The sequence below is a fragment of the Littorina saxatilis genome, linkage group LG2 (genome assembly GCF_037325665.1).
Source record: "Littorina saxatilis isolate snail1 linkage group LG2, US_GU_Lsax_2.0, whole genome shotgun sequence".
Classification (NCBI taxonomy): Eukaryota; Metazoa; Mollusca; class Gastropoda; order Littorinimorpha; family Littorinidae; genus Littorina; species Littorina saxatilis.
This window is the reverse complement of record NC_090246.1, coordinates 82908870-82968869: the sequence shown is the minus strand read 5'-3', so window position 1 is coordinate 82968869 and position 60000 is coordinate 82908870. Positions and strand designations below refer to the sequence as shown.

Below are 60000 nucleotides of genomic sequence, written 5' to 3'. Positions count from 1 at the left end.
CCACTTGGGCACATATCAGTCTAGCTACATGCGTACTGCCTAAAGTGGGATTTTTTTTCTTCCACTAAATTGATTACGTATTTTGACTCTGGCGTCAGTTAAAGGCTGACATTGTCCTATCTAATTACTTCCAGGGCTTTTCCCATCGTTGCGGGGATGTATAAATTAAGCTTCCTGCAAAGTTTTAGCTTTGAAGTCCTTACCAATTACGAGGAATAATTAATTCTTTATTGCTATGTTTAGCAACAGTTCTCCAGGGCTTGGGCTATTTTTAGACCGTCAACACAGACAGTACAGCGTCGCCAATCCCCGCGTGAAGGAAATCGCTCACCGTCCACGTGCAAAACGTAGTGATATTGACACGCCAGATTAGCGCGGTAGCGTATTGTGCTAAGCAGGAAAGCGCGCTTTTCTGTATTCTTGTCAACTTCGCAATTTCCGGGAAACACCCAATTTCACTTTGAGACTGTTTTGTTTACATTCGACACTATCAAAACCACTTTGCAATACTGAAATATTTTTTCTGTGTTCGAAAGCTACAGCTAATCGTTATTATATCCCCTTAGGAACAGTTTTATAACATTATTGGCACATGTAAACAATAGGAATTAATTAATGAACGCTACGAAAAGGGCAGCCTTTAACCAGTAAATGGGTGATTTTTCCACAGTGACGACAACTTTTCGCTTCTTTATACTCAAGCAAGGTGAAAATAGGGGTCCAAGGGACATGGTCGTCTGCTAGACATCATTTGACGCCATTGGTGTTTATGCTCGCGCAGCTGCGAGTGGAACACAACGCCATTTCAGACAGCAGTCCTCCGTGATGGATCTGAATGATTCAGTTGACCCGTTTGCATTGATAGAAAACTGAAAGCGTTTACGATCGCTGACTCCCACGCACACAATAGTTACCAATTCTAGTAGATAATTAAGACTAAATTATCCATTTATGCGTGCCGATAGCTGAAATTGTACGCACTGGCGGTTCTGATTCTGCTGCATCATGTTTTCATAAAAGAAAACTGCAGTACAATGACAATGACAATGACAATTCTTCATTTTTCGAGAGTAACAAGAATATGCATAGATAGGCTGTTTGATATCTGGCCCTCGCCCTAAAGAGGGACTAATCTACTACTACAACGACTACTACAAACTCATTACATGAATACATGTTTATTGAGAGAAAACAAAAACCAAAAAAACAACGTTAGTTTAAGAACATGAATAGCATTATATAGAAACACTGTAATTCAAAATATAATGTTCAAGACCAGGTGCAAAGCAATAAAGAGCAAAATCATAAATGCGAATTCAGCATACTGTACAATACATTAGCTCAGCAAAACCATGGACACATGTATCTCCTGCTTTCATCTTACATAACACTTAGTATTCGCGTAAATTCATTTTGTGTACATAATCCTATGATTTGTCTGTTCTGCTTTTTACATTTAGTCAAGTTTTGACTAAATGTTTTAACGTAGAGGGGAGAATCGAGACGAGGGTTGTGGTGTATGTGTGTGTGTGTGTGCGTGTGTGTGTGTGTCTGTCTGTCTGTCTGTCTGTGTGTGTGTGTAGAGCGATTCAGACCAAACTACTGGACCGATCTTTATGAAATTTGACATGAGAGTTCCTGGGAATGATATCCCCGAATTTTTTTTTTTCGATAAATACTTTTGATGACGTCATATCCGGATTTTTGTAAAAGTTGAGGCGGCACTGTCACACCCTCATTTTTCAATCAAATTGATTGAAATTTTGGCCCAGCAATCTTCGACGAAGGCCGGACTTCGGTATTGCATTTCAGCTTGGTGGCTTAAAAATTAATTTATGACTTTGGTCATTAACAATCTGAAAATTGTAAAACAACAAAACAATTTTTTAAACGATCCAAATTTACATTTATCTTATTCTTCATCATTTTCTGATTCCAAAAACATATTATATTCGTATTAAAAAAAAGCTCTGAAAATTACAAATATAAAAATTATTATTAAAATAAAATTTCCGAAATCGATTTAAAAACAATTTCATCTTATTCCTTGTGGGTTCCTGATTCCAAAAACATATAGATGTGATATGTTTGGATTAAAAACACGCTCAGAAAGTTAAAAAGAATAGAGATAAAGAAAAACGTGCTATCCTTCTCAGCGCAACTACTACCCCGCTCTTCTTGTCAATTTCACTGCCTTTGCATCGAGCGGTGGCCTGACGATGCTACGAGTATACGCTCTTGCTGTAAAAATGCATTCTGTTAGTTCGACAGCTTGACTAAATGTTGTAATTTCGCCTTACGCGACTTGTTTTTTTTCTTGTGTGTGTGTGTGTTTGTTTTTGTTTGGGTTTTTTCTTTGTTTTTCTTGTTAAATGTGAATGTCCGAGTATATTTGTGATTAGAGAAGTCCCTCTCCGGGCGAGGGCTGGTCGAATAAAAGCTCGTTTGTAATGCTTATGCCACAACCCTTGTAAAATAACATTTGATTTGATCGATTTGATTTGATGATAGCATTTCTGACAAGTTGTACTATACTGAGTCAAATAACACTTTGTCTTCCAGTGAGCAGCAGACGACCAAAAATAACAGATCATTTGTGGACCATTTGTTCCCCCTCATTTAGAAAACTCTCTCTCAAGTTATTGAACAACACATGTTCACGCTTTACATAAAGAAGCCAGACGGGTATGTGTCTAAGAAAGTTCTTAATCCAGTCAAAACCATGAATATATCTATGGCGATTAAATAGGTAAAATTCAAGAACAGTGTGCCAAATTAGTTTTTTTAATCAACAGTCCGCCACAACGTTTTATCCACAACGGGTGAATTGCGTTATGGAATGAATTCAAATTAAATTTCAAAATATCACTTTTCATCAAGATTTTGCACCGGTTTTAACATCCTACCATTGCTCTCTACGTCTATAAAGTTTCATATCTTACAACAGCTCTGTTCTTGAATTTTACTAATACTGATCTGTTCGAAAAGAAAGCTACTTTGAAGCTGTAACGATTCTGTAATTACACATTTGTTATTGCTCGGATTTGCAAGCGTAACCGCCAGTTTATGCTGTTATAAGTTAGTTTATGTATGTAAGAAGGTCAGAACTCTTTCAGTTTCTTGAATTACATTTATTCACCAGTATTTATCAATAATAGGCGCATAGTTAGTTTCAGTGTACTTATCAACTGTCCTTTTATCAGAATCTGGGACTGGGTGGCCGAGTGGTAACGCACTTGCGCTCGGAATCGAGAGGTTGCGTGTTCGACCCTGGGTCAGGCCGCTATTTTCTCCCCCCTTTCCTAACCTAGGTGGTGGGTTCAAGTGCTAGTCTTTCGGATGAGACGAAAAACCGAGGTCCCTTCGTGTACACTACATTGGGGTGTGCACGTTAAAGATCCCGCGATTGACAAAAGGGTCTTTCCTGGCAAAATTGTATAGGCGTAGATAAAAATGTCCACCAAAATACCCGTGTGACCTGGAATAATAGGCCGTGAAAGGTGGATGCAGCGCCTAAAGGCAGTCGATCTACTGGCCGATGTGAATGCGTGATATATTGTGTAAAAAATTCCATCTCACACGGCATTAATAGGTAACATGCGCCTTGAGTCGCCTTGTGTGGTGAGATACGTGCGCGATATAAATCCTCGTAAATAAATAAATAAATCTAACAGACCTGTGTCCAAATCCAGGAGGGCTGAATCGGAGAGGGGGGGGGGGTCCTAAGTTGCGACCCCCCCCCCCCCCCTCCCCCATCTTCCGTCTCTACCCGGCGCAAATGTACATTTTCAATTGAGGAGAGACCCCCAAAAACTCAATTGCCCAAAGCATTACAAAAAACAAGACAAAACACACAAAAAAGGGTTGAAGTAGCCTGCATGCAACAGAGGTAAAAAGAAAAAAAAATTAAATTTAAATACAAAAATATCCGAAGTCCCCGTCTGGCCAGCCCCTGTGCCCCTTCCTTCTTCTCGCTCTCATACACTTGATCCAGCCATGCACAAGCCTTCAAACTAAGGGTGCACAATATAGAACCCCATGCCTTACACACACACACACCCACCCCCCTCCTCCTTCCAAACTCCCACCTACCCCCTTTAGGCTCGATTCAATAAAGAACAAAAACATTCATCAGTATGCAAACAATGAAATTGCCAACCTCGCTATTTACACGCGCACTTTTTTCTACCAAATGTGTGGTATAATCGGTTGCCTGTGTGTGTGTGTTGCCTGCGCGTGTGTGTGTGTGTGTGTGTGTGTGTTGCCTGTGTGTGTGTGTGTGTGTGCGCGTGCGTGCGTGCGTGCGTACGTGTGTGTGTGTGTGTGTGTGTGTGTGTTAGTGTGTGAGTGCGTGCGTAATTGCGTAATTGCGTGAATGTGTGCGTTTGGGTTGGTGGGTGTTGTTGCGTGCGTGCGTGCGTACGCGTGCTGCATCAGAATCTGACATACAAGTGTGAAACCACAGGCAAAGAAAACAAGGTGATTAATATTAGGACCCTCTCTTACATAGTCCTCCATTACTCGCTAACCAATTACAAATTAGATGTATCACTTGCAAAACCATGCAAACATAAAATTCGCTGGCCTTCGTTATTTACACAGCCGTTGTTTTGGTTTTCTTCTTTCCAATGTTCGATCGAATCCGCCGAATACAGGACAAGCGTTTATATGAATCAGGGATTGATTGTGCATGGTCGTTTGATTGTTTTTATCTAACCACAAAACGGAACAAAAGTTTTCTCTGGCTTTTTAAAAATTTGTTATCCTGATTGCTTGCGCACAACGATTGAAATGTATGATTGGACCCAAAGAGAAAGTACTTACAAGTATTTACCGTGACAACTTAAAATGATAATTACCCTCTCTCTCTCTCTCTCTCTCTCTCTCTCTCTCTCTCTCTCTCTCTCTCTCTCTCTCTCTCTCTCTCTCTTTTTCTCTCCCTCCCTCTCTCTCATTCTCTCCCTCTCTCCCTCTCATTCTCTCTCTCTCTCTCTCTCTCTCTCTCTCTCTCTCTCTCTCTCTCTCTCTCTCTCTCTCTCTTTTGTTTATTTGTTGTTGGTTTTTTGTGTGTGTGTACCTATTTATTAGTGTATGAATTGATTCATTGACTTCTTTGCATGCAGGCTAACCAGCAGACTGTGGTGTGTGACACGTACGGAGAAGAGCTGGGTGAAGGAGGGGCCTGTGTGTGTGCTGACGGCTTCAGGGGGGATCCTTGTACCCCTTACATCGGAGGTATGCTCTGTCTGTCTCTGTCTCTCTGTCTTTGTCTCTGTCTCTCTCTTTCTCTCTCCCTCCCTCACACACACACACACACACGCTCACGCACACACGCACGCACGCACGCACGCACGCACGCACGCACACACACACACACACACACACGCACGCACGCACGCACACACACACACACACATACACACACACACACACACACACACACACACACACACCACCACCACCACCACTACCCTCGTCTCGATTCCCAGTCTATATGAAAACATTTAGTTTCAATGTGAATAATGTAAAAAGAACAAAGCCGGTAAGTTGATGGACAGTTCAATCATAGACCTAACGAAACACTCACTAGAACTTGGAGGTGGACGAACTAAATACACAACAGGCAAATAATGATGATTATTCAAGTGAAACGAAAAACAAAACAAACAAACAAACAAACAAACAAACAAAACAAAAAATCCCGTCCTCAAACGACAAACTTCGATGAAAGATGTCACAGGAGAAGCTTCCCGCGTAACGATTCGATCTTTCGGAAATATTTCTGAAGTTGACCTGGGACCGGGAGATCGGAAAAATGTCCACCCTTAAGCCACCAGCCGGCCGCGGCCGGGATTTGAATTCACGACCTTCCGATTAGGAGGCCGATGTCTCTCCATTAGGCCATTGCGCCTGTTCTTTGATTCAAAAACCTATATTCTGTTGCATTCTGATTCAGCATATTTTTCCCTTTCAATTAACAGATTGCGAGGAAGGATACCAGAAAGGAAACTTCACAAACAGTGGCACTTCTGGGGCGTTCCTCATCCACCCTCTTCAGGCCCCAACACCATTCTACGTGTTCTGTAAGAAGATGCCTAACAACGTTCGTAACTACATCATGGAGAGAAAACAGTCCACTTTAAGCTTCAACAGAAACTTCGCCGAGTACAAGGCAGGCTTCGGAGCTCTGGATGGCGATCACTGGCTAGGCCTGGAAAAGGTGGGTTTCACAAAAGAGTTGGCATTGTCTGGTTAATTTTCGATCACATAAAAGATATTTTCTCAGAAATAAATTTCAACACAAACTTTGGTGATACCACAGCAGGTGTTGTAGCTCTGCATTGTGATCACTGGCGAGGTCTTGTAAATGTGGGTTTTGCAAATGAGTTCAATAGACGATGTTCGGAAATAACTCTGTCGGGTTTGTTTGGGTCGTGAAAGACTAAATACTTTTTCCCCAAGTCAAACTTTCCCACGTGACATTATAGGCCAGTTACTAGCGAGGAGGGTGTCGAAAACACGTAGGCACGGAGCACATGTTTACCGAGCAACAAAAGAAACGCGAGAGAGAGATGTGAATGCGTGATGTATTGTGTAAAAAAAATTCCATCTCACACGGCCTAAATAAATCCCCGCGCCTTGAATATGTGCGCGATATAAATTGCATAAAAAAATTTTTTTTTTTTAAATCCCTGCGCTTAGAACTGTACCCACGGAATACGCGCGATATAAGCCTCATATTGATTGATTGATTGATTGAATGTTTGATTGACAAAATCTCGAACAATAATAGAGTTAGAATTATCAAACCACAAAAGTTTGATGAAGGCGTGTTTGACCTAACTGTAATGTGATTATTTTGAAGCTGCGACTGTTTCAACACACGGGACAAGCAGGTTTAACGTTAACGAAATTTTGGAGGTCTCGCTCAGTCAGTCTTCATCGCCCTCTCTGGCCACTGATCGGACACTGGTGGCTTCCAATGATGTTCCTGGTAGTGTCAGTGGCTGTATTGAATCCATCTCGAAGACGTTGTGGCAGGAAATTGCGATCTTTTCTTATTGAGGTAATGCAAATAATCCACCGCGTTGCATAACTGCAGTGCTTCTAATGTGAACAGAACATTGCTGAAGGTGATAGACTGTTGACATGTGCACGTCCAGCGCTTCTGGATCATCCCCAGCTTTAAATCGACCTGGCATTTTGGTGGTGTCAATCTTGGCATCCTGGCTGTTTCAAAAGTGAGACTGGCAGCAAGCGTGCCATGGTCTCTTTTGGTTGCTAATGCATTAGTGAACACATCTCACACATCAGATTTCTCCTCAATCAATCAATCAATATGAAGCTTATATAGCGCGTATTCCGTGGGTACAGTTCTAAGCGCTTGTCGAAGAGTTGTCAACACAGGACTAACAAAGAAACTAACATCTTCAGACGGACACGAACCCTATCACACACTAGCAAACCCTGGTAAACAAACAACTGTTTAACAACAATGTACACATCAATAGCTAGGTCAAACAAAATAATATTAAGCACAAAGAAAACACCTCTCACAGAGCACAGCACAAGAATGTCTTTTGGGGCACAGCACATCACGTCGAGCATGAAAGTCGCAGCCAGCTACGGGAAGAACTGAGTCTTCAACCTACTCTTGAACGCGTCAAGAGAGGGGCTCTGGCGAAGCTCAAGCGGCAGGGAGTTCCAGACGGAGGGGCCCGCGGAGGGAAATGCACGCTGACCAGCAGATGCGAGTTTCGAGCGAGGGATGTGGAGGCGGAGTGGGTCGGCAGCAAAACGAAGGGGACGGTCGGAGGGCTGGGTGTACAGGTCCAGGGAGAATTGAAGGTACTCGGGAGCAGAGTTGTTGAAACACTTGTAGACCAGAGTGGACAGTTTGTGGGAGATTCGGGTGTTGACAGGGAGCCAGTGCTAGGAGCGAAGTAGGGGGGTGATGTGGTCTTCCTCAACGTCAGCCTGGCAGCGGCGTTCTGGACTCGTTGTAGGCCATGAATGGATGAGGCGGGGAGGCCAGCCAGAAGGGAGTTGCAGTAGTCCAGACGACTGAAGATGAGGGAGACAACCAGCTTGACACAGGCGTCGTGGGTGAGGTAGCGACGGATGGAGGCGATGCGTCGTAGGTGGAAAAAGCAGGTCTTGATGATGAAGGAGATGTGTGTCTGCATGGAGAGAGTGGAGTCGAGAAAGACGCCAAGGCTCTTGACAGCAGGGGAGAATGGAACAGTCGCGTCATCCAGCTGGAGGTCGGTCACAGTGAGGGAAGCAATCTTCTGTCGTGTTCCAACGAGAAGGGCCTCCGTCTTCTCACTGTTCAGCTTCAGCTTGTTCTCAGTCATCCAGTTCTTGATGTCAGTGAAACAACTGGAGATGGATCCAAGGAGATCGTCAACGTCCTCCGGCTTGGCGCTGTTCTGGAGCTGCGTGTCATCGGCAAAGGAGTTGTAGTTCAGGCCGTGGCGTTCGATGACCAGGGAGAGGGGTTGGGTGTACAGGGTGAAAAGGACAGGGCCGAGGACAGATCCTTGTGGGACGCCGAAGCGGACAGGGACAGGCTGAGAAGAGAACGAATCAGTGGTGACAGTCTGAGAGCGGTTCTGGAGGTAGTTCCTAAACCAAGAGAGGGCGGTGTCGTGAATGCCGAACGTGGAACTGAGGCGATCGACAAGTAGCTGGTGGTCGATCGTGTCGAAGGCCGCGGAAAGGTCCAGCAGCACAAGGGCAGAGACGAGACCGCTATCTGTTGCGTTCAGGAGGTCCGTGGTGATTCGCAGGAGCGCCGTCTCGGTGCTGTGGTGAGGGCGGTACGCTGACTGGTACACTGGCATCAGCGAGTTCCGAGACAGGTGGGCGCTCAACTGCTCCAGGATGATACGCTCCAGAAGCTTGGAGAGGAAGGGCAGGTTGGACACAGGACGGTAGTTCTTCAACTCGTTGACGTCAAGGCCGGGCTTCTTGATGAGTGGGCGGACAACGGCAGACTTGAAGCAGTCGGGAACGACGCCTGTGGCCAGGGATATGTTGATGATATCTGTGATAGACGGCAGGAGCTTGTCCAGACACTTGGTGAAGAGGAAGCCTGGCAGGGGATCTAGCTCGCAGGTCTTGATTGCCGTCTTGGTTATGAGTCGCTTGACGTGGTTTTGAGTGACAGGCTGAAAGCACGTGAGGGGGAGCCGGAGAAGGAAGGGGAGGGTGGGGACGGGACGAAGGGCTGCTGATCGAGTGTTTTCCGAAGCTTGTCAATCTTGTCCTTGAAGAACTCCGAGAATAACTCCGGGATATCCTGTGGTGGGTGAGCAGTGGGTAAGGGGGCAGCGGGGGAGGAGCGCGCATTATGTGTTTAACGTTAAACCTGCTTGTCCCGTGTGTTGAAACAGTCGCAGCATCAAAATAATCACACAAAAGCAAGGCCGTCAAACATGCCTTCATCAAACTTTTGTGGTTTGATAATTCTAACTCTATAATTGCTCGAGATGTTGTCAATCAAACAATGACGATTGTTTTCGCGTTTCTTTTGTTGCTCGGTATAGAAAGCGTGCCTCACTCAAAGCAAGAGTATTTACTCTTTCACAACACACACAAACCCGACAAGAGTTACTTCCGGAATTTGTCTATTTGGCTCCCTCTGGTTAATAATCTATCGTCTATGGTCTATCCTCTGGGGCCTTGGGTTTTGACCACTGGCTTGGACTTTGACAGGTTGTTTGATTTGAGATGGGGGGGGGGGGAGTGTCTGGTTCATAGTAGGTTTTTAACAATGATCTGTTGCTGTCTTTTCTCTATCTCTCTCATTTGTCCACATTATGTTTGGACTTAGTTGTGTCAAACTAGAGACAGAGAAGGGGGAACTGTTTGTTTAGTTTAGAGTTGTTGTGCATTAAATGGGTCATCTTTTAGTAAGAAGCAATAGGGATTAAAACGAAGACAGTATTCGTTGTATAAAAAAAATATTTAAAAAGTCAAATTAGCATCCAACCCCCCCCCCCCCTCTCTCTACCTGTCTGTCTCTGTCTATGTCTCTGTCTCTCTCTCTCTCTCCCTCTCTCTCTCTCTCATGTCACATCCTCCATGCCACCACTCATACCCCCCCCCTCCACTGGTTTCCTCCAAAACAGCTCCACTACCTGACGAACAGCAAAGCCTACGAGCTGCGAGTCAGTGCCAAGCTTGAGAACAGTTCCATCTTCTTCATGCAATACCAGAACTTCAGAATCAGCGACGAGGCCAGCGGCTACCGTATGTACTTCAACCAGACCACCAACGACACCTATCTCCTGGGCGACTGCTTCTCTGCGCTCTACGGAGCCCAATTCAGCGCCTACGACAACGACAACGACGAAGACGGCGGTGTCAACTGCGCCCAGAACCACGAAGGGGGTTGGTGGTTCCGCGGTGGGGCGTGTAGCACGTGCAACCCTACCGGACCGCTGCTGCAGCCTGCTGGAGGACGGAGGACCGGCGTGGATGCTGAGATCTTCTGGACCGAGGATTTGGACGATTTGGTGCCTTTCAAGATGACCATGTTTCTGACATCTCTTTGATAACTTGGTGTGACATCGCCTTAAATGGATTTTTAATTTTTCAATTTTGTGTGTGTTAATTTATTGTAAGTTTTTCTTTTTGTGTGTTTTTTTCGTGGGTTTTTTTTCGTGGTTTTTTCTCGGTTTTTTCGGGGAGGGGGGGGGGGAAGAGGGCTGCAGAAGCCTGCTGTCGATATAAAGGCTGGCATGGATGACGAGATATCGGTACCGAGGATTTGCGCAACACGGCGCCTTTCAAAGTGACCATGTTTCTGGTCTTTCTTTGATTACTTGGTGTGAAATCGCTTTAAGCGGATTTTTTTTTTTTCTTTACTTATTCTTCACTTTTTTTCTTCTTTTTACATTCAGTCAAGTTTTGACTAAATGGTTTAACATAGAGGGGGAATCAAGACGAGGGTCGTGGTGTATGTGTGTGTGTGTGTGTGTATGTGTGTGTGTGTGTGTGTGTGTGCACCGTGGTGTGTGTGTGGTGTGTGTGTGTGTGTGTGAGTGTCTGTATGTGTGTGTGTGTGTGTGTGTGTGTGTGTGTGTGTGTGTGTGTGTGTGTGTGTGTGTGTGTGTGTGTGTGTGTGTGTGTGTGTGTGTGTGTGTAGATCGATTCAGAGTAAACTACATGACCGATCTTTATGAAATTTGACATGAGAGTTTCTGGGAATGATATCCCCAGACGATTTTTTCATTTGTTCGATAAATGTTTTTTATTGGCGTCATATCCGATGCTGGCCGATGTGAATGCGTGATGTATTGTGTAAAAAAAGATTCCATCTCACACGGCATAAATAAATCCCTGCGCCTTGAATATGTGCGCGATATAAATTGCATAAAAAATGTAAAAAAAATTAAAATCCCTGCGCTTAGAACTGTACCCAAGGAATACGCGCGATATAAGCCTCATATTCATTGATTGATTGATATCCGGCTTTTTGTTAAAGTTGAGGCGTCACTATCACACCCTCATTTTTCAATGAAATTGATTGACATTTTGGCCAAGCAATCTTCGACAAAGGCCGGACTTTGGTATTGCATTTCAGCTTGGAGGCTTAAAAATTAATTTAAGACTTTGGTCATTAAAAATCTGAAAGTTGTAATTAAAATCATTTGTTTATGAAACGATCCAAAAATAATTACATCTTATTTGTCGTCATTTTCTGATTCCAAAAACATATATAAATATGTTATATTCAAATTAAAAACAAGCTCTGAAAATTAAAAATATGAAAATTATGATTAAAATTAAATTTCCGAAATCGATTTAAAAACAATTTTATCTGATTCCCTGTCGGTTCCTGATTCCAAAAACATATAGATATGTTATATTTGGATTAAAAACAAGCTCAGAAAGTGAAAACGAATAGAGGTACAGTAAAGCGTGCTATGAAGCACAGCGCAACCGCTACCGCGCTGTACTGGGTTGTAAATTTCACTGCCTTTTCCAGTAGCGGGGTACTGACGATGCTATACGGTAAAAAAAAAATGCAGTGCCTTCAGTTTCATTCTATAAGTTCGACAGCTTGACTCTCTTTCTTTCTTTCTTTCTTTCTTTTTTTGGTGTTTAACGTCGTTTTCAACCATTCAATGTTATATCGCGACGGCACAGCTTGACTAAATGTAGTAATTTCACCTTACGCGACTTGTTTCTTCTTTTTTTCTGCTGAAGCCTGCTGACGATTTGAGAACTGGCGTGGATGGTGAGGTTTGGGTAACACCGTGACTTTCAAGATGACCATGTTTCTGACGTCTATTTGTAATAACTTGGTGTGACATCGCCTTCAGTGGATTATTTTTTAGTTTTTTGTGTATCGTTAGTTGGGTTTTTTGTTTTTGTTTTTTTTTAGTTGTTGTTTTTTTGGCTCCTGAAGCTTGCTGGCGATCTGAGGGCTGGCATGGATGACGAGATCTTTTGGACCGAGGATTTGGGCATCGTGGTGCCTTTCAAGATGACCTTGTTGCTGGTGTCTCTTTGATGGTTTGGTGTGGGTTTTTTTTTGGTTTTTACATTTAGTCAAGTTTTGACTAAATGTTTTAACGTAGAGGGGGTCGTGGTGTATGTGCGTGTGTGTGTGTGTCTGTGTGTGTGTGTGTGTGTGTGTGTGTGTGTGTGTGTCTGTGTGTCTGTGTGTGTGTCTGTGCGTGTGTGTGTGTGTAGAGCGATTCAGACTAAACTACTGGACCGATCTTTATGAAATTTTACATGAGAGTTTCTGGGTATGATATCCCCAGACATTTTTTTTTCTTTTTTTCGATAAATGTCTTTTATGACGTCATATCCGGCTTTTTGTAAAAGTTGAGGCGGCACTGTCACACCTTCATTTTTCAATCAAATTGATTGAAATTTTGGCCAAGCAATCTTCGACAAAGGCCGGACTTCGGTATTGCATTTCAGCATGGAGGCTTAAAAATTAATTAATGACTTTGGTCATTAAAAATCTGAAAATTGTAATTAATTTATTTTTATATAAAACGATCCAAAACTACTTTTATTTTATTTTTCATCATGTTCTGATTCCAAAAACATATAAATATGTTATATTCGGATTAAAAACAAGCTCTGAAAATTAAAAATATAAAAATTATGATTAAAATTAAATTTCCGAAATCGTACTAGGACTTTACCGTACGCTTATTTTGTTGTATTGAAGACAACGGCGTTGATTTGAAAGGCACAGTCCTTCCCGGCCTGGCTTTTACACGGTGTAAAACCACCCTACACTTGGACAGATACAAACCATCAACAGTCTGGTTATTTTCTTTGCAAAGTGGAGTTTATGGGCGAATAAATGTCTTAGGCCAAAAATAAAATAGGTGTGGTTAAGGTAACATAGCCACAAAAAAAAATAGGGTAGGAAGGTAGGCAATCACTTTTTTTTCTAATGTGTCCAAATTAAACCTACTTGACAGGGAAATAAGTGTGCGACTCGAGCGCTGTCGCTTACATTGCGTTTTCTGCACTCGGTTTTTTTCTGGTTTTTTTTTCAAGTTTTACAAATGTAATAAAAAGTTATAGGGTCGGCCCCTAAAAATAGAGTAGGTCGGGTTACCGTAACCACACCTATTTTTTTGTTAGGCCTTAACGGACACCTGTGGCACTCTGTGATAATCTTACTGTGCACAGAGAGTCGGCAATCAGGATGTTAATTGAAGGTACTATGTGTCTAAGTAGAGGTATGTTCATTTTGCATGTAAAAGACTGGCCAGATATGAGATGGTGAGTCGAGCTTTCACAAAAAGGGCTGTGCCTTTAAAGATAACACATTAACTTTCCTGATTGCTGTTTAAAAAACGACGTCATGCTTTAACTTTGGGGTATTTCCGTATGTTGGAAGAAGGACATTGTGACTTTAACCCGTTCGCTGCCTGTATGATGTTAGCTGACGTCCTGGCTAACTTGCTTAAACGGGAAACAAACCGTTCAGTAAATAATAACAGAAGAAGAAGAAAAAACCTATACGCGTGTGGTGTATTCATTTATACATCAAGGACACACAGTAAGTTGTCAAGCCAGGTAAACACAGGTAATTATTTGTATACAAATATTTCCTGGCAGCGAACAGGTTAAAGATTGTTATGTTTCTGAGCCATTAACTTTTTAGAACTGTGTGCCTGGAACCGACTTCCTGTTGTGAAAGCGTGGCAGAAAATCGAGAATCGAAACTCTGAAGAATTGTGTCCGCATACACTGCGAACCACGATGTGACATAAGAGTCTTATCTAAAGTAAATGTGCACACGTCTGCGTCACTGACGTCAACCCGACATTGGGACGTGACCATTTTAACCCTTGAGGCTCTGTGCTACCTTCTCAGTTTGACACCAGTATAAAAACGTTGGCTTACATTTGATGATTTTATCTTTTTAATTGCAAATTCTGGAAACAATAACAGGAGAGCATCCGGTGTTTGTTTTTTCCTCATGGGTCCCTGTAAATGAATAAGCACAATAACGTTGGTTATTTTATGAAAACGTTCCCCGATTACCATAAATGTCCATCAATTGAATTACCCGTATGCTGAGTTTTAAAGGATGAACATGACAGAAAATCGTGCTCCTGAGGTACACACAAACATGGACAGTTTTCAAGCTACAGGCCGTACAGACAAGAAGTAAGTTATCTCAACACTTCACGCACCAGTTGACGGAATCCCGCCTTTTTAGTGACAAGTTACACCTGCGCAGTCGCCACCACACTACATGATGCGATTGGGATTATGAAGAGTAGCGGGCTGGGGGAAAAAAAAGAATTACCTCAAAAATCTGCAGTGCGTCGTCTGTGCCGCTGACTCTGCGCAGGTACAATTTGCCCCTTATATGTCTGCAATCAAATCGGTCCTCGGAAATGCTTTTTCAGGTGTCACATTTCCATGAACTGTTGATCAATAGGCAACTGCTCTTTTATTCTTTGTTCACAAAACATTTTAGAGTGAAGGCACAATATTTTAAAATTTTTGTGACAAGTTTGTTGGCAGTTAAAATAAAACGGCTGAGTTCGTGAATATTGACAAATCTTTGTTTTTCTCGAGTTGCAAAGCATACTAAGCCACTTTCAGATTGCTCGTTGCGTGTTCACTGATTAGCAAGTGCAAAAAACAAAACAAAAACAAAAACGCAAGAATTCACTGAAGATCTCTTCGATATTTGAAGTTGTGGCAGTTTGTGTTTGCTAATGTTGATATTGTTGTCTTTTTACATTTAGTCAAGTTTTGACTAAATGTTTTAACATAGAGGGGGAATCGAGACGAGGGTCGTGGTGTATGTGTGTCTGTGTGTGTGTGTAGAGCGATTCAGAGTAAAATACTGGACCGATCTTTATGAAATTTGACATGAGAGTTCCTGGGTATGATATCCCCGGCCTGTTTTTTCATTTTTTTGATAAATGTCTTTGATGACGTCATATCCGGCTTTTTGTAAAGGTTGAGGCGGCACTGTCACACCCTCATTTTTCAATCAAATTGATTGACATTTTGGCCAAGCAATCTTCGACAAAGGCCGGACTTCTGTATTGCATTTCAGCTTGGTGGCTTAAAAATTAATTAATGACTTTGGTCATTAAACATCAGAAAATTGTATTCTTCATTATTTTCTGATTGCAAAAACATATAAATATGTTATATTCGGATTAAAAACAAGCTCTCAAAATTAAAAATATAAAAATTATGATCAAAATCAAATTTCCGAAATCGATTTAAAAACAATTTCATCTTATTCCTTGTCGGTTCAGGGCGGGGATGTAGCTCAGTCGGTAGCGCGCTGGATTTGTATCCAGTTGGCCGCTGTCAGCGTGAGTTCGTCCCCACGTTCGGCGAGAGATTTATTTCTCAGTCAACTTTGTGTGCAGACTCTCCTCGGTGTCCGAACACCCCCGTGTGTACACGCAAGCACAAGACCAAGTGCGCACGAAAAAGATCCTGTAATCCATGTCAGAGTTCGGTGGGTTATAGAAACACGAAAATACCCAGCATGCTTCCTCCGAAAATGGCGTATGGCTGCCTAAATGGCGGGGTAAAAAACGGTCATACACGTAAAATTCCACTCGTGCAAAAAGCACGAGTGTACGTGGGAGTTTCAGCCCACGAACGCAGAAGAAGAAGAAGAAGAATTCCTTGTCGATTCCAGATTCCAAAAACATATAGATATGATATGTTTGGATTAAAAACACGCTCAGAAAGTTCAAACGAAGAGGTACAGAAAAGCGTGCTATGCAGCACAGCGAAACCACTACCGCGCTGAACAGTCTCGTCAGTTTCACTCCGTTTTGCACAAGCGGCGGACTACGGTCATTGTGAAAAAATGCAGTGCGTTCAGTTTCATTCTGTGAGTTCCACAGCTTGACTAAATGTAGTAATTTCGCCTTACGCGACTTGTTTAATATTTGTTTTAAGCAAGAATCGGTGTCATGAAATCACGGACGTTTATACCAGTTATGATACAGAAGGAAAGAGAGAAAGAAAATGTCTTCTCTTCATTCTCCTCAAAATGGCTCACTCTCCCCTAGATTTTGACTTGAAATTTCGTTAGTGAGAAAGAAGATACGTACAGATATACTATAAGCTTTGCTTGTTGTACTCTATTGTTAAATTGATTGTATTCGGCATTGTAATCTGTAATTTTCTGAATAAATTGTTTATATGTTATATGAAGTCTTATATCGTATCTCCAGACTCGGACTCAAGGCGCAGGGATCTATTTATGCCGTGTGAGATGGAATTTTTTACACAATACATTACGCATTCACATCGACCAGCAGATCGCAGCCATTTCGGCGCATATCCTACTTTTCACGGCCTATTATTCCAAGTCACACGGGTATTTTGGTGGACATTTTTTCTCTATGCCTATACAATTTTGCCAGGAAAGACCCTTTTGTCAATCGTGGGATCTTTAACGTGCACACCCCAATGTAGTGTACACGAAGGGACCTCGGTTTTTCGTCTCATCCGAAAGACTAGCACTTGAACCCACCACCTAGGTTAGGAAAGGGGGGAGAAAATTGCTAACGCCCTGACCCAGGGTCGAACTCGCAACCTCTCGCAAGTGCGTTACCACTCGGCCACCCAAGAAGATGCATAAAAAGAAAGACACGTAAAGCGAAATTACTACATTTAGTCAATCTGTTGAACTCATAGAATGCAATTGAACGCACTGCATTTTTTTCACCAATGCAAAAGACAATATAGCTTTGTCCATTCCCCGCGGCCAGGAAATCGCCGACACTTTCACGTGAAAAACGTACAGAAATTGACAAGCCAGTTTAGCGCAGTAACCGATTGCGCTTCACAGAAAAGCGGGTTTTTGTCTATTCTTTTTAACTTTTTTTTAGCTTGTTTTTAATTTAAACATAACATATCTATTTATTTTTTAAATCAGAAAATGATAAAGAATAAGATTAAATCAGTTTTGGATCGATTACTCAATTTTTGATTTAAATTAGAATTTTCAGGCTTTTATATAAACTCATTGATTAACTTTTAAGCTTCCATTCCAGTACATAAAAAGCAAGGCAGTACAAAAAATAAAGAACAAGACGAAGAATTCGATCGTAAATCAGAATACTGTCCCAAAAGAGGAGGTGCTGCGCGTACCAGACCTGGTTTGTTAGTGCTCTCGTATTGTCATTCGCAAGGAAAGGGTTTTTATAAAGGTAGGAAATACATTGAAAGTAAAAAATAAGAGCTGCGTCGGAATAAAAGAGTACAAATCAAAGGCAGTCATGTAGGTGGGTTTTTTTTATTCAGAAGTGAAGCTGGCTCCTAGCTGGATTTGAACACCGAAGTGTCATACAAATTCAACTGAAGTGCAGCGTGACTGCCTTTGTATCTTGTTTCCTTTCAAATGCAAAAATATGTTTCTTGTTCTTTGCTTTCCGACTTTTTATTTTACGTGTGTGCGTGTGTGTTTGCGTGCGTGTGTGTATCTGTCCGTCCGTGTGTGTGTGTGTGTGTGCATGTATAACTGTGTGTGTGTGCTTTTAAAGTTGTTGGTTGGTTTTTGTTTACAGTTCTAGCTGTACTTTTTACTACGTACATGTATAGCTGCTGCAAACACACACACACACACACACACACACACACACACACACACACACATCATTTCTGAAAACTCACTATGGTTCACCTTTTATTCAGATCACGTTTTCAACAACAACAAAGACTCATAGAAATGCATGAACCAGGATGCAGGAAACACTACATTTCCGCCCGGCAAATAACTTCTACTGATGAATGCACAACTGATTTCCGGTGTCAATGAACCCGTAACAAAAGCACCCAACCGTGGTATTATTCAATCATCTGACTCATTTCAGCACCAGTGTTTGCTATTTACCACAATCAACAAAACCAGGGCATTAAACTTCCGACTATTCTAGTACAAAACCTATTCTCTTCAACTAGCGATCGTGTCAAAATGTTTTCATCTGACTGTTTGTATGACAAAACAAAATCAACGTTTTCTGACCTTGGTCACCATGAAATCTGTTCTACATCAACCAGATATCCTTTCACAGATGTTTGCATTTGACTGTTTGCACGACACTAGATTTTCCGAAATAAGCACTTCATAATAAACACAGCATACCGATATTGCAAGTGCTTTGTATTTGACTTAACCATTCAAACATTACATATAGGTTATATCAAAATGTGTACACAGTTTCAATAAACCTCACATCCTTTCAACCCTAAATCAATACTCGAGGTGATACAAAAACAGGGGTCTTTATGAAAGTGTACTGCAATAATAACTTTCATCTTCAAGGCGTTCAATGATTTTGTAAGTCTTCGAGTACCAACAAAAGAAAAAGATTATAAAAGCATTCACTCTGTATGTTTGGATCACAAAATATGTTTTGGTTTCTTTTTATTGCACAGCTTTAAACAGCTTTCAAGCTTTGAAAATTACAAATACAAAAATGATAGTTTTAAGCCCACACAGTGCACACAAACAGGGCGGGGGGGGGGGGGGGGGGGAGGGTCCACAGTACCTACCCTGTTAAGAAACCTCTTTGATGTCCCTAGGTCTATTACAAAAGTGTCCCAGCTATGAAACTACACCTCTGATACAGTGATAATTTTGGTTGGTCCAAGGCATGTACTCTTGGGTTTTGTTTTTTTAATAAATGCACTGTACCACACATTTCTAAATGCATTTTTTTTTTAATATTCACAATCACTACTTGACTAAGAAACTATTGTCTAATTGTGAAATTCTTTAGCTGTTACATTTACAAAAGAATAGGCATACACTTCAAAAACCTATAGGTTTTGTAAATAATACAGCATTATAACTTGATGCACCGATTTTGTTGGTACTTTCGAAAGTGTAATGCCCACATACAGTGAGATGCCAAAATCTAACTAATGTTCAAGTTTCTCTGAACATGTTTAATGTTAACCGTCTTACCGAGAGAAGAAGAGGAACAGTTATGACAATAATTAATGCAAGACTGCAAAAATTAATACATTTTCAAGCACCATACATATTCACGCATTTTACACAATGCGAAACTTGTGAATGACAATGAATAATGAATAAAACAAATGCATAAAGAAAGAAAGAAAGACAGAAAGAAAGGAAGTAGGACAAAACAAGTAAAATCACTTCTGGGTAAAAATCTTTATGCTGTAAACATCAAAACGAACTAGAAAATAACACTATCTCATCATTTCAAAAACAGTGCAGTAAGTTCGAGTCAATAAGACATCAAAAGTCAAAACAGTGCAGACGGTATTGACTATGTTGTTGACACTCCTGAGAACGTGACAGGCTTTCAAACGAAGACAATGTAAACAATCACACCTTATCTCCTCAGACATGCTAGCATCCCTTCCATACACAATTCTACATGGAATTCGTATGACATGAAAAATCCATCAAACCAGTTTTCTTCTCAGCTGAATAGACGATTGCTAGGATCTTGCTTTGACAAGCGCTTAGAACTGTACCCACGGAATACGCGCTATATAAGCTTCATATTGATTGATTGATTGAATAGACGATTTTGGGAAATAACTCTGTCAGGTTTGAATGGGTTATGGAAGAGCAACCTTTCCTTGCAAAACCTCATACAAACATTGGAGGGGCCAATCACTAGCTAGGGGTGTGTCAGAAACACATGCGTACGAGGTTTCGCAAGCAAAGGTCACTGTCCCACAGCCTATACAAACCCGACAGAGTTATTTTCGCAATTTGTCTATTGCAATACTTGCAATCTTTAGATCTCGCTGTGCATACATAAGCGCACAAGAATAAGGCATTTCTGATTCGTTTCATGGACTCTAAAAATTAAGTCATACATGTACATGTATATTTTTCTGGTGTTGCAATTACGAAAAATGGAAGCCTTCTAATAATCCTGCTGACACAAAAAGGCACACAATTCCTAAAGCATATGCAAACAAACTCAACCCCCCCCCCCTCCCCCACCCACCCACACAAACATGCATTCTCGCACACACACACACACACACACACACAGTCACCCACATGTACAAACACACACACAGGTCAAAACACACACACACACACACACACACAGCACCTCTCTTGTAAACACTCCAACAAAAGCAGAGTAACTGAGAGCGTATACTGATCCCTTTGCAATGCTGCTCACTGTGTGGCCCTTCTCACTAACCAATCATTCCAGTAAATGGCAGTCCTTTACAACTCTGAAACCTAAGCAATACAATCAATAATCAGAGCCCTCTAACGATATGTTCAGTTCCTAATCAATCAGAAACTTGAACAGCGCTTCTTAACAAAACCTCCGGAAACCAATAACCCACAAACCATTAAGCCCAGTTTTAATTTCATTGGATTTCTACGGTTTTTTGCGTTATGTTTTTTTTATTCCCCACAGCCGTTAGTATAGCTAGGATGCAATTTACAGACCTGCCTACCCCCAAAATTACAAGGTGTAATGAGCCAAGCCAAAAAGAGTAATCTGGTGGAAGAAAGTGTAATCAAGATTCCATTCGGCAATCATATCGCACATTGTCACTAAGTCTTCTGCTCGGACAATTTCTCCCTCCAGTTTTGTTACTGTATCACTCAACTTCCTGATAAAGAAACAGGTAATTTGAACGTCTTTTGGTTTCTATGAGCTCTCTTTACTGCATCCTTGTGATAATTTGTCCAGATGTGCTATGCACAGTCATATTTGTGCACACGAAAAGTCACTGTGGCAAAGGGAACACAAGACGTGATTTGGTCCTTTTGATTAAGGTCCTAGGCATGGCCACGGTTTCATTTAGCTGCCTTTGTATTTCTGTTGAATGGCTGTCTTCTTTCTCACAGCAATCCTTTTACCACCACTGTGACCAGCTTCCTCGTCAGACTCGTCTGTCTCATGGGGACTCAGATTTTCCACGCGTCGCTAATTCATTGTAATGCGAACGGCAGCGTCTATCTTGTATGTGGCTGAACAGACCGGAAATTACCGGATATTGCCCAAACGATCTCGCGCAGGCGCAAACGCAAGCTCTGCGAGAGCAACAATACTGATCGGATTTACATCGAGATGAGATGCGAAAAATCGTACTTTTGGATTCTTAAAAATCGTACTTGTGGAAAGCGTGGTGGCGTAGTTTGGGTTAACATTCGTAGTAAATTACCCCCAAATCGTAAGGGTAGGCAGGTCTGAATTTATGTTGAAGAGACGTTGCTAGGATCTTGTTTCAAATGGCCATGAAAGTTTCAGCAATTTTCTAAAGATTAATTCAATTTCATTGTCATCCCCTTTTACCCGCAATAAATTTACTGCTGTGCCCAAACGGGGGCAAAAGCTTCGTTTTTTTCCAAATTAAAGTTTGGGCGTTTTGCTGACAGCAGATGTGAAACGACATCCCTGTGTGACGACCGTAATCAGATCTCTTTACGCTCTCTTATTACAAGCACTTTTGGCTCAGTGGTGCTATGGCTAACAGTGGAATCACTTACAAGAGTTTACATGCAGTCAAATGGAGACTGGGGAGATAAGAGATCAGTGAGGATTCATTTTTTGTACACGCTCAGTCATAGCATTCATAATGAAATGGAGACGGATATGAGTGATCAGTGATCATTCACTACTCCAGTTTTCAGATCTGGGAATAGTTCTTCAAATATCAAATAAAATTAGTTGAACAGTTTGTCCAAAGAACATGGCAAAAATGTTTGCCGTCCTGATTAATTACGAGTCCAGGGTAGAAGGAGTGCTGGTAGTACATGTACATGCACACCTATATATTCACTGTGGAGGTCCTTATGACTTGGAACGTTGAGGTCCCACCAGGTCCATGTCTTTAACTGACCTGGAGAAGCCTAGTTGGAGATACATATGATGCAAGTAAAATGAGTGTATGCAGGAAGAGTGTACCTTAGAAATGATTAAAAAAAAAACAGATGCAAAAGAAAAACCTACAATGATAAAAAAAAAAGTTCACATGTAAGCAACTTTGCTGTAAAGTGGAGATCTGACATAGGTGGGTAAATCATTTGTTCAGATGGACTGGCAAGAGAGCAGCATCCCACGACCTACCCTGTTATTTCCAAACTTTATACTGTAAAATAACTACAACAATGATACAAAACTAGAACGTCATCAGACTAGCAAAAAGCTGGATGCCATGAAAACTTAAACATGTTGGATTTTCTGTTAGAGAACCATACCCAAGACAGATCAATCATACATTAGATGATAACAAACATACTGTACACACAAGAGCTTCGTACGGAAGACAGCCATTTAAACTACATACATGTACTCTCACCCCATCTAACCATTCGCTACAAAGTCATTGTCTGTAGTCTAACAGACATAAAGAGACTTAACAATTGTATCCTTTGTCCCTCAAATTGCAAATTAAAAAATCTTACTCTGTAACAGTCGCCTTAACCACAAATTTCAAAACAGTGCAGGAACAAGATAGAAAACTGCAACACAAGAACCTGGCAACAACTGAACATAGATGGTAAACGGAAAACAAACCTATTGCAATACCCCAATAAACGCTTTCAGAAAAACAAAGGCATAGCCAACTCCAGTGTGTGTGTGTGTTATACAGGCAATTAACTTAAGTGTGTCCATTGCTCCTGTGGCTGTGCGTGGACTGACAAATTACCTTAGTACCCCAAAATATGTTCTATAAAATAACGAGAGAAAAGTGTGCAATTAAAGTGTGGTTTAAGTGCTAGCAACAGCCACAATCCAACTTCTGTTCAAGAGAGACTATTTTGGTTGAAATACAATCACGTTACAACAAAAGAAGTAATCTACAAGAGTATCTGCAGCACAAATCAACAAAAAGTAATCCCAAGACCAGACTTCTGTTTAAACAAAGTAAATCAAAAATATCGTCACTAAAATATTTTATTTTGAAAAAGTGCACACACCATGAGTAAAAACTACGTTTCTAAACTTACTGTTAATTAAAGCTATCCCCACCACCTACATTACATTCACAACTCCATTCCATCACCCCTTCTTCTCTACATAAACATACATACATTACATTCACAACTCCATTCCATCACCCCTTCTTCTCTACATAAACATACATACATTACATTCACAACTCCATTCCATCACCCCTTCTTCTCTACATAAACATACAAACTCTTTTATCCAAAAGCAGATAGACTGCTAACATTCAAAAATTCAGAATCAAAACAAGAATGACAAGTTATTGGAATCTTAAACTAATTTGTTTTGTTATGTCATAAATTAAACGTTCCAATAACTTCCTTTTTTTTTTTTATACAAACTTGAAATGCAAGGTACTTCTTAACCCCTTGTACTAATCCCCCAAATTGTATACTGCAGAGCTATACAAGCAATGTGAGAATCCTCTGATTAGAGGACACCTCCCAAGAAAGGACATCTGTAGTCCTATAGCACTGTCTCAAAACTAATGCGATAGTCGGACAGAGTTGCACCCCTGGAACGGCAGGTAGTTCCGTTTTGCGTTTGCAAAATGGAACCGCATGACAATCCGCCCTTCAACTGCTTTACCCGCGTAGTTTGAACAGCAGACACAGTAACGTTTTCCTCCACCACTAATTTTCTTCTCTCGTTAAGCCATTTTGGACGTAAACCAAACAACCGGAACTACCTGCCAACAGCGCCGCAGGCTATGTCAGGGACGGACAACTCTTATCACTTTCGTTTTGAGAAAATGCTATACCTGAGCTATACCTGTCATGATAATGTCATGACTTTTTCAGCTGGTTCCAATGTGGCAATGATGTCTTTTCATCACAGGTACCACTGACTAAACCCTGTGTTCCTTCCACTGACAGGAACTGATTTAACGCATCCCATAACGCTTTCACATTTTGCATGAACATTGTTCACACAGAGAATACGATGAATGGAACCTGTTGGGTTTACTGGCCTCGAACACAACTCAACAACATTTCCCACCAACCCCTTCCTTTCTCTCCTCACTCCCTCCCTCCCTCCCTAACCTACTTTAAAACTCCTGGATAATTTTCAAAGGCTTCCATGTACAAATAAATAATATTGCAGCTTGGTCCAAAAGGACCTTGCGTTCCTCAGCAGTAAAAGCGCGGAAAAGGTTGGCATCAAAATCACAACTTGCATCTTCTCGCCCTGGCTTGCATCTGGTCACAACTCGTCATGTCTCTGTTGGTGGAACAAAGGAAAAAGAGATCATCTTTGTGTATGAAGAAAACTAATAACCAACCACTGTTCGATAGCGCAAGACCCAATAACAGCTCCAAGCGCTCTACAATTCAAACACACACACACACACAAACACATGCACACACACACACACACGCACAGACACACACAAACAAACACACACACATACACACATATACACACACACGCAAAGTGCAGGCATGGGAATGGCTGAATAAAAAGTCAGCTGAAAACAGGAGAGGGACCCAAAAAGAGGGGGGTCCGGGGTTCCCCCCCGGAAAAAAAATGTTTAAAAATCAAAATCTACCCAATCTGAGAGGTATTTGGGACAAAGTTTAGCATTTAATTTCACATAAATATGCAGGTGTTTTAGCTGCAACTTTAAGTTTTAAAAATTCTGAACAAAGGATTGTGCATACTTTATGACTTTCTTGCAAACATTCACTGACTGCTCTCACTCTCAATCATACTTGTCAAACCCACGAGGAAACATGTGATAGGATCCAGCTCATCTTTAACTTTCTCTTATTCCAGGTATTGAATCAAAGGGAATGAATAATACAATGATAAAAAAAACAAAAAAACACTTTTCGTTAGTAGATGCTCGCTGAGGGCAATGAAACCACGATTGCTGTACACAATTTCTCTGTCAAAAAGGTTGCATCTTGCTTGACTTTTCGTATATGTTCACCGATCCGCTCTTGCTTGTCACCAACTTTAACCTCTTTGGAAACCCAATCCCATTTCCACTGGTTAACCACACCTTTTTCGTCATAATCCTGGCCGCGTCGAACAATATTCGATTCCGAAGACATGAAGTTTTCTTTCAAATCGAACAGAAGAGACGCGTCTTTGTCTCGGACAAGTAAACCACATGCAGCGGATGTTGCGCGAACGTCTGTTTCTTATAATGTGGGACAGCCAAGACTACAAAAGCTGAAGTAACCGTCAGTTCCGGATAGTGGCTTGTGCCATTTGAAGACACCCGACCGTTTGAGAATACAAGAAGGGCAAAGCCCATACGACTCACATGCTTCACACATTTTTCCTACCAAAATACATGTGACCTTGACCCAAGGTCAAGGTCATCCAAGGTCATGCAACACAAAGCTGTTAATTCAAGACATAGGAAGTACAATGGTGCTTATTGGCTCTTTCTACCATGAGATATGGTCACTTTTAGTGGTTCACTACCTTATTTTGGTCACATTTCATAAGGGTCAAAGTGACCTTGACCTTGATCATATGTGACCGAATGTGTCTCATGATGAAAGCATAACATGTGCCCCACATAATTTTTAAGTTTGAAACAGTTATCTTCCATAGTTCAGGGTCAAGGTCACTTCAAAATATGTATACAATCCAACTTTGAAGAGCTCCTGTGACCTTGACCTTGAAGCAAGGTAAACCAAACTGGTATCAAAAGATGGGGCTTCCTTTGCCCTATATATCATATATAGGTGAGGTATTGAATCTCAAAAACTTCAGAGAAAATGTGAAAAATATGAAAAATAGCTGTTTTTTAGGCAACATTTATGGCCCCTGCGACCTTGACCTTGAAGCAAGGTCAAGATGCTATGTATGTTTTTTGGGGCCTTGTCATCATACACCATCTTGCCAAATTTGGTACTGATAGACTGAATAGTGTCCAAGAAATATCCAACGTTAAAGTTTTCCGGACGGACGGACGTCCGGACGGACGGACGGACGGACGGACGGACGGACGGACGGACGGACGGACGGACGGACGGACGACTCGGGTGAGTACATAGACTCACTTTTGCTTCGCATGTGAGTCAAAAAACCTCATTTACGATTTTTGAGGGAATTTTTTTTTCCCGCTGAATTTTTTTTCCCCACGCTGAAACTCCTCACGAAAACCGCTGAAATTAGCGGATCCGCGGACCATTCCCATGCCTGAAAGTGCCTAGACTGCACCATTTTTTTGTCATCTATGTTTCTTCGGTTAGAATCCTGAAGAAATGGTCTTTTATCACTTTTAAGACCAAAACTGCACAAGTCTCATCACAGATCCAAAGTCAAACTTGGTGTTTTATTGCAACACTTGATTGCACAGTCAGTAACTCACCATATTTTTGGCGTGACTCCTGATAAAGGAGAGAATCTCATCTGCATTTTGGCTGTTAATGTCCAAGCCATGTGGGTTCTGAAAACAAAGAAAAACATTAGGTTGTGAACTCTAAGAACTTTGATCATCTTTCTTCATGTTACAGTGGAACTTCTTCTTGAATGACAAACAACACAAGACATTTTTTATTGACCCTGTATTCCAAAGTGACATCTCAGTAGCAGACCTGTTTACCCCTAAAACATTGCATATGTATTTTCTGGGAGCAAAATGAGGCAAATGTGTAGTTTTGTAATTGAATGTGTAGAATTTCTTGTCGACCTATCACAACAACAAGAACAATGATTGCTACTTTTTACCACATGTATTGATTGACTGACGGAAAAATGGGAATTGCAGACAGTGCAATGAGCATGATGTTTTCCTTTCCGCGAAGACAAGGCATGGGTAGTCCTGATGATATTTTGGCAGAAAGACTTGGTTCGGCGCATTGCTCGTCTTTTTCTTTTTGGTCGGTGGCCTTTCGGAGTCATTTTCTTCACAGTTCTCATCTTCACTTTCGTGTGCTCTGCGTTCAGCCATTGTGTCGAAACGCCCGCATGGTTTGGCAGTAACGCTTTCAGTTGTGCCCGGCATTTGCTTGGAGAAGCCTATTCGGCATTAACAAGCTACAACGCAACGCCCGTGGGCGCTTTACGCGCTGCACGCAGCAAACGACTGCTGGCCGAAAACATGGATTGGAAAATGGATCGGTCAAGGGAGATGAAGAAAATTACGGATTGTGATATGCGTAGCCGAAACAATACCGTTTGCGTGCAGGGACGGGGCGGTGTGAGAGCACAACGGGACAAGGAACAGGTGTAAAGACGAAAAAGAAAAAAAGAAAAAAAAAAAATTTTTTTTTTTTTTTTTAAATACCGTTTGCGTAGAAAACGACAGACTTGCGTAGTTGCGTAGTATATTATCCAAATTCGTAGTTTACTACGCTCAATGTGTAGTGTAAACAGGTCTGCAGTAGTCACAAGCGCAAACAAAGTTGGAGAAGACCTCATAATGCAAAGTATGACATCACATAAACCATGAAGTCACTTCTCCCAGAAACTGATAAAGAATTTCGAAAAAGAAGTCCGTTTCAGCAACTTTGTCATATCAGTAGAAAAAAATGAATTGAAAGGCCACCGCCAGGCCGTGCATGTATCGGTGCTGGATGTCATCAAGACGAAATCTGAGAAAATTTGGTCTTAGAAAAGAAGTAGTATCAATAACGTATCTACCAACAATTGTCATCTTATAACGTTGATACTCAAATTGTATAACTAATTTCACAAATTTTGACTTTGTACACCTTTCCTGAGAACAGCTGACAATAGATTTAAGCTTGGAAGAAGACCTATTATACAACTAAAGTAACATGAATTGAGTCACGATGGATCATGCAAAGGCCTCTACAGGGAAAGGTTTGTTCTACTTGAACACACCTGTCGGTTATTGGGTCCTTTAGAACCAGGGTAAAAGCGAACTGAAGGGTACGCCTGGATCCCTGCCTGTGAACACAGGCGCTGAAACCTGTCGCAGTCCACTTTGCCAGCTTTCACTTTTCCATCCAGAGTCTGCAAAAATACATTCATGTTTAAGCCATTGACCAGTGTTATTCTACCGTACACCAGTGTTATTCTATCATACACCAGTGTTATTCTACCATACACCAGTGTTATTCTACCATACACCAGTGTTATTCTAAGGCCTTTATCTTCGGTCACTGATGCATTGGTCTGACCCCTGGCCGGTCGGCCGTCTGATAGTTTTGAAATGTGGGAGCTTTCCTGACCATCTTTTTCCTACCAAGCACAAAAAGCCAGGACATATTTTCAATCCAGGTCCAATTGACCTTTTGTCCTCTGATGCTCGGAACAACACTAATACTCCCTTAAAAAATAATACCAAAAGCTGACGTGAGGATTTTCTTTTTTTCCTTCTCGGCTTTGTTGTTTGTTTGCTTAACGCCCAGCCGACCACGAAGGGCCATATCAGGGCGGTGCTGCTTTGACATATAACGTGCGCCACACACAAGACAGAAGTCGCAGCACAGGCTTCATGTCTCACCCAGTCACATTATTCTGACACCGGACCAACCAGTCCTAGCACTAACCCCATAATGCCAGACGCCAGGCGGAGCAGCCACTAGATTGCCAATTTTAAAGTCTTAGGTATGACCCGGCCGGGGTTCGAACCCACGACCTCCCAATCACGGGGCAGACGCCTTACCACTAGGCCAACCGTGCCGGTCCTCCTTCAGGCTTCTCGGCTATGAATTAAGACAGAGATAGGTGCTCAAGTATACACCATTAAAACTTCACCTCAATAGCTCATGTGAGTGGGAACACACACCCCCACAAATATACTCACTTCCAACATAACCAGTTGTGAGTAGACAGCTTTCTGCAAGGTTTGAGCGTTTATAATTACAAAAAACTCCCTGTGCTTACTTTGCTATGAAATTAATGGAGTTTCTTCCCATGTGACCGGTAGCAAGGGAGGTAAATTGACAGATGTGAACAGAAATGTGAAAAAAGTCAGGTCTGAAAAGGGGAGGGAGGAGGGAGGGTCTTAAATTGAGAGGTCTTAAAAGGGAAGAGGTTACAATAGAGCTCTATGTCCTCTCTACAACATCCATACAAGGGAAGAGGTTACTATAGAGCTTTATGTCCTCTGTACAACATCCATACAAGGGAAGAGGCTACTATAGAGCTCTATGTCCTCTCTACAACATCCATACAAGGGAAGAGGTTACTATAGAGCTTTATGTCCTCTCTACAACATCCATACAAGGGAAGAGGTTACTATAGAGCTTTATGTCCTCTCTACAACATCCATACAAGGGAAGAGGTTACTATAGAGCTTTATGTCCTCTGTACAACATCCATACAAGGGAAGAGGTTACTATAGAGCTCTATGTCCTCTGTACAACATCCATACAAGGGAAGAAGTTACTATAGAGCTTTATGTCCTCTCTACAACATCCATACAAGGGAAGAGGTTACTATAGAGCTTTATGTCCTCTCTACAACATCCATACAAGGGAAGAGGTTACTATAGAGCTTTATGTCCTCTCTACAACATCCATACAAGGGAAGAGGTTACTATAGAGCTTTATGTCCTCTCTACAACATCCATACAAGGGAAGAGGTTACTATAGAGCTTTATGTCCTCTCTACAACATCCATACAAGGGAAGAGGTTACTATAGAGCTTTATGTCCTCTCTACAACATCCATACAAGGGAAGAGGTTACTATAGAGCTTTATGTCCTCTATACAACATCCATACAAGGGAAGAGGTTACTATAGAGCTTTATGTCCTCTGTACAACATCCATACAAGGGAAGAGGTTACTATAGAGCTTTATGTCCTCTCTACAACATCCATACAAGGGAAGAGGCTACTATAGAGCTTTATGTCCTCTGTACAACATCCATACAAGGGAAGAGGTTACTATAGAGCTTTATATCCTCTGTACAACATCCATACAAGAATCAACATTATCTTCAAACCAACACCTGCATCTCACTTACCTCAGCGACTTTTTCAAACTCGGGCTTGAAGACCTGGCAGTGTCCGCACCAGGGGGCGTAAAAGTCAACGATCCACGGAATATCACTGTCCAAGACCTCCGCCCCGAAGGCGTTCCAGGTAAGCGTCTCGACCTTGCTGGGCAGGTATTCGTACACCCAGGCTTGCAGCGACCCTGCGTCTCTCTGCCAGCTGTTGTACGCCCTGAAACACAAAACAGTCATTGTGTAGGACATTTTGTCAAACCTGTCTTTAACAACCAGCCAAAGGACCGCCCATGAGTGGTCATTATAGATAGCTGGTCGCTATGGAAAGGTGATAAAAACTGGTCTGGGATCTGTTGGGATGGTTGCAATGGGCATGTGGTCGTTCTGGAGAGGTGGTCGCCTGGACAGGTTCGACTGTATTACCTTAAATTCAGGAAGAACAGCTCCCCCCATGTACGACAACCACTCAATTCAAAGGGTAATATTAATTCAGTGATCACTTTATCTCGCTCTATTTGAATAAACTGTCAAATGCAAACCTTAAAAACATTGAGCGGCATGAGAAAAGCAGATGCACAGTGGTTGTTTTTCTCTTCATTGGTTGCGGATTTAAATCTTTTACCGTGGTACCTCCCTTTATGACCCCTCTCTTTTACGGGTCCCTCAATATTACGACCGACTTTTCTCAAACGGACGTTTTCTCCTTCTTTGTCTTAGTATTTCTCACCTCCATATTACGTCCCCCTCTCTAATACGACATACGACCGTCCATACGAGGACTTATAACGACTTTTCCCAAAATTATCACGGGGTTGGTTTACTCTGACTTGTATCTCCAGTCGAGTGAGTAAGCGATGCTGAAATCCTGTCCGTGTACATCACTTCGGCACGCTAAAGGCTGAAGCCATGGTTTTTTGTTTCTATTTCAGGTCATTACTTTATTTTGAATAGATAAAGGTCATTCGCCAGATGTCTGCTTCATTTTGCAAAGAACTGTGCAGGAACTCCTACCTTTAAAACACGCAAAATTACAAAAACGTTATCAAAGTAATCCGATCATCGAACCAAAACCGAAAGTTGTGGTGACGTCATGACATTTTGCGATGTACGTATGCAAAGCGTGTGTAACATTTTCGGTCTAGCTAACAATGGCAGCCGACGAACATGGGTTTTGAAATCTGGAATTGTTCTTGGTTTTCCCCGATCCGTGACCGAATGACGCGATATACAACCACGCATTCGTTTGAATCAATAAATTCTTCTCAGAATCCCGTCAGTGAAGTTTGAAGGTGAGTAGTTGAGTGTCCTAAATTACTCAACTCTGTGGACAGTCCGTAGTGCAGTTGTCCCTAAGTTGAATGAGTGAGTCAAGTTTCATCGTGAAAACTGACGCTTTTGGCTACAATTTTACATCAGTTTCAACACACTGCCGCGGTTCTTATTCGTTTTGTTCCTTGCGTTTGGGACACTTTTCTTTGTTTTCAACCAAATCGTTGCTGGGTATCATATGACTATGATTAGTAGCTGGTATCGACATCGATGTGCATGTTTTGGGACTGCATGCTTTCGTTCGACCTAAGTTTGTTTATTTCAAACCTTAACCCAAGAGTAGTTACGGGGCTTGATTAAACAAGCAAGAAAACTGTGTGGGTAATTAATTGAATTAGAAAACAGGTTACCATAATCGTTTAAGGAAAGAATAACATTACTTTGTGGGCGGAATCAATCAAAACGCCAATGTCATTCCGGATCATTGACTGACCCGGACATAACAAAACAATCCTCCATAATACGACCGAATTTTGGTTACATTTTCAAAGTCGTTATACAGAGGTACCACTGTACCATGCATTTTGAGAGAAGTGTCAGATTAAAAAGAAAATGGCATCCACACTGTTTAAATGTCATTCATTTCCCATCAGTCAAAATCCACAAATATATACATTTGTCTAACAACAACTGCTAATCATTATGATGTAACTTCACGCACTGACCTCTGATAACCGATTATTTTAGATTCACTAACACTATGATACACACATGCAAGAACCAATTTCAGATGCAAAACAGATGGGCGCAATAGTTTAGTGGATAAGACACCGGCCTCCCATGCGGAATGTTTTGTGTCCAAACCTCGGCCCCGAAAATTTGTGCAAAAAACATAAGTGTACATATCATATGTACGTGGGAGTTTCAGCCCATAAAAGCAGAATAAGAAGAAGATGCAAAACAAGATTACGAATGCAGTCTTACACATAATAGTCTGTTCCTTGGTAGCCGATGGGATAGAGTCGGATTGTGGGGTAGGAGCTGACGCCCTCTGGTTGACACAGATCGTGATGGGCCTGACAGTCCACATGGGCCACACGTACCGACAGGGCATTCTTCTTCATCATCTGAAAGGTAGGTGTTGAAAACATCTTTTTCTTTTACCTGTTTATTTTAAAAGAAAGTTTCTCTGCAAATGACATAAATCTTAACCTCTTTTACATGCAGCCACACACATGCATGCGTGCATTGCACACACGCACCAATGCACGCATGCACCCACCCACACAAACACACACACACACACACAAGCCACCCCATACAACTGACCTTGGCAAGCTCTCTCCACTCGGGGGCCAGCTGACGACACGGTCCACACCAGGGGGCGAAGAAGTCGACCAACCACATCTCACCCTGCTCACGGTCGCCAACCATTTGATAAAACGTGTCTGGCGTCAGGCTCAACACTGGAGGGTCGAGTGTGTCCTGTACAAACCAGCATGGTCCCGCAGTCAGTAATAGCTTTCTTTCAAATGTTATCTTTCAAATGATTAACTCCTTAACACTCTCTTCCAAAATGAAATATTTGATGTCAAAAGCATAACAAATCTTGAGAAGACATCATGATGCCAAAACAAACGTCACATAAACAATCTGTCGCTTTGTCTGCATGTCTCCCCAGGAGTTAATGAAGAATTTCGAAAAGAAAGTTTGTCTCTGTGACTTTGTCATATCAGCAAATGAATAATACAGTACTCGAAAGGGAACCGCCAGACTGTGTTTGTATCGGTGTAGTAAATCATTAATAAACTGCATGGAATTTGGCTAATGCAAACTGTCATGATGTACACGAGCCACGCCAAAACTTGTTACTTCAAATGCATCTCAATCTTGGGACACCGAATTATTTTCTATGCAACAATGACCACATACACTGATAGACTTCATTCTGCCAACAACAGAAGTGGAAAAAGAAAAAAGTTGTGCCTGTGTGCACTCACATGTGAACCTGCATGTTCATACACTTACATCTGCGTGCACGCTTTTCACACTCAAGCATGTTTAAATTGTTAAATACAAAACAATACACACAAAAACATAAAACATACTCCTCAATGACTTCAGAGTACTGCCTTACCTTGATGAATTCTATCAAAGCGGAGGCACTGTGGTGGCCGCTAAACTGGTGAGGCACTGTCTGGTTGTAGAAAATGGTGGTGGGGTATGACCGCACATTGTACTGAAACATACAACCCATTCAAGTAAACCTGGTATTTCCAAACAAGAAAAATATTATTCTAGTCCAGGACTCATACAGCACATTTTAATCATATGTACAAATTGAACCTCCCCTTTTCCCAAAATCACAGTATTCTAACGTCCAATGAAATACACACACACACACACACACACACACACACACACACACACACACACACACACACACACACACACCCACACCCCTCCTCTCGGCCTCACTTGCTCAAAATACCAACACATTCATTTAAACTCAAACACACATGCTGTTTTCCCCCCAATAAAGAAAACAGCAGCAATCTTTGTCACTCACAGTGCTACACAAGTTTCCGTGTACTGTGCAGTCGACCGTGCCAAAGTTGACCTGCTCTCCAATACGCTTGGCAGCCTTGCGGAACTCTGGTAACAAGCGCATGCACGGGGGACACCACTGAAACACGCACATTTCTCTCATGACACAAATTCAGACAGTATGCTTTACTGACAAAACAGTTGAAAACACTTTGCAAACGCAGACTGCTATTGTCAAAGATTAACTTGCTAAATGTTCCTCAGTATCCCCAAATCATATTTACTCAACAGCCAAGCAAGCATACAATGCAAAGAACACAGCATTGGCATAATGTCAGTGAATAAATGAGTTGACAGAAAATTACAACGTAACATTGCAAATCAGAACATTGCAAAGTAACATTGCAAATCAGAAAATTGCATAGTAACATTGCAAATCAGAAAATTGCAAAGAAACATTGAAAATCAGAAAATTACAAAGCAACATTGCAAATCAGAAAATTGCAAAGAAATATTGAAAATCAGAAAATTGCAAAGCAACATTGCAAATCAAAAAATTGCAAAGAAACATTGAAAATCAGAAAATTGCAAAGCAACATTGCAAATCAGAAAATTGCAAAGAAACATTGCAAATCAGAAAATTGCAAAGAAACATTGAAAATCAGAAAATTGCAAAGTAACATTGCAAATCATGACACTGCAGAATATGTCAGACAAACCTTTGAGCAGTCTCCACACCATCCAACCCACTATTATGAGAATCATCCAACTGTGACAAAGTGTACTCACTGGAGCAAAGAAGTCGACGAACCAAGGCTCACGACTGAGGACCACGCGATCAGGGAAGTCGGAGGGGTCAAGGGAGGTCAGAGGGGTGATGACACTGTCCTGAGCAAATGCAGCAATATCATGTGCTGTTGCACGACCTGAAAAAAAGAATTAGGAAGTTCATTAATTCACAGGAATGTTGAGTGCATTTCTCAGCACATTTAAATCTATCTATTGTCATCTTACTTTTTTTCCCTCCAGATTTGCACAATATTATTCTGCTGGACTTGCACACCAGATAGAAAATCACAGAAAATAGTGTTGATTTGCACAACCGTCGAACGCTGAAGAAGAAGCATGACTTGTAGCACTGATGTCATATCACATTACCAGTAATATGGTCCGTTTTTTTCTTCTTTTTTCCATCATTTTTGTTTTTCAAGTTTTCTTTTCATTTCCTCCATTTTCATATTTTTTTTGTCATACCAGGGCCCCCTGATGATAAGACAATTCTTAAAACTATCACACCAGAACTGTCCCTTGATAATAAAACATAAAGAGTGTCTGACCTGGCCAGAGAGGACAACCCCTGACACAAAACTTTGGGGAACTGTAGAAGACATGCGCCGAACCTGCCAGTTCATACAATCAGCAGGCCTAAGATTATAAGGGACACAACCGTTGAACGCTGAAGAAGAAAAAGAAGATCACAGCTTACCATAGAAGATCTCCGCTCCTCCACTCTCCTTAAAAGTCATGAAGGTGGGAAATTTTTTCACGTGCAGCGTTCTGCATTGATCGGTCAGCTCTCGGCAGTTTACACGGCCAACCTGCAAAACATATTACCAGGGTCACATTCCATAATGTTTAGTAACTCATCAGATCAGGCTAACAGCATCCAGTTTCTAAATCAAACCAGAGTCAATGAGTGAGAGAGAGAGAGAGAAATAGAGAGAGAGAGAGAGAGAGTGTGTGTGTGTGTGGTGTGTGTGTGTGTGTGTGTGTGTGTGTGTGTGTGTGTGTGTGTGTGTGTGTGTGTGTGTGTGTGTGCGTGCATGCATGCGTGCGTATCGTCTTCTGTTCTCAATTTCTTCTTTTCTCTTCCTTCTATTCTTCCATATTCCTTTTCTGAAGAAGACCTTTAGGTTGAAATGTTCAGTGTGTATATGTGTATGCCAAGCCAAGTGTGGCAGGTCAAATGGAGACAGGGATATTACTCTTCATACACAAAGGGAAGCCACTGAGTTGTGTCGCCATTTTTTCCTGGCAGGCTGGGAATTCGAACACATCGAACAGGGAACGCAGAAGAAGAAGAAGAAGAAGAAGAACACGTCGAACATTCGAATGACGTAAATAGAACAAACGTCACATTTTTCAGGCAGCGGAAGTGTGGTGACGCGGCCCAGAACAAATGTCAGAAAATGACGACACCGCCAGAAATAAAAACAAGTCGCGTAAGGCGAAAATACAATATTTAGTCAAGTAGCTGTCGAACTCACAGAATGAAACTGAACGCAGCAAGACCGTATACTCGTAGCATCGTCACTCCACCGCCCGTGGCAAAGGCAGTGCACGTGGAATTGACAAGAAGAGCGGGGTATTCGTTGCGCTGAGAAGGATAGCACGCTTTTCTGTACCTCTCTTCGTTTTAACTTTCTGAGCGTGTTTTTAATCCAAACATATCATATCTATATATTTTTGGAATCAGGAACCGACAAGGAATAAGATGAAAGTGTTTTTAAATTGATTTCGAAAAAAACATTTTGATAATAATTTTTATATATCTAATTTTCAGAGCTTGTTTTTAATCCAAATATAACATATTTATATGTTTTTGGAATCAGCAAATGATGGAGAATAAGATAAACGTACATTTGGATCGTTTTAGAGATTTTTATTTTTTTTTACAATTTTCAGATTTTTAATGACCAAAGTCATTAATTAATTTTTAAGCCACCAAGCTGAAATGCAATACCGAACCCCGGGCTTCGTCGAAGATTACTTGACCAAAATTTCAACCAATTTGGTTGAAAAATGAGGGCGTGACAGTGCCGCCTCAACTTTCACGAAAAGCCGGATATGACGTCATCAAAGACATTTATCAAAAAAATGAAGAAAACGTTCGGGGATTTCATACCCAGGAACTCTCATGTCAAATTTCATAAAGATCGGTCCAGTAGTTTAGTCTGAATCGCTCTACACACACACACACACGCACGCACACACACACACACACACACACGCACGCACATACACCACGACCCTCGTTTCGATTCCCCCTCGATGTTAAAATATTTAGTCAAAACTTGACTAAATATAACAATGCGACACGCCTACCAACCACGAGGTCAAAAACACGTGGGCATCTAATGAAATCGGTACAAAGCCGTTCTCTTTGCCAGTGACATCGTAATAATCACCAAAGCTAACATTGAAGCTCCGGTAGCAGGTAAGAGATTGTCTCCCAACCTGTGATGCTCACAGCGCGATTGCATCAGAATACCACATGTTAAAACCGGTGTTTGAACTAGAATAACAGCCAGTAGTATTAAGAACAAGTGTCTTGTGTATGCAGCCCTCTTTCTACTGTACGCTGGCAGCAGATAATACAATAATTAAAGTCCTTCGAGGGATAAGGGGCCCATAAGGCGAAAAATTGCTTTAATTCCACCCTCAAAAAGTCCCAGCCTTCAAACCGTAACAAATAACAGTACGCACTATTAAGCAAAATTATAAACCAAGCCTTGATTATTAATTTTTATTATTACACTTGTATCAAACAAGTGACCTCCACCTTTTGATTGGCGTTTTTATTACATTTGAATCGGACTTGTGGCCTTTCAAAGTTGCGGTGACCTTTGACTTTCAACAGAGGTCATATGTAACAGTGGTTTTTAAAAACATAATTTAGTTGGCTCATATATCTGAGACAAATGATCGGACAACAGCCCTTTACATTATCGTGACACATATTTTTCTGAGGCACACTGGACAGTAATAGTGCAAAGGGTGGGGTTAATCAAGGGAGTGAACCCCCCCTAAAAACACTACCAACCTGTCGTTTTTTTTGGTTTTTTTAATGCCGTTTTGATCGCTCTTGCGTTTACAACCCATCTCATCAAATCGTAATTTATTTCCAGGCTACCAGCAATAAAATACCTCAACATGAGGAACAAATTTAAAATAAGCTCTGGCAAAAGACGTGACGTCACAAAGTTTGAGTATGCGCAACATTTTCGTTTACCAGTGCACTTCGTTACCTGCCCATTGCTGCTTTGGGTGATATTTTTTAAATGACTATTCCTATGTAGATGTTTGTGTAATTGGCCGTTTTCAAAACATACCCATTTTTCGATTTTTCGGTCCAAAATTCAAAACGGGCACTGTCTTCCGAGACTCATAGCTCGGAAACGAACCCACTACCCTATATTGTTTTTATGCTGAATGCATAGCAGACAGATCGAACTTAAAAAATAACCAACTTTTGGGAGAAACCAAATTATATTTAACGGGTCCAGTGAACTACCTTAAGGTGAGCCAAGTTTCCACGGTTTCCGTTCTGCTAAATTAATTCAGCAAAACATGTCTCACTCTTCACAAGGGGCATGCAGGCTTTTGAATCTTGGTATGTGTCTAAGTGCTGAGATGTACTTATTCCATCTAAAAATGTGGACAAATCTGTGGTGGCTGACCTGATTGTTCACCCAGAACAGAAAGTATTTTTACAAAAATCTCAGTTACCTGAATGCCTTCCAGCATAGCGGGCAGTTTACGGAGTTCCACGTCATGGAAATCATCCGAGTCCACAAAGTGCACCAGCCAAGCCGCCTCTCGCTCTCCCTTCATGCCGTCCAGCAGGTTCTGCAGACAACAGAGCCATCATCAAATATGATCAGAACAACATTCAACTAGGATTTCAATCTCATTCTAAAATAAATATTAAACTACAACAGGAAGACACTGGCATGATTTGTTACTCCTGAAAAGAGAGGGTGGTGGAGAGGGTTCGACAGTAGTTGTAGACTATGGTCAGTTTACCTGAAAGGTGTCTGTGTCCAAGAGAGTCACTTCTGGCAACTGGTGAAGAACTGTGGACAGGATGTCTTGAGCCACCAGTGAGCTGATCTCCTGTAAAACACAACACTGCATGGCAGAACACCTTTTGGACAAAGCTTAAAAGTAGCAAAGACACAAAATAAAGATAGTAACATGACTTTGGAAAGCACTTTTCTTCATAGAATATTTTACCACGAGTTAACACTGATCCTGTATAGCAGATACTTGTACTTTTTAAATAGTAATGACTATGGAAGTGTTGATGATAAAAGGCAGTAAAGGGGGTCCTGGGACGCACTAAACTTGAAAAGAGCATGTCCCGGGACGCCTCAAATTTGTTGTTATCTTGCCATCTTGTTATTGGTACTGATTTCCGACTGTAACCATCTGCTAGTTTCCACATAGCAAGGACAAGAACATACACTTGGCTGGATTTCGAAGAAAACATTTTGCAAGATCTGTACCAACGGAAATGTACAGCGTGACAAATGACGCAAAAAGTATTCCTGAGCCGAGGTGCAAGCGAAAGTAACCAACCAGACGGGAGCCAGCAACACTGTTGGATTGGTTGGTATTGAGATTTGTTATAATTTCACCAAATCAGACCCCGCGGTTTGTTCTCTCCCGGTTGTTCATGCACCTCAGCCCTGGTCTTGGGAACCTCTTAAGTTTCGCCAAGGGGGTCCTTGGACCTCCTAAAAGTTAAAACTGGGGGTCCGGGGACCCTCTGGGTATACAGCCCTGCACAGTAATGTGTAACTCACCAGTCCCTGCTTGCCGACGTGGTCAGCGTCAGTGTAGAGGTAAGTACTGTGCTGGTGGCCCAGCTTGGTGCACAGGTCACCCGACTTGAGGCAATCTATCGTTCCAACCTTCACCAGTCCGTCCTGAAAGTCACAATATCACACTTCATCACTTAAGGGCAGAGGTGGGACGGAATTTTAGCAAACATTTGTTCAAAAACGTGTTTTGGGTTTTTGGTTTTTTCAGGTACTTTGAACATCATAGAATCACTGTGTGTTGTTTATTTTGTCAATTTCATCCTTTATTTTGCAATAAAGTGGTGATTTTCAAAGTATGTGTACAAGTGTGAGTGCTGCAAGTGTGAGAAATTGCTCAACAATCTATGTTTTCAAGTCCTTGCAACAACCACGATACCCCGAATAAGCTTGGCAGTAACACATCAAATGGTTGAGCGGGAATTCCCGTTTTCTGTGAACGTTAAAAATAGACATGAACAGTCCGTTATTTCCGTACAACAGCCGGATCGCGCATCAACTTTTTCAGACAGTAATATGAATATTCATGAGAACAACCTCTAATCTTTGAGAAACTTCTCTGGTTGGTCGTTGTCAATGACCACAGTGACGCGCATGCGCAAACTGCCTTATCCGTTGTAAACACAGTGTCGATTCAACGTAACTCAATATGAACTATCAACCAGCAATGTCTACTCCGAAATTCGCAAGGATCTTCCCAACGCATTCTTTCCGCAAAAGGAAGAATCAGCTTTCAGATGCTCGAACAACGCGGAAGGAAAAACCAGCAGGCGACAAGAACGCGCCTGAAGTTGGCAGAGCAGAGACAGTTGTTTTGAGAGATAGTGGTGACGCGTATGTTTCGAATTGACTCGGAGTCGAACCTCGGCCAGTTTTGGGCGATGTGAACCGTAATCAGCCTCAAATCGAAGGTATTTCTGCTTCGGCGACGAAACTGAGGAGATTTAGTGGTGCAGGCATCGACCCGAATGCTCAACCACCAGCTGAGCTAAATCGCCGTTTGTGGTGTTTTGCCGAGTGCAGTCAGTTAAACTCGCTTCTCTCTGATGTGAAGTGCCCGGAGTGCGAGGCAGGACATGTGACAATTCGAGTTGGTGACTCGATGGGCTTGTCCCAAGAACTAGTGCTGTGTTGCGACAGCTGCCAGTATTCGTCGCCAAGAGAAAACAACCTCAACCACAGACAAAATGTTCCCTTTGAAGTGAACAAAGAGATTGTGCTATACTCTCATGAGATAGGTAGTGGCTACTCCAGTGTGGACAAACTGTGCAGTCTTTGGAATGCCAGCGATGAACAAGAGTTCCTATCATCGCATAGACAAACGAGTCAATGCCAGCATTGTGGAAGCTACCGATGCCACACTTAACGAAACAGTGGAGTTTGTGAGGGAAGCCTACAGGGAAACATTTCCTCAAGGCAGAGTGAATGCTGTGAATGATGATGGTGAGGAAGACGGTGCTTGGGAAGATGATGATGGCATTCTCTGGGTGGATGTGGCCTTTGACGGTACATGGCACAAGAGAGGATTTTCCTCACACTATGGAGTTGGCGTTGTTGTTGATGTTCTGACTGGGTATGTGCTGGACTTCTGTGTGAAATCCACATACTGTCACACATGTGCGATGAACAAAGAAAAACTAGAGGGGATGACCGCTGCCGAGCAACTACAGTGGAAGCAGCTTCACCAGCCTGACTGCAGCATTAACCATGAGGGATCTGCCAAGTCTATGGAGAGGGATGCAGCCTTGGAGTTGTGGGGAAGGTAAGAATATTGTTCTAATAGCCTATACACTCTTCCCTATATCCTTTATTTTCAAATACAGAATAAGACAACATGAATCGAAAATTTCAACAATAAATTTTCATTTAATTAATATACTTACCCAACTCACATATATAGCATTAACTTCCGTTTGATGCTTAGACATTGAAGTACAGACCCTGGTAACAGGGGGAGGTAACTCCCAAAACAAAACAAAACCTTGAAGTCAAGGCCATGGGAGTTACCTCCCCTCACCGGCAGCCCGCGTATGCGCGGTACATACCGCCGGTATAGTCATTCCCAATGAAACACCACCTTCAACCATTAATAACAATTGCGGGGTAGGTTGGGACAGGGAGGGAATTTACTATGTAACAGTTGGGTAAGTATATTAATTAAATGAAAATTTATTGTTGAAATTTTCGATTAAATCACATATTCTTACTCCAACTCACATATATAGCAGATTGCTACATAAGGTGGCGGGAAACTCACTTATTTCTGGTAAGAATCCGGCCTGCTTCAACCATGACTGGTAAGCAACTACTACCATCCCGGCGGGTACTAGAGAAACCCGCAGAAAGTAGTTTAAGAAAGACGTCTTAAAAACGTCCAAAACACCGCTCTGAAGTCGTTCGAGATTCTGCCTGGTCGCAGAACCGCCAAATAAGCGGCCGAAGCTCTGGCCCCATGAGTTCTAGGAGAACGCAGAGGAAGGACTGAACGCTCCCCCCCCCCCCCCCCCCCCATTTGACTGCCACACTCATAAGCTTGTTCAATGAGTGTGGAAGCCCATCTAGTCAGCGCTGTTTTGCAATAAATTTGCTTCTATCCGTTTAAAACGAAAGAACCTAAGATTCTGGTCTGGCACTCCAAAAGGAGCCATGCAAGACGAGTATGTTCAAAATACTCAATATCTTGCGCAAGACCCGAAAAAGCATGTAATTCGCTGCCCCTTCAAGGAGAAGTGAGCACCAACAAAAAAAGAGTATGAGAGCCTTCTTTATATAAAAACAAGAATGGCAAAGCCCATACGACTCACATGCTTGACCTTGACCTTTACATGACCTTGACCTTCAGGGTCAAGGTCAAATAACTAAACCTAGCAATGACATCATACACTAAGAACTGCTTTACACATTTTTCCTACCAAAATACATGTGACCTTGACCCAAGGTCAAGGTCATGCAACACAAAGCTGTTAATTCAAGACATAGGAAGTACAATGGTGCTTATTGGCTCTTTCTACCATGAGATATGGTCACTTTTAGTGGTTCACTACCTTATTTTGGTCACATTTCATAAGGGTCAAAGTGACCTTGACCTTGATCATATGTGACCAAATGTGTCTCATGATGAAAGCATAACATGTGCCCCACATAATTTTTAAGTTTGAAACAGTTATCTTCCATAGTTCAGGGTCAAGGTCACTTCAAAATATGTATACAATCCAACTTTGAAGAGCTCCTGTGACCTTGACCTTGAAGCAAGGTAAACCAAACTGGTATCAAAAGATGGGGCTTACTTTGCCCTATATATCATATATAGGTGAGGTATTCAATCTCAAAAACTTCAGAGAAAATGGGAAAAATGGGAAAAATAGCTGTTTTTTAGGCAACATTTATGGCCCCTGCGACCTTGACCTTGAAGCAAGGTCAAGATGCTATGTATGTTTTTTGGGGCCTTGTCATCATACACCATCTTGCCAAATTTGGTACTGATAGACTGAATAGTGTCCAAGAAATATCCAACGTTAAAGTTTTCCGGACGGACGTCCGGACGACTCGGGTGAGTACATAGACTCACTTTTGCTTCGCATGTGAGTCAAAAAAGGAAGGCTTGCATCTCTCAATAATTCTATGGCTCTTAACCAAAAGAACTCTAAAAAGAGGAAAGAAATCCCAAGCTGGGACTGATGTTCTAATGACAAATGAATTGAGGACAGGGCCCTTTCCACGCCGGGCGTAGAAAGGGGAATGTCTTGTCTAGTTCTGACGACGTTTCTCAAACTGATGAAACATCGTCTGCCATCAACAAACAATAGTTCGTAGAACATCCTAGCATCCTCCTGAACTGGAGAATGCTAAAGCCGATGCCCAAATTCTAGAATCGTGCACTATTGCAGGTGCTGGAGGAAGGGCTGACTGCCCCCCCCCCCCCCCCCCTTTGGTTGTAACCACTCATGGATTGCTAATGATGGTAAAAAAAAACCACCAGATAAGGTCAACTTAGATAAATAACCCTTTTCACATAAAGTCTGATTGAGACCCGAGTGAATAAACCTAAGATTCGTGAGTACGACTTCCGGATAACCGGAAAGAGCGCCAACCTCACTGACTTGTCTTGATCGTGGCTGACGAAAAGAGTGAACAATCTCTTGCAATCAGCTAGACCAGGAAGACAGTCCTAACTCAAAAGAGAGCTGTGAAAGTTCAGAAGACAACAAGACATGTCTTCCGAGGCGAAAGAGTAATGAAAAACGAACCTGTGCGTCTCCCACTTGAATAGAACAACAAGTCGCGTAAGGCGAAAATACAACATTTAGTCAAGCTGTCGAACTCACAGAATGAAACTGAACGCAATGCAATTGTTCAGCAAGACCGTATACTCGTAGCATCGTCAGTCCACCGCTCATGGCAAAGGCAGTGAAATTGACAAGAAAAGCGGGGTAGTAGTTGCGCATGAGAAGGATAGCAAGCTTTTCTGTACCTCTCTTCGTTTTCACTTTCTGAGCGTGTTTTTAATCCAAACATATCATATCTATATGTTTTTGGAATCAGGAACCGACAAGGAATAAGATGAAAGTGTTTTTAAATTGATTTCGAAAATTTAATTTTGATCATAATTTTTATATTTTTAATTTTCAGAGCTTGTTTTTAATCCAAATATAACATATTTATATGTTTTTGGAATCAGAAAATGATGAAGAATAAGATGAACGTAAATTTGGATCGTTTTATAAATTTTGTTTGTTTTTACAATTTTCAGATTTTTAATGACCAAAGTCATTAATTAATTTTTAAGCCACCAAGCTGAAATGCAATACCGAAGTCCGGCCTTCGTCGAAGATTGCTTGGCCAAAATTTCAATCAATTTGATTGAAAAATGAGGGTGTGACAGTGCCGCCTCAACTTTTAAAAAAAGCCGGATATGACGTCATCAAAGGAATTTATTGAAAAAACGAAAAAAACGTCCGGGGATATCATTCCCAGGAACTCTCATGTCAAATTTCATAAAGATCGGTCCAGTAGTTTGGTCTGAATCGCTCTACACACACACACACACACGCACAGACAGACAGACACACACACATACACCATGACCCTCGTCTCGATTCCCCCTCTATGTTAAAACATTTAGTCAAAACTTGACTAAATGTAAAAAGAGTTCCAAACGACCAAAAGTGTAACACCCTCCGAGGAGTGAAGCACTAAAAGATTATGGCTTGAGTAAACCACAGCACCATAGTCCCATGAGGTAGACGCTAATTGTTCGTAATGAACCAGAGGCAAGAACCTTGTCCCTTGTTCAATGGATAGAGGCATGACAAAATGTTGAAAAAACATCTGGCATTTTCTAGACTCCTTGCAAAGAAGAGTCGAAAGAAACGTCTTAAAGCCGAAAACAAAGGAAATAATTTGCAGTTTCGGCGAGTATGCAACCTCTCATCAAAAGATGAACCGAGATTTGCTCATCAACAAACCAATGCGGCTTAAGCGGAAAAAGGTCTTAACTTAATTTTCACTAGCAAGTAGCTATGAAATGTAATCGATCAAGGATGGAAGCAAGCGTCATAGTGGGCGCTTGCTGTAGTGCCGAACATGGAACGATCAGTGCCGGCCTAAGGCTGTCCACTCAGAACTGATTAGGACCGAACTCCTCCCGATAAACGAGTGATACCTGAGTAAAATATATCAAAGTCCTCATCGGTGAGAAAAAAGCTTATGATAGAGCATAATGGCCCTGTCACACGACCGTTTTAAAGCCTGCGTATGCCGACGTATGGGACATTTGAATAAGTACGCTGGCGTACGTCGAATACGTTATGGGTACTTTATGGGTACGTTTTGTATACGTTAAGGGGACGCTGAAGCACGCTGGCAATACGTCGTAGTACGCTGAGCACGTAGTACGCTGAAAACTTTGCTGCGTGCTCAGCGTACGACGACGTATGCCAGCGTGCTTCAGCGTCCTCTTAACGTATACAAAACGTACCCATAAAGTACCCATAACGTATTCGACGTACGCCAGCGTACTTATTCAAATGTCCCATACGTCGGCATACGCAGGCTTTAAAACGGTCGTGTGACAGGGCCATAAGCGTTCCTGAAGTTCCTTAAACTATAAGGGACACTCACCCTCCTATAAACCGTGAACCCAGCCTGACCCAATCGGTTAGCCAAAAGTAGGCTACTCCTGGTGCATGACCTGCTTTGAGTGTCTACCCAAGCATGACCGAGCATCACTGCCCCCAACGACCTAGAACCCCGAAGGGTTGACGTCGGAAGTTGCGGACAGGAAAGAAAAAGTGCTACGATCACCTGGAACGTCGGAAGACGAACCAGAAGTAGCCGGAAACCCCAGTGCAGAAGCACCCGCAACACCGTGGTGGTGTGAGCTGACGCTAATGCGTACGATCCTTCACTCGAGGAACAGCCGAAGCGAAATCGGAAGTGAGAGACAGGGTAGCGCTGCCACCAACGACTTGAAACCCGAAGGGTTGACATCAGAAGTCTACTGGCAAAGAGTCATCATTCCCGGAACCATCATTGGCCGAAGCCGGAAATGATTGTCCCCCAGTACCGGAACCCCGTGCAGCCACACTGTGCGGAACCGGTAAAGAATGAACGCTACCGCAACCCGAAACCGACGAAACGGAACCAGAGGTAGCCGGCACCCCATTGTGCCAAATGCAGAAGGTGGTGGAGCCGCAAGATGAGAAGTAGCTGTCACCCCTTCTGCAAATATCTAGAAGTAACTTCAGCGGCCAAAACCAATGGCCGAAGAAGTCTCTCCTCGACTCGAAAGGTAGACTCGACCTCTGAAGAGTCGTCACGATCTTCGTCGTCATCCACAACATCAACGACAAAGTCGCCCGGCATAGACTGAACATTCCCTGAACCATCATTGACCCGCGCCAGAAATGATGGTCCCCCAGTACCGGAACCTCGTGCAGCTGCACTGTGAGGAACCGGTAAGGAATGGATGCTACCATACCCCGGAACCGGCGAAGCGGAACCGGAGGTAGCCGGCAATCCCAATGTGTGAACAACCGGAAACACTGAAGTGCTATGCCCGGAAGCCGACACGTTAAGTCCCCCACCCTCCGAACCGAACAAGCGGAAGCGGAAGTGAGGAACGGATTGCCGTTGCCACCAACAACCGGAAACCCGACAGGGTTGCCGCCGGAAGTTGATGACAACGAACGGAAAGTGCCACTATTAACCGGAACGCCCGAAGGCGAACCAGACGTGGCCGGAAACCCCCTTGCCGATGCACCCGCGTGAGCGGATGCCAAGGCAGACGATCCTATACACGAAGAGCCGGTCGCACTGCCAGGCCCAACGAGACAGGTAGGGTAACCGTCGAGGCGAACTACACTTTCTGAGGGTGCGGTAAGCAGCGAACTTCCCAAAACACGTACCTCGTCGGCAGAACCCGACGATTGAGGGAAAGTCAATCAGCAGAGGTCACGGTAGCTGACGGCCGAATCCTCGACATCGAGGCAGAGTCGCTGAATCCTCGACATCGAGGCAGAGTCGCTGACTCCGGGTGGAAACGCCGCAAAGGCGGAACAAGCCACCCCTCTTCAAAGGTCAACATCTCCTGCATCTGTTCTTGAAGCTCGAAACCAAGGAAAGAGACGCCAAGACTTCTTTGACCTTCTGAACAGGAGACAAAGTAGGCAATAACACAATAAAGGGTCGAAACGACCCGTAACGATTCCATGCTAACCTGGTTGAAAAACTTCCCGACCAGTAAAAAAGCAAGAGAATCCTTAATTAGAGTGTGATTTCTTAGCCTAGCTAAAAGAAGATCTCTTACAGATAATTCACTTCGGCTTAAGCATAAAAAGAAAGGCGAACTGCTCAGCAGGAAACGAATGTCACCTGCCTGGCAGCGTTACAGCTCTTGTCCGCCATGTTGAAAACCACAACTCCGTGAAGACGGAGACACCAAGTTTACAACACAATTTACCAAAATGCAAATGGTGGCACAAGCTATGAACAAGAAGAATTTGTTACAAATAAGTCACTAGACTTAAGCTTAACCAACAGTACAAACTGCTCGGCGGAGAAAGGACAGAACTTGTCTGAGTGAGCAACTGCTCTTGTCCGCCATTGTGAAAACAAAACGAACTCCGTGAAAACGGAGAGAGACATTTTCACCAGTGAACAGTTCAATAAACAAAAATTGTAAACAAGAAAGATCTCACTAACAGCTTAGCAAGATGTACCTAGGGTCGATGGCCTTCCTCACAGGAGGCCAAAGGCTGAAAAGCCTAGAAGAAGTACGAACACGTCTGAACACAAGCGTGTTGAAGTAGGGAATGACTATTCCGGGCAGGGCCTTGACTTCAAGGTTTTGTTTTGTGAGTTACCTCCCCCTGTTACCAGGGTCTGTACTTGAATGTCTAAGCATCAAACGGAAGTTAATGCTATATATGTGAGTTAGAGTAAGAATATGTGATTTAATAAGGTTGCGCTAAAAAGTAAATCTTATTTAAAATTGTATAAAGCATGGTACACTGTGGGTGTTTGTTTTTGTTTACAAAGAAAGATGAAGACCAACAAAACACAACACAGAAGCACATATTTTTGCAACAAAACACTGTCCACAAACCCTTCACAAATACATTTTCTTTTGTTGATCAATCATTAAATGTTCACAATGTCCTAAAGGATCAGGCTGGGACATTTTTATTGAATCTGCAAATTTCAGAGGAAACCTGATAACTTTTCTTTTGAAAAGAAAAAGTGTCCCAAACAAGTTGGGATCAAACTCATTGTCACTGTGTGTGTGTTTGTGTGTTTGTGTGTGTGTGTGAGGGAGAGAGATGTGTGTATGTATATATTCTAACAAGTACAAGTTAAATGTTCACACTCTATGAAAAGATCACTTTATACAGACTTTGTACACAAGCCAATGTAAATTGGCACACTTTCCAGTAATAATAATACATGTACATGTATGTATTTTCTGCTAGGAGAGGCCTCCTGATACTCTTCACTAAAGTAATATCCAAAATCATTTTCATTTGTGGGTCTGTGTCTGTATCTCACCAGGACCTTGTTGGCCCATGAACCCCAGTCTTTTTCATATTTTTTTCAAGACAGTAGTTATCCAGCCAGTACTTTACACTAAGTTTTTTGAATTTTTCTATGCTGCAGGTCTGTTGAGCGTCACAACCTCAGGTACAGAACTATGCTGTCGGACGGAGATTCCACAGTGTTCAATGCTCTGGCTGCAGCTCAGCCCTACGGTCCCACACGTCCAATCACCAAGCTAGAATGTACCAACCACCTCCCCAAGAGAATGGGCACAGCTCTCCGCAAGGCATCAAAGGATGGAAGGCTTGGTGGAAGAGGGGAGGGGCGACTAACCAAGGAAAAGTGTCAACGCTTGCAAAACTACTTCCGTAGCGCGATCCTCAACAACCTTGAAGATCAGCGAGCCATGGAGTAGGCGATCTGGGCCACTTTCTTGCATGTGACTTCAACTGACGATGACCCTCACCACGACAGATGTCCAGCCGGGCCAGCCTCATGGTGCTTTTTTCAAAGAGCCAGGGCAGAAGGGCAACCACCACCTCCACACGCAGGGCACAACGGCACTGCCTTGTCCAGGGAAGTATCACATGCTGTTCTGCCCATCTACAGGAGAATGACAAATCCCATTCTTCTCAAGAACGCGGCCAATTCTTTCTTTCTTTATTTGGTGTTTAACGTCGTTTTCAACCACAAAGGTTATATCGGGAAGGGGGGAGATGGGATAGAGCCACTTGTCTATTGTTTCTTGTTCACAAAAGCACTAATCAAAAATTTGCTCCAGGGGCTTGCAACGTAATACAATATATTACCTTACTGGGAGAATGCAAGTTTCCCGTATAAAGGACTTAACATTTCTTACATACTGCTTGACTAAAATCTTTACAAAAATTGACTATATTCTATACAAGAAACACTTAACAAGGGTAAAAGGAGAAACAAAATCCGTTAGTCGCCTCTTACGACATGCTGGGGAGCATCGGGTAAATTCTTTATCGTCCCAACCAATATGGGACTCCCCTTAACCCGCGGGGGGTGCGCGGCCCAAGGCAAGACTCAGAACAGTAATGAGTCTCTCCACAATGTCATGTGGGGACATCGCCCCAAAGAAGTCTTTGTTGGGAAAGACCGGGTGGAAGCAGCCACCGCTGAGGCTTTTGCAAAGTTCAACAGAGGCAACTTTGCACTGGCACAGGTCATGGACCACATGAGCTTGCCAATTACTGAGCTTACTCATTCTGCTTTGGCCAAAAAAAACAAGGTGAGGGTCCAGAAGGCGGAGAGAGCAACAGATGTGGCCGCTGTAGCAGCTCGTAGGGCAAGATGTGCTGGTCGTCAACGTCAGCTGGGAAGGCGAGAAGACCAGGAGGGGGAGGTGTACGGTGCTGGACTGATGGGGGATGGAGGGGAATAAGTACCAACATCATTTGAAGAAGACTCGGAACAATACATGAACACACCCAGACTTTTTTTCAGCAATGTGTCTTCATAATGTGTAGAGAAACACTTCACAAACTTTCAAATGCAATTTTCTCTGAATATGGGTTTTCAAGGACGGTATCAACACGGGAAATGATATTTCGTCAGAACCACTTGTGGTAGAGTTATAATTTTTCTTTTACAGGAGTAAGATTTGATTTTGCTAGATTCTTACAGAGCGGTTTTTGTAAAACCCATAAATTTTTTTTTTTTAGAGAACATAATATAAGCCCGATTGGGTATTTTGGGGGCAAAAATTTATATCTCTCAATTTATGCTGCTGAATTCGAACTGGGGTAATTTGGTCAAAATGGCTCTGTATAAGTCTGAAACTGATATCTGAGAGTAATTTTCACTGCCTGTAGCTTCAAAAATGTCTTTTGAATTTCATGAGGCGTGGTGTGTAATTTTCATATTTTTTGGAAGAAATTGGTATTTTTTTTATGAAAATATTACTTGCTTGGTCAAAAACTGGGCATGCAGGTGCTTTTTTATGCTTTCTTTCTATAAAGTACCCCTAAACTTCAAAGAAAACTTACAAATATTCAGATTTCATTTTTCGTGCCACCTCTCCCATTGTTTTCAAGCTTGTATGTCAGTCTGACTGTCCAATGATTTATTAGCTGGCTACTGGTGTTGCAGGTGTTCTTGCTGCTTAACATTACTTTTATGTCTTGTTTGTCTCACAAGTCCTCTTTACAAGGCAAGAGCTAGAGAACAATTCCAGGCACTGTCAGTCAAGTTTAGATGCCACTCAGACTGTTGTGTTACCTCCCTTCCTTTTCTTGACACTAGCTTGCAGAGTTTTGTCTTACAGACAATTTTGTCTCACCATAAACTTCCCCTGGATTACTTCATAGGTATTGACATAGCACTATGAGCTCTAGACTCAAAACGCATTGTTTTCTGCTCTGTGAACTTAAAATACTCAGCTCTTTCATTACTCACCAGCATAGCTGCAAGTTTCAGGCAAGTCTTGTCTTCAAGACAATCTGAAAGCAGATTTACATCAGATTTACAATGCAACTCATTGTTGGAAGGACAAACATGAAGAATGCTGAGGATGACTTTGTCTGGTTATGATTTTGACAAACAGTTACCACACCAGCATTAATGTTTTTGAGTTGAATTAGGAAGAGAGAGAGGAACTGTGAGAGTAAGAGTGAGTGAGTGAGAGAGAGAGAGAGAGAGAGAGAGAGAGAGAGAATGTGTGTGTGTGTGTGTGTGTGTGTGTGTGTGTGTGTGCGTGCGTGCGTATGTGTGTGTGCTTGAGTGCGTGCATGGGTGTGAATGTATGGTTGTGTGGGTGCGCACATCTGCACATATGTGCCTGTACCTTTCCCATGAGTGACTGTTTATGTATTAATGATTTTTAGTGCATTTCTTAGTCGATGCAATATAGCCCTTGTTTGAAACCGCACGACACTACCAAACAATTTTTACTTTTGAAAGGCCAATAAAATCTCAAGTCTCTCTCAACATCTCCCCCTCACCTCCATCATCCCCACAGAAGGTGATGAGCCATGGCTGACCGCTGGTGTCCTCGGTCACTCTGCGCTTAAAGTTGCCAGTGGTCAGCTTGTCATGTGATGTCCGCAGCGAACGCATGGCATGCTTGACCAGGGCGTCCTTGCTACGATCACCACGGTACTCATCCCTCTGTAAAATGCCAACGTGTTAGCGACAATGGATGTCGAACAACTGCAGATCATCACAGACCACTGAGAAATGTTATGCAAAGTTCTGGCATGATGGCATAAACTCCTCATTTTTTACCAATCATAAAAGCCAAACACATGTCAGTGGACGAATCTGTTTAGTCCAGTGTAAGAAACACTGCCTCTTTTAAATGAAATGTAACGTCCAAAAATCTCTCTTCTATCAAAAATGTGTATGATCCATCAACTCTGTGTCTCACTTAATTTGTCTTTGCTTGCATCATCTTCAGACCCATGCTAGCATAATCTAAGCTAGCGATCATAAATCTTGAAACTTGATGAACCCCTTGCCTGCCGCAATATGCATCAGATATGTTATCATAAAACAAGCAATACCATGACAAGGGAAACAACTGCTTTATATTGCTCTTTGAATTGCAGCAAGACGATTACCTCCCCTGGATACCTTTTCTCAGTTTTGATTTAGTGTAAGTATTTAGTACGTTGTGATTTTCTTTTATTGAATTTCTAAAATCCCTTCTTCCAACAGTAAAGGGGCAAAAGACAAGAAATGGCGGTGACCTACCCCAGGGTAGAGGACCAGTGAGGGGTAGGAGTGGATACCCTGCATGCGACACAGGGCCCAGTCATCCTCACAGTTGACGGCGCCCACCCGAATCACACCCTCTAATTCACGCGCCATCTCACGCCACTGAAACATTGAAACAATCACCTCAAATACAGCACAGTAAAAAAAGCCCACACAAATCAAACCCTCTAGTTCACGTGCCATCTCACGCCACTGAAACATTGAAACAATCACCTCAAATACAGCACAGTAAAAAAAGCCCACACAAATCAAACCCTCTAGTTCACCCGCCATTGAAACATCGACACAATCACTTCAAATACAGCACTGTAACTTGTAAGTGTAAGAAAAGCCCACACGAATCACACCCTCTAGTTCACGCGCCATCTCACGCCACTGAAACATTGAGACAATCACCTCAAATACAGCACTGTAACACACACACACACACACACTATAGTTTTGCAGCTGTAAAACAATACACTGACATGAAACTGAACAAAACAGGGAATCCACAAAACAAAGACAGCCTACTACATTTACAATGGCTGGTCAAACAAGAAAAGAGAGAAAGCAGGGTTGAACTGAGAGCCGTCAGTACAAACTTTACCGTGGGAGCCAGATCATGGCAGTGGGAACAATGAGTGGAGTAGAAGTTGATGAACCAAATGTCATCTGTGCCATCCACGGACACCTCTGAAAATATGCACAGCAGTCATAACAAACAAAAACAAAACATGTACCAAAACCACTAACAGTAACAGTCTGTTTCCCCATTTGGTAGATGGACACTAATGAAATACCAGAGCTGCAAAAACTAGATTTAATGCAAGATAACGTCACAAAATGTATTCTCATCATCTGTCTTTGAACACTGCAAAAATGACTTCACAGTGTTTCCAGCTGACACATGATTCTACTGACACACTGACTAAGCGCATTATGCTCAACACATCACAGAATGTTTAATCTATATCATTGTATCAGATTTAAGCCTGCCGCTCCACCCTGAGTCAAGGTTTCACATGGATTGAATAAAGGTTATTTTCTGTGTTCATTGTTTACTCTGGGTTTTTTTTTACTAATTAAGATACCTCTCACATGTACCCAGCACACACACACACACACACACACACACAGCAAAATCTAAATATGAACAATAAATTACTTATAAACAAGAGGCGAAACCTTCAAGGCTCACGTAAGAAATCGACAAACAGTAACACAAACTCAATCACTCCGTCACACATACACACACACACAGTAAGCATAGGTGAAACTGTGCAAGAAAGCGAGACTCTGAATCTGCCAACTAGTCTCGGCCCGCTCACAATAAACAATGACCGAGACTTTCAGTAATTCCTTTGCGTGACGTCTAACCCTCTTACGTCATAATGTGACGTCTTCAAATAGTTTCTATCACACACGTCAAACACTTTTGACCGAGACGTAATCTTCTTATGCGAGCTTTATCCATAGACTCGGAAATGTTAAAGTTTCTATCACACACACACGCACGCACGCACAGACAGACAAAGTTTATCATCGCATAGGCTACACTTACGTGAGCCAAAAAAATTGTTTCACAAAGTCTTACCAAAATCTGATTTACTCAGTGTGATTATTTCCTGGTCATCATCATAAATACCTGCAAAGGATCAAGTCAACACAAATGACAGAGTATCCATGAATGCACAAACATTTTTAGAAGCTGTTACATGTATCACTAAAAACCTGATCACTAAGGCAAAAAATACACACAACCAATTTCGCCAACATCTGTTTCACTTTCATACTTTACATAGAATACGCACACACACACTCCCTCTCTCTCAGTCAGTCCCACACACACACAGTGGCAATCCAAGCCTTCTTATAATACTTGGCAAATGACAATCTGTCAGTCATACAGATTGACAGCTTATGGAAAACATGTTACATACGCTAATAAAGCACACATCTTGCATCCCGAAACTTGATACAGGGTTGTCTAAAATCATTGTTACACAAATCTTTTTTACTTTCATCACAAGCATGTACAAAAATCCAGACTTCTAATTTTGTATTCTAAAGGATAAATTTAAAATAAAATCAGTTTATCAAAAAAATACTCAAAATCAAATGTCTGAGGTTCTGCTCTTGAAGGAATACACAGTGTTGCTCCCAGTTTCAGAGAACCATAATATGGTCAGTTTCATCTGGGTTAAAAATATCATAAATAGGTCAAAATGTCTGACTTTTCCCGCTTAATAGGAATATTGGTGGTCAGAAAATCCCTTACACTTCAAAACTATAGGACGGTCAACTGGCCAGGGGTTAGACCAATGCGTAAGATCACAATAATATGTGTCAATAGCCGAAGACCAAGGTCTGGGAACAATATAATATAATATAATATATATGAACAAGGCTAAATCATGATTGCCTCATACCAAAGTTCTGCTGATAATACTGCCAACTTTCATATTGGCGTCCGCGATTAAAGTCTTCACTGAGCCCTTCCTCTCCGTGCAGGTCGTATTTCTTCCTCAGCTCCTCGTCTTTTAGCACCTCGTAGGCACGTGTGATGATTAAAAATTTGTTATGTGCTTCTGGATCGTCCTGAAGTAGAAAGAAAATTACACTCATGTTACTGACAGAGGCTGTCACCAAGTCTAATGTAGCCAATATTATGAGTGCATGTACATACACGTGCTTCTCATAGGTATAAGGTAATTTGTATTTACTGCCAATTCTTGAATGTTTCTTGTGAGATTTGGACAAGGTCACTTTTGCACATGATGAATATTCACTCTTCCTCCGAAAACAACGTATGGCTGCCTTAATGGCGCGGTAAAAAACAGTCATACACGTAAAATTCCACTCGTGCAAAAAACACGAGTGTACTGTGAGTTTCAGCCCACGAACGCAGAAGAAGAAGAAGAATATTCACTCAGCTCCCTGCCTTAAAAAAAAGAACAAAAGACAATATGCACACAAATAGCCTGCTCCAACATGCAGACATTAAAAAAAACCATTCTTTTATCCTGTTATTATTATAACACAGGTATTTGCGTTATTTGACCTAATTTGCCAGTATGCTGATCTCTTGGTCTGCTCCTGTGACCTAACTCAACTTGTAACATCATATGATTTCAGCACACAGTAGTATCTGTGATGAAAGGCCCCTCTGATGTGAGAACATCCCCCCCCCCTCCTCTACTAAAGGACACAATACAATGTTAGTTTTATTTGTCTAGTCAAGTTATACACTAAATATCTCTGCCAGAAAAAAAGAGAAAAAAACCCACCTGGAACATAGGGACACATCACCTGTCCTAAAAGTGTACTCTAACCAACAATAGGTACAACTGTATAATGAACACAGACGAGAAGCTGCAGTCTTATTTGATTCATAACTATAACAGTACGATGAATGTTTCCATGAAACAAGCAATATCAATCATCAAGTTATGTGGAGACGGCAACAGCTGCAGGCAACATGCATCGAATTTCATTTTCAATTTACAATGTTTCCATTACAGCTGTGTAAGGGCCGACTTCACTTAGTATCACATGTATTGATTTTGTAAACAAATAAAAATCAACCTCTCCCTGAGTTTCTTCTTCCTTTCCCAACTCAAGTCACAAGTCTATTAATTAACATTGCAAAATTATGTGATGCTCTTCTACTCATCATTCCACCACACACAAAATCAGATGTTCCAATTATGTATTCCCACCATTTCAAAATGATAAATTGTAAACTTTTTAGTTTTTGTACTGTGTTGAACAAAGCATGAGTGCATGACTACAAAGAAGAAAAACAAAACATGCCATAAATAAGTTTGCCTTGTGTGTTCTTTAAGGCGTAAAAGTTCTCCGTAATTACTCACTGTATTTTTGTCAGGATGTGTCGAAATTGCCAGTTTCTTGAAAGCTTTGCGAATCTCTTTGGCAGAGGCGCTTTTCTCCACTCCCAGAATGGCGTAAAAGTCACCAGCTAGTGTAATACACACGGACGCGCACATAATCCACAGTGCTTGATAGTGCAATAACGTCAAATCCATGTTTGCGAAGTGGCGGCGGTTACCAGTCGTAACAATACAGCTCTATGCTCGGCTTCTTTGTAGATTCAGTCTAACCTCTGAATCTGAAACCAAGAAAAATTATCAGTACAGTACATTCAATTTCAAATTCCACAAAACTGGGGAAAAATCTCCACAGCTAGAAAAAAAAGCAGCTAAAACAACCTTACGCCATTCATGGATTCATAAATTTGACTAGTGCAAACTAGAATTCTCATCTCCACTGGATATTTGTTAGTGAAGATTGGAATTCCAGTTTGCCCTAGTGCAAACGGGAATCCAGTTTCAGTGGAGATGGGAATTCCAGTTTTCACCCTGGAGGGGAAATAGGAATTGGGGGAAATAATGTGTTCAACTTCAAACGACAAAGGTTTATAATTGTTGTTAAAACCATTTCATCTTGAGTCATTCATGACGGCTTACTCATTGCAGGTATTGAAATGCAGAAATAAAAATAAATATTATTGAATTTGAATTGATATAATCGAACAACACAGAGTAATTGCGCACAATAATTTTTTTTTTATCAATATCATTAAATCATATCACAAAGTTAAAAGTTTATATAAGATGAAGCATGAGATATAGAGAGAGAGAGAGAGAGAGAGAGAGAGAGAGAGAGAGAGAGAGAGAGAGAGAGAGAGAGAGAGAGAGAGAGAGAGAGAGAGAAAGAGAAAGAGAGAGGGAGAGAGATAGGGAGAGAGAGATGGCCTCGAACATCAGAGCCGACAGTATTATTGTATTGTATTGTATAACCACCACTACTGAACGTTCACTCAGTCGTCTATCTGTCTGGCCTTCTCACTTCTTTTGTGAACTCTTAGTCCTAAAGAAAGCGTGAACACTAGACTTCTCCACTCAGTTAGAAATTTTGACTTGCCCCAGTTTGTTTTCTGCTAAACTGACTCAGAGATTGGATCATGGAGCAAAAGGAGAAATTTTATATTCTTTTAGAGCAGCATCTTGAATCTTTGGATACAAACAAAAAAGATGCATTTTGTATAACTCAAGAAAAGTACAACAATATTGAAGCGTGTCTGCATTCTAGCCCCGGACAAAAATCCCAACATGGAGCAAAATTCAAACACTGGAGCCAAAAACAGTTCAAATTGGAAGAAATTGGTGCAAGGAACATTGTGTACTGCAAAATAAAATCCAACAAGCCAGTCATCACACAGGACAGACTTTTCGACATCGTTTTCCAATGTCATGGACATGTAGGACATTCCGGGTGTGATAAAACATGGGCAGAAATCAAATAAATGACTCAAGATGAAATGGTTCAAACAACAATTATAAACCTTTGAACACATTATTTCCCCCAATTCCTATTTGACCTAGTGAAAACTGGAATTCCCATCTCCACTGAAACTGGATTCCCGTTTGCACTAGGGCAAACTAGAATTCCAATCTCCACTAGTGCGATTCGGAATCTCACTGGATGCTCATTTCCACTGTGATTATATGTATTGTTTTGAGGCATTCTCGGCAAGATTGTACTTGTACTTGTAGCGTCTGTACCACTCGGAAGTGCCACCTTTTTATTGTCCAAATTTATCACCACATATATATATATGAGGCACAAAAAAAAAATAGGTGTGGTTAAGGTAAGGCCAAAAAAAATAATAGGTGTGGTTACGGTAACATAGCCAAAAAAAATAGGGTAGGAAGGAAGGCAATCACTTTTTTTTTTTTTAACTTTTTTTTCTAATGTGTACAAATTATACCTACTTGACAGGGAAATAAGTGTGCGACTCGGGCGCTTTCGCTTTCATTGCGTTTTCTGCACTCGTTTACTTGTTGTTTGGGGTATTTTTTTGACAAATGTAATAAAAAGTTATAGGGTCGGCCCCAAAAAATAGGGTAGGTCGGGTTACCGTAACCACATCTATTTTTTTTTTAGGCCTAACATACAGTGTTCATAATGACAGTTTAAAGTGATTAAACATCATTCGTTTTTTAAAAAAAGGCGACAGTAAATGCACCTCATTACTGAGAAAGGGTGAACACTGGCACTGGGAGTGGTTAGTTTTGTTTAAGCCCTATACCCCTCACATACTGCCTCTTCAGGAAAATTTAAAGAAGAAGGGACGGTAGGTAAAATAAAGGAAGGGCGGGATTTGGAGGGGGGGGGGGGGGGGGGTAAATATAACACGAGCCGGTCCAACAATGTAATGATTAATGGAGGAATCGGTGCCTTTTTATCTTTTTTCAACAGCCGAAAAATACCGCAAATTACACATCTTTTTTCAGACATGTATCGATCCATGCATACACATCACGGATGCACGGGGTAATCGACATCATCTCTTGGTACGCTCACGTTGAACAAAACTGATACTCTTGAGTTTGAACAGAAAGTAGATCTTGCAGTGCCAAACGGTTTGCCGCAAACGTTAAAGTTTCATTGATATCGTCATCAAACTGAAACTGAACATTATCAGCAGCAGAGAAAACAGAAGCAGAAGTAATCAGAGAAAAGTTGTGCTTGGTGCAATATATGTTATTACAACTTACGTTTATCAGGAGGAAAGGTAAGTCAACCGTGCGTTCATGTATAAATGAACGTTATTTTCGATTCTCCACAAACCATGATGCGGATGTAGCAGAACGTGCCTACGTAGCAATACGCATGCTCCGTAGACCGAAAGTAGTCCAAAACTTGGATCGGAAAAACAACTAACCAAGATTGCCCTTTTGTTTTGTTAAATTAATGTTCGTGTCCTCTTTCTTTACTTCTGTGTCATGATCTCCTCGCCTTCTTCTCAGATTTGTTCGTTTGTCTTTTTGTTTGTTAACGGTGCCGTTGGCAGTCCACTTATTTATTTACGGATGACCTACACTGAAGAAAAAAGAAAAAGCTGGCCGCGAGTGCCCGGTTCGACACACCGGTCGTGACATGTGCGTGATAGAAGAGAGACTGCGAGGAAACTATCTAGGGGTCCTTTAACGTCCTCACAGGAAATTTTCCTTTTAGGGACGTGAGTTGATGATACGCTTTAATTGCGAGAAAAGTCTCTTCTCCCTGTGTATATATGTCGGCTCGTTCACTGATTATCACAGGCGATCGACAAAAAGATGAAAGACTAAATATTAGAACCCTTTTGTCCCCTGTTTATTCCCTTTTTATATTTAGTCAAGTTTTGACTAAATATTTTAACATCGAGGGGGAATCGAAACGAGGGTCGTGGTGTATGTGCGTGCGTGTGTGCGTGCGTGTGTGTGTGTGTGTGTGTGTAGAGCGATTCAGACTAAACTACTGGACCGATCTTTATGAAATTTGACATGAGAGTTCCTGGGTATGAAATCCCCGAACGTTTTTTTCATTTGTTTGATAAATGTCTTTGATGACGTCATATCCGGCTTTTCGTGAAAGTTGAGGCGGCACTGTCACGCCCTCATTTTTCAACCAAATT

The 60000-nt window shown here is 41.9% G+C and overlaps 2 protein-coding genes across 2 annotated transcripts; one reads left to right on the top strand and one right to left on the bottom strand.

Annotated features, from left to right (window-relative positions):
* The first annotated feature begins 5109 nt into the window (after positions 1-5109).
* Positions 5110-10667, top strand: LOC138956765 (angiopoietin-related protein 1-like). Its single transcript, XM_070328037.1, has 3 exons — positions 5110-5235; positions 5982-6220; positions 10137-10667. Exons 1-3 carry the CDS (start codon positions 5118-5120, stop codon positions 10560-10562), a joined length of 783 nt encoding a protein of 260 aa, XP_070184138.1. The 5' UTR covers positions 5110-5117; the 3' UTR covers positions 10563-10667.
* Positions 10668-24495: 13828 nt separating this feature from the next.
* Positions 24496-59209, bottom strand: LOC138959923 (dnaJ homolog subfamily C member 10-like). The gene is made up of 21 exons (XM_070331597.1): positions 59102-59209; positions 56393-56649; positions 54950-55118; positions 54115-54165; positions 53128-53213; positions 52515-52640; positions 51764-51929; positions 51219-51262; positions 39747-39869; positions 38965-39054; positions 38668-38787; positions 35645-35756; positions 34948-35084; positions 34181-34297; positions 33749-33850; positions 32941-33096; positions 32596-32738; positions 30358-30559; positions 28266-28397; positions 26788-26865; positions 24496-24677 (listed from the first exon to the last, which is right to left on the bottom strand). Exons 2-21 carry the CDS (start codon positions 56564-56566, stop codon positions 24660-24662), a joined length of 2346 nt encoding a protein of 781 aa, XP_070187698.1. The 5' UTR covers positions 56567-56649; positions 59102-59209; the 3' UTR covers positions 24496-24659.
* Positions 59210-60000: the final 791 nt, after the last annotated feature.

Bases quoted from the DNA above. Each gene is read 5' to 3' on its own strand.
- LOC138956765 (XM_070328037.1), top strand. From the start codon at position 5,118: ATGCAGGCTAACCAGCAGACTGTGGTGTGTGACACGTACGGAGAAGAG. The intron at 5,236-5,981 runs GTATGCTCTGTC...TTCAATTAACAG, and splicing joins TTGTACCCCTTACATCGGAG to ATTGCGAGGAAGGATACCAG. The intron at 6,221-10,136 runs GTGGGTTTCACA...CCTCCAAAACAG, and splicing joins ACTGGCTAGGCCTGGAAAAG to CTCCACTACCTGACGAACAG.
- LOC138959923 (XM_070331597.1), bottom strand. From the start codon at position 56,566: ATGGATTTGACGTTATTGCACTATCAAGCACTGTGGATTATGTGCGCG. The intron at 51,930-52,514 runs GTAGGTCACCGC...GGCATTTTACAG, and splicing joins CACTGGTCCTCTACCCTGGG to AGGGATGAGTACCGTGGTGA. The intron at 38,788-38,964 runs GTAAACTGACCA...TGTTGTCTGCAG, and splicing joins TGGACACAGACACCTTTCAG to AACCTGCTGGACGGCATGAA.